Genomic DNA, 69,247 nt, shown 5'->3' on the forward strand with positions numbered 1-69,247 from the left:
ATCTCCTTCGCATAGAGTTGATCAGGTTGTTGATTGTGGCCTGTGGGATGTTGGTCCACTCCTCTTCAATGGCTGCGAAGTTGCTGGATATTGGCAGGAACTGGAACACGCTGTCGTATACGCCGATCCAGAGCATCCCAAACATGCTCAATGGGTGACATGTCCAGTGAGTATGCTGGCCATGCAAGAACTGGGATGTTTTCAGCTTCCAGGAATTGTGTACAGATCCTTGCAACACGGGGCCGTGCATTATCATGCTGCAACATGAGGTGATGGTCGTGGATGAATGGCACAACAATGGGCCTTCGGATCTCGTCACGGTATCTCAATAAAATGCACCTGTGTTCGTTATCATACGCCTGCCCATACCATAGCCCCACCGCCACCATGGGCCACTCGATTCACAACGCTGACATCAGCAAACCGCTCACCCACACAACGCCATACACGCTGTCTGCCATCTGCCCTGTACAGTGAAAACCGGGATTCATCCGTGAAGAGAACACCTTTCCAAAGTGCCAGACTCCATGGACTGTGAGCATTTGCCCACCCAAGACGGTTACCATGACGAACTGCAGTCAGGTCGAGACCCCGATGAGTATGACGAGCATGCAGATGAGCTTCCCTGAGACGGTTTCTGACAGTTTGTGCAGAAATTGTTTGGTTATGCAAACCGATTGTTGCAGCAGCTGTCTGGGTGGCTGGTCTCAGACGATCTTGGAGGTGAAGATGCTGGATGTGGAGGTCCTGGGCTGGTGTGGTTACACCTGGTCTGCGGTTGTGAGGCCGGTTGGATGTACTGCCAAATTCTCTGAAACGCCTTTGGAGACGGCTTATGGTAAAGAAATGAACATTCAATTCACGGGCAACAGCTCTGGTGGACATTCCTGCTGTCAGCATGACAATTGCACGTTCCCTCAAAACTTGCGACATCTGTGGCATCGTGCTGTGTGATAAAACTACACATTTTAGAGTGGCCTTTTATTGTGGCCAGCCTAAGGCACACCTGTGCAATAATCATGCTGCCTAATCAGCATCTTGATATGCCACACCTGTGAGGTGGATGGATTATCTCGGCAAAGGAGATACGCCAGAATGTCCTTGTTCCAACCCAGGCTCTAAAACTCAACTTGGTCCTTATGAAGATAGACTCACAAGGAAACTTACACACACTTCAGCAAACATGCTCAAACATTTGGTCTCCTTCCATCCTGCAGGCCTTTTTGCCTCGCTGTGAAATTATTTTTCTGCACAATCACACTGAATATTGTGCCTCCAGATCAATGGCACTGCAATCACGCACACACAAACACGCACACACACTCCCTCCTTCTCGTTCATATGTTGGGAGGAGCTGGCGTGTTGATGTGGAGAGGTAATTATTTGCTTGGCCAGTCTGAGCCGGCTCTGAGTCTCAAGGACGGACCGGCCTGCAGCTACAGCACCAACCAACACTCCGATTACACAACGGAAACAGGCAGTGAGTGCGCGCGCGTGGGTGCGTGCATGTTTGTGATGTTGGTGCCGTGACTTGAATGAAAGTGTGTCCTTGTGTTTCTATATTTATGCATACAGAATGTATAGTTGGTATATGACTCGTGTGTGTGTGTGTGTTTGTATGTGTGTGGGCATATGCGGGCATTTGATGTGTATACGCCGGTGAGCAAATACAGTATATAGAACAATGGCTCTTGCAGCATCGTCCCTGTAGGTCTCCACCTCAGGGAATCACAGCCACAGTCCCATCATCACACGCACACACACACAAACACTTTCCCTTGTGTGTCATGGTTTAATAGCAGGGATGGGGAGCAGGAAATTGAGGTTGGATAGGAGATTGGGGAGAATAGGGGAGGGAGGCAAGGAGGGAGGGGAGGTTTCAGTGAGAAAAAGAAGAAGACAGGAAAGAGGAAGAGAGAGAGAGGTTGGAAAAAGGCCATAGGACGTTGAACATCAGTCATGATAGATCATCTCTAACAGGCCAGACAGATAATGTTTCACTTTCTGGCCCTGTAAAATCTTTTACAACAGCTCTCCCCAGATGACTGCTACCTGTTTTATTTGGCTCTGTATTTGTTTTTGTGTGCATAAATGTGTGTCTTTGTGTAGTTATAAGTACAAAGTGTGCATAAACAGGATTGCATGCTGCCATGTGTGTGTGTACATCTGCCTTTGTGCATGCATGCCTGCATGTGTGAACGCACATAAACAGGCCGATTATCAAGTGTGAAGTGTGTGTGAAAGGGCTTTCATGGTGATGTTTTCTTGAGTGTGTGTCCGTGTTTGTGTGTGTGTGTTAGTGCAGAGTGCCGTAAAAGCTGTGCCAGAGACTTTTGAGTGATGGCCCTGAACTACCACAGCCTGGAGACCAATAACTGTAGGCGGCTCAAGGAGGCTCCTGCCAAGTGACCAATGATTAGATCCAACTAAAGGAGACCGGAGCTGAGTGGCCCGTCACTCAGAGCCCCGTTCCCAGAATCCCCCAGTAACAGGACGGTGTTTCAAGTGTTGCAGAAATGGTTTACTCACTGGGTTCTTTTTTAATTTTGGAGTGGTTCTGGAAGTCTTCTGGCAAATGCACGATCTGGTTAGGAATTTTTAAAACAAGCAGCCATAGGAAGCTTTCAAGATTACACTTAAATAAGAGGCCTTTTAGAATTAAAAAGAACAGATATCCCAAGACTTGACTGTTGGCCGATACTGAGTACCCCTCTGATACAATATACAGTGCCATGCCATTATTTACCTGAAACCAGTTAATTTTTAAGGGGGCTAATTGGTTATTGTATCGGTATTGACTGACATACTAACCAAAACCCGATGCTGTAAGGAGTATCCGAGGCCAGTACCAATACCAGTATCGGCTTTTACCGATACAAGGACCGATATCAGAACAACTCTAAGGGAAAGTGGCAATATCTGGCTCCTGATGTAGTGTTAATGCTTAGAAGTGGATCAAGTCACTCAATTTATATGCAGGAGAAGCACAAGAGTGAAAAATTGTGATGGAGATTCGATAAAAAACTAATTAAACCCACTAGAGTATACTCCGTCTAATAGGCAGGCAGCACATTAGCTCTGAAAATCGTGTTCATTCAACAAGTTGGCGTTTTAACCAAAACAACCCAAACAACTGGTTCACAGTGATATATTGCTCCTCTGCTCTGACCCTGTGTTAGTTCTTTGCCTTAATGATAATGCTGCTTGTTTTCATGCTTCCTTGCAGACTTGGCTTGGTGTGTGTTTGTGTGCATGTGTTTGTGTTGCCTTTGTAGTATTGATCTGACGGAGCAGAGAGGGTGGTCCTCCACTTAGTTGTCAGTACATCCTGAAACTGAAAGAAAAACAGCCCTGTGTTTCCCAGAGTCTGGCAAACAGAAGTGGTGAAGTGAAATTGGCCGTGTTCATGTGCTCCGTTCAAGCAGTTATTTATGGAAAATATGAGTCTCCGGGCCTGCTGTTGTACTCCAATTTATGAGTAACACATCTCCCCGTCTGTGTAATTCATAAACTGACCTATTGATTTTTGCTGGAGTGGATCTCCTAAAGCATCCCTCCTGTCCTGTTGGTGGGACTCCATCCAGAACCCACTGAGTTCCAGCTGCGTGGCTCCGGCACTTCCTGCGGTCGTCCCGGGGTGACTGAGGTTCTGGCTGGCTGGTCTGCTGCTGGTCTGCTGGGTGCCCCGGGCGCCTGGATGAGATGGCTCCCACAGGACCCGCTCCCACTGCTCATTATTGTCCATGAATAGCTGCTGCATTGCAGATGGAGGGACGAGAGGGAGGAGAAGGAGAGTAAGACAGGGAGGACGTGCTGTAATGGGTGGAGAAGAGCAATGGTTTGTGGAGAAGCAGGGACAGGGGAACATGAGATCTGTGTGTGTGGGGGGAAGTGAAATGTCATTTTCAAGGACACAATTTTCAAGGTAATTGGAAATAATGCTGTGCTATTTACTGTTTTCAATATCTGCTCACACAACAAATCGGCATGCCGGCTTATTGCAGCCAAAATCTGATAGTTAGGAGTCAATAAGCATAGACTCACAGAGAGACAGGTGCTGAGAGGAGTGAGTGAAGACAGCCAGACTGGGTACAAATGAGGATGATAGAGAGGATGGGTCCGCTGCCTCATTACGTTTGTCAGTCTTTGATTAGCGTGTAATGATTGCTGCAGCCTCACAAACCTCCAGCTTCACTCACTGTAACATATACTATACATTCACACAAGGACACATGTTTGAAGGAGAACAAACCATTGATGTAATTTTAAAGATGAATCCACCTGTAATCAAATATATGCCCGTATGCAACTAAACTGCAGCTACTTTGATTGTTTGTTTATCTGATTGTTATCAAATTTGGCAATCAATCTAGGACAAATAATCAAGAAATTGATTGGGCATGTAGCAGAAAAGGAATTTCATTATCTAAATATTCAACCAAAAATGTATGTTACTTTACAAGCTAGAGTGCATATTCTTCTTCAATGGGAAGAATTTGATGGTTTTATTTGATGTACAGTAAACTAAATACTTAGAATTTTGGACTGTTTGGAATTTGATGCAGATTTAATACCTAGATCAAATGTCAGAAAGTAGTGTAAATTGCCTTTAACGCTTTTCTAAAAATGTAATAGACTATAGACTCTCACATAAATACAAATCCCTTTTAATCCGTATTATCGATTGGTTGTCTGGCCTGTTGAGTAATGACGATGATGATAATAACATAATGATCATTCCTCTCTGCTCTAAAATGCCTGTGGTCTGCACTGCATTTTTTGGCAGAAGTGTGACATTAATTTGTCCTTGTGGAAAATGTTTGTGGTTTGGTTGGAAAGATTTTGGCACAGATGTTAAAACTCTGTGGACCTCTCTCTCTCTTCTTTCTCTCTCTCTCTCTCTCTCTCTCTATCTGTCTATATACTCCGCTCTATTCCGCTCACTCCCTCCAGTCGCGGTTAACGGGCGTGCGGTTGCCAGGAGAGACGCGCGTGCAGTACCGTGTACAGCTTTAACGGCAGAGCGGCACGGGCTCTCCCCCGCCATTTCTTCGTGTCGAGCCCTGGAATGTCGAGCAGCGGCTCGGGCTCTTCCTCGCGGAAGGAGTTCGATGTGAAGCAGATCCTCAGGATCCGATGGAGGTGGTTTGGTCACCCCGCGGTGCCTCCGCCTCACTCCCCGCCGCTGGGAGACTACTTCGCCGGGAGGAGAGCGGGCGGCAGTTCCGGAGACGGACCTTCAGTTAGCGGTAGTAGCAACTCGAATTCAGCAAGCGTTACCCCTAGCGCGGGGAGTCACAGTGGTTTGGTGGCCAGCGGCAGCGCCGGGTCTAACCTGTGTAACGGCAGCAGCAGAAAGTTTGCTGATCCGACGGGGAGTCGGGGCGGTCCGGGAGGAGCGGCAGCTGGAGCAACGGGCAGCTCCTGCCCCCGCTCCTTCAGTCAGCCGGAGTGCAGGAGCTCCTCCGCGGCGCTGTCGTGGGTCTCTCCGCCGCCTCATCGTCGTTCGCGGCCGTTGACGACCATGGAGCAACCAGGTGAGGGTCCGGTTCCTCAGCTGGTGCCCGAGCCCTCCGCTCAGGTTGGAGCTGAGGAGGAGGCGGGGGCTCCGGCAGCGTCGGGCACCGAGGAGAGCAACAACCACCCGGAAACTGACTCCAGCTCCTGCAGGTAAGGTTCCGGGAATTTGTAGCTAAAACTTTCTTTAAGAAATCCACAAAAAACTCCTGAAAAGTTACAGTAAAGAGCTTAATCTCTGTTAACTTTTAAAGTTACAGAAGAGTAAACTGTAGACTGCTTACTCATTTAAACACCATGTTCATGTTTACCGTCATTATCTTATTCGTCATTATATAGCTATTCATTGTACTCACATGGCAGGTCGGAACTGCGAAAGCTAAGCTCCTACTGAATGTACAGAGGAAGTAAATTGGGGATATTTCGGCTAGAAGCTGTTCAGGCAGTACATGCAGTAGTGTAGAAGGGCCACTCATTACATATAGACAGAAAGAGAGAGAAAATGATGGCAGAGTACCTTTGGGACAGCATGTGGTCCACTGATTTCTCCCCTCAACTTCCTAATGAGGCTTCACCAACCAGGCTCTGCAAGCAGACACACAAACCGCACACACACGCACACACACTCTAGTGAATATGGGATTTTCAGAGTCAAATTAACAATATGGCTCCAGGGCTGAGCTCCAGTATGTAGAAACATACTGCACTTGACATTTATATTGTTTTGTCTTGAGCGACTGATTCTTCCAGCTTTTACTCACAATCCTCAGTGCTCAGGATGTTTGCGTGCATGATGGAGTGTGTAGCACTGACATCTCCGTCCAGCTGTAGTGATGTGAAAGGCATTTAATTAGTAGTTTCCATGGAGACTGCAAAACAAAGCAATTAGGGCATCATATTTCCTCTTTAAAGAGCATCTGCAGACTCTCGGATTTATCATTTATTATGATGCAGCAGTAAATGTGATGAAGTAAAGGGAGAAATAGTGTGTGTGTGTGTGTGTGTGTTTTTACTATGATAATGCATCTGAAAGCCTCCTATCATACTCTGTGTTCCCAAGGCACACATCAGAAATATAAATGATTCATAGGACAGGCTCCCACATAAACACACACCCTTTTAAACAGCTCTCAGTGGGAGCAAATGCAGATATATCTTTAAAATCTGTTACTCATTCAACACATTTTTTTTTTCGACGTAAGTGTGTGTTTTGTACACAATAGACAGAAAAAGACATACAAGGATAAAAAATAAGGTTTTAAAAATATCTTTTGTTATGCAAGTCTTGATGCCTTATCTTTTGTGATGGCTGGGCAGCGCTTCCATGGAAAATTGCTTTAATAGTAATGCGTTTGCACACACACATCGGCCTCATCATTAGCATAGGCAAAGAATGATGTGAACCTGAACGGGTTTGAATACATATTGCACATGTGCATGGATATAGCCGTGTCCCCCACACGTTATGGTTGCCATACCAACTCAGAGATCACTTCCTGCAGCGTACACGTGCAGCTCCTTCATGTATGTTTTGTGATTTCTTTCTGTGTGTGTGTCTTTCTGTACGCGTCCTTCTGAGAGCTCCTGTACGGTGAGATACTCCAAGAACACGAGTGGCAGAATCCCAAATGGGATCATGGGAAGGGACGCGTACAGAATCCCAGAGTGGCTGACGGCTCGCCTCGACTCCACTGATCTCCTCCTCTCCCTTTTACTTTCTCACCCCAACCCCTCTCCCCCGCCCCACCACCCTTTAATCCTGGTGTGCCTCACTTGCTCACTCCCTCTCCCTCTGTCCCGTGTTCATCTCTGCCCAACCTTGTCCCTTTATTTACCCTCTCTCTCTCTCTCTCTCTCTCTTTCTCTCTCTCTCTTTTCCCTGCGTATGGGTTGGAAAACAAAAGCATTTGCATGTGTGTCACAGAGGGTGTAATATATTGCCAGGCATGCACTGTGACTGTATGATCACGTCGTATATCAGCCCAAAGAACAAAGTTTCATTTGCATTAGCTGTTAGCCTGCAGGCTAATCAGCCTGGATAGTTAATCACGAGGGGGTTGCAAATGTGTGTCAGGAAGAGAGACTCTGAATCAGAGCGGTGTGAGTGTCCTTGCCTGGTGCAGGGGCTTAAAAATGTGGCTGCATGGTGTTGATTCACCCTGTGTTTCTCCTCCCTCTCTCTCTGTTTCTCTCTCTGTCCATGTTGAGTGCCTGCCAGGCTCAATTAAGGGGACTGGAAGGCAGCGTTACCCCACTTCAAAGCCATCTCCTCTGGCAGTATTTAGCCCCACCATTCGTCCACATACACACTCACAGATGCATGCACACTCACACACAAGAGAGGACAGGAAAGCTCGCCAAAAAGCCGCCTTGGAGGGTGAGAAATGGGATAGGGAAGAGAGGGGACTGAGGCAAAGATGGATGATGGGATGAGGTGGGATGAAGTGAGTGATGGATGAGATTAGTGGAAGATATAAAAGTGAGGATGGGAGAAGGATATAGTCGGGTAGAGGACGGAGGCAGAGGGGAGATGACACATCACCATCAGGCAGCATACATAAAACAAATATGTGTGCATGGATACTGTGAGCGCAATTCATTCCAGCTTTTTCTTACTTTTCTAAACAGTGTCAAAACAAATCACAAATTTGCCTCCAGTGCTTTACACCTGCAGTAGCAGATTTATTAGGCTTCTCGGGAGCTGCAGAAAAAGGCTGTAAACAAAACACTGACATTTAATTACCCTTTTAAATTGATGGCAAATTTCTCAGAAAGCGGTTTACAGATCTTACGAAAGCGGAGCAACATTGGCATTAATTTGAACATTCACCAACTGCAAAGAGAAATATCAGGTTCCTTACTTAATGCCCCACTATGGTGACTAGCTTGTTGCTAACTTTGCTGCCGGCTGGTTGGTGCTTGGCAGGTCGTGCACTGTAGATTTATGAGCTCTAGTTTTCCATCCAGCTGCATACGAGAGCAGAGATGATGAGAGATGCGAGGGTGAACCGAAACAGTAAAGTTCCTGGTTGGAAAATTTAAACAACGGCCTGAAAGATGCTGAAATGTTTCAAAGGGATGCACCAAACTGACCTTTTCAGACCCAATATGATAACCGAGTTTCTGGTATTGGTTGATCCTGAGTTTCATTTATAAGCTGTGTTCTCACTGTGTGGAAAAGATTTGGACCATTCTTTTATCAACAATGTAATAGGCATGACTTAAACATTGCTTCCCTAAATGTGAAACAAAATGTAACTGCTTTTCAGGTAATGAAAGTAGTTGTTAGTAGCAAGTAGTTGTTGGCATAGATGGTGTGAAATACCTCAAAAGGGGGTATCATGCTGTTTCACATTTTAAGATGTGTATATATATAACGTTACAATGTTGGATGTTCAGACTAAACGTGGGTGAAGTCTCAAATCTGTAGGTAAAAGTATGTTGGAGTAATCCCCAGGCTTCTCAGCTCAGTCTGCAGGCTGCTGTGAATGCCAGGTTTCACACAGTTCTTTCTACACGCTGCACTTTGTGACGTCACAAAGTGATTCTAGTGTGGGCCAGGCATAACACAACATAATTGACAAAGTGACAATATTAGGTAACCGAGTAAAAACATGTAATGTGGATGAGAAATACTTTTATGTGCTGCTAAGCAATAACAGAAAACAGTCTCTGTACCAGAAAGGCTGAACAGAGGACCCACTACAGATACACAAAGAATTACTTCTGTTTTAGATGGTTTAGCTGTTCAATATCATGTTGTGTTCACAAGCAACATTTTCAGTGCCCTACCAGAGTTTCTGCCTTGCTCTTACTTTGTAAATTCCTGTGAGAAAAAGCTGGTGGAAAATTTCGATTAAGAACAGTTTGATTTGCAACAAACCCACACACGCTCACTCACTCACACACAAACACACAACTACCACATCCGCATAAGAGTGTGATTTCTTTTAAGCTGTAGAAGTGCAATGATTCGTCCTTGGAGGATCAGTTCATTTCTTATCTCTTTGTGCTTTAGGGCCAGTCCTGTTAAATTAAAAATGGAAGTACGGCTCCGGCTTTCATAAATTAAAAGCTGGTTTGGGAGCCGGGATGGCTGATGATTCACAGGGTGGCAGCTGTACTTTGGTGCTTGTCTTTGGATGAACACGCACACACAGACACGCACACACCTCATCAGCTCAGACTGCAAGAATAAGACATAACAGCCCAAGGCCTCTGCACTTCCACCAGTGAATAACGAATGTTGAAGCCATCCTGGCCCCAAACTCTGCTTCATTTCTCACTGTTGGTATAGATACGAGGAAACGGGTTGCCATTAGGGAGCACAGTAAATTACTATGTATCCTATGGGCTCGGCTCCCACAGCTATTTAATTGGCAGCCTCTCTTTTAAGTGGGCTAAATTTATCTGGTCATTTACTCCAAGTAATTGGAGCATTAAAGGGCTTTTGTCCGCTTCTGGCGACATACAGTAACCCTGTTGAAAAGTGAAGGAGAGAAAACGTGTGAAGAAACAGCAGCTGGTGTTGCTCTCGCCACACATCTGTGTCTTTGTCTCGAACAGAAGAGAATCGATATCAACACATGCACTCAAAGCCTCTGCCTCCTTCTCTTTGTGTTTTATGTGTGTGTCTGTCACAGGACGTCTAACAGCAGCGCCACACTGTCCTCGTGCGTCTCCATGGAGCCCTGTGCGTGTCCGGAGGAGTCTATGTTCACGGCTCTGTCCCACGCAGATGCCACCTTCAGCAAGATGGAGGGATACCTGAGGTCCCGGCAGCTGTGTGACGTTGTGCTGGTGGCTGGAGAGAGGCGGATACCTGCACATAGGTGGGAGCAAAGAGACACTCACATTTTGCAAAGATTGTGCTTTTGTATATTGTCGCTGTTCCTTAGAAGGGCTGCAACTTATTTTTATTCGCCTTATTCAATATTGCCTGGTTCACCACAGCATCAACAGGATGTAATTAACAATTTATTGATTAATGAGATTGATGATAATGATGCTTGACCTTGGACATTTCAAACTTCTTGCGGCTGACGTTTTACGGAAGCTTCACTTGGGATCCCCCGTTGCACAGAATGCGAGAGCAAAAGAGGAGGAGAGGGGTGGGTTTGAATTTATGGGAATGCTGGAAGAGGCGTGGTCCAGGTGTGGTCCTGCTCCTGAAATGTTCCTATATAGCATTAGTTATAGATAAGATGCATTGACTAAATGTTCCGGCCAAAAAGAGTGATGTCTTTAAAATGCATGTTTTTCCAACCAATAATCTTAATATTGACACCCAGATGTGCCAGACACATAAATCCACATGTCTTTGTCTATAGTTATATTAGTCGATTGACAGAAAAAATATTACTTAATTCACTTTTTAAGCATAAATGCCTTAAACACATCATTTTAGCGTCTTAAACATGAGGAATTTGCAAATATTTTTCATCCATTTTGCATCCATATCTCTTGTGTTAAGACTGTTAGTTGGGAAAAGTAACAACTTGAAGACAGCACCTTTTGATTTAAATTTTATAGACAACATTCAATCAATTACCGTAAAATTTGGTGTATAAGACACACTTTTAATACATTTTTTAAATCTAAAAAGTAGGCTGCGTCCTATATACCGGTGCGACCAATATACGAGTAGAGAGGTATTTTATTTTGTTACAGTATTTTACCCAGATGATGGCGCTAGCTAAAGCTTCATCACGATCATCATGATCGCCACTGCAGCCACCATCCTCACAACAATCAACGTTACCGTAGGCTGAGCTCAACTACAGCACCGAAAAATACCCCAAAAAAACAGACTGCGTCTAATATTTTGGTGCACCTCATATTCCAGATTTTACGGTAAACACAAAAATAATTATCAGCCAACACTTACAACAAACTTTGCAGAATGCACACAAATACAGAAACATTACAAATATCTTTTGCATGCAATGATGACACATCATGCGCACACACACACACACACACACACACACACACACACACACACACACACACACACTTACACAAACATGATGACACATACTGCACACACAGGATACTGTTTGGAAACATTCTCTCATGCACACAGCAGAACCACAGGCATGCTTATAAAGTCTCTTTTATTTTTGTATTCTCTCTGTACCACACATAGTCCACGGAGCCTCTGAATCATGCATCAAACACACACTCACTCACACACACACACGTGCCTGTCACCCACCTCATGGCCCCCGCTGCACTGCTCTGTTGCTGCTGCTCTCTGGGCATGTGGCCACTGGTTCAGCTGCAGGGTCCATCTGCAGCAGGATGAGACAGAAGAGCGGCCCTCCACCGGCAGAAAGACTCCTTTTCCCGCGCTGCCTTCCTCTTCTGCCTCACTTGATTTGGTCCTCCAGGCACAGATGGTGACAAACAAAAGACCCTGCTGTACGAGAATCCTAATGGCGTATGTGAAAGAGTGTGTCGGCATCTGAAGTTACATGTGTGCCAGCGAGGGGGTGGGAGCAAAACATCTTGGTTTGAAAGTGGTTGTTTTGTTTGCAATTGATTTATTGTATGTGTAGGATAAAGGCGCTTTTCTGGGAACAAAACATACACCCTCTCCCTCTCCCTCTCCCTCTCTCACTTGCACACACTGACAAAAGCAGCGTACATGCTGGGTAGGCCGCTTGTACTGTATATAGCTGCAGATTTTGTGTGGAGTTTGTTGCTAGCAGTGCATTTTGAGCAAAACTCAAGCTCTATATGTTTTTTAAAAAAGTAGAGCACTATTATACATTTTGTCTCCGGGGCTGTACCTGACACAAATACATTATCTTGCAAATCTCGCTACTTTTGTTGGCCATATGGATTCCTTTGTGAGATTGCAGCCTCAACATTTTTTACTAAGTATACTTTTAGTTCAGAACCCTTTGTCTGCTGTTACTGTGGATCAATAGGCATGTATCCGGGGCCCATTATGTGCACACCATGGTTCTTGTTTGATTTTAGTACAACAACACTAAGAGTATACAGTAATGATAGTGTCTGTGTCAGCCTGCACTTAAACACAGCAGTGATCTTAGCTTAATGCTAACATCAGCATACTAACACGCTTGCATGCTTTCCATCTAAATTATGCATGCTAATTAACATTTGCTAATTAGCACTTAACACAAGTAGAGCTGAAGTAGGTGAGAGTTTTGCAGGTTAATAGTTAAAGGTTCAATCTCAAAGATTTCCGTTTCGGTCTCTATGGCGGCACCTAACGGCAGTAAACGGTGATTACAGGAGGACACTTCCCAATTAATCCAGACGTCCACAGTTGGCTCCCTTTGTAACGGTTTTCCTGGCTGATTGTCGCTTTCCTTTTTAGACTGTTTGCCTTCATCTCAGCGTCGAATTTGTTTCTTTTTCTTTGGATTTTCACTTCTTGTTGAAGTTGTATCTGTAGTCATCGATCTTTTCTTTGTTTGTTCAGTCATAGTAGATTACTGTTTACTCGCAACACTTGCTGAGACCGGAAAAGCAGCCGCTTAGCTCCGCCTACCCTCTCTGGCAGACCAACCACTGCTGGGTGATGGAAAACGCGTCACAAACTGGGCGCCTCTTGGGATTTTTTCCGCAAATGTCGCCACAGACACCCAGTCTGTAGTAATACTATATACTACAAATGCAAAGGCTTTCATCAGTGGGCCACAGGCTCAGTCACCATTGTGTTACCTCATTCGGCGATAGACTTAGACTTAACAGACATTTATTTACATGAAAATCTCAGAGATTATACCTTTAAGGAACAACCGATCTATTAAAAATCATCCCCTATGAAGTTCAATGATGTACACAAGTCTGTAGAAATCTATCCTGTAGTTGGTGAGACATTTCACCCAAAACCACACATACGAATCTCACAGTGTTTCAGGGAAAGTTGGGCATCACCAGAGTCTTAAGGATTCAGCATGTGGGACCCATTAATGTCTGTGTACAGATTTGTGCCTGGCCATGGATATAGAAATATTTCACTGGATAAGTGGAAACTTTCTCTCGCTTGTGGCGTTAGAGGAAAAGTCAGTAGGAAACACACTGCAGGAAACATGAACTAAATTTTGTGGCTATGTATCAAAATAGTTGTCAAGACATTTCCTTCCAGACTAAAGTGTCGACCAACTGACTGACCAACATATCACCATCCCTGCAGCCGTACCATTAGTGAGGCTACAAATGTGCATCTCCCATACCTTTATTTTTGAGAGAAAAGTGATTACTGTTGAGTAAGTCTCTCCTTCCAGCCCTCCTGTTGTTTTTCCCCTCTCTGTTTTTCCACGACTGTATTTCAGCACCAAGCAGCAAATCCATACTGAACACAAACAGACACAGTGTTCAGTTTCCAGCTCTCGCCTTCCTTTCCTGAGTCCAACTCATCTGTTTCCTGCTCTCCTCTCTCTGGCATTTTGTCTTCTCTCTGCTCTTTCTATTACAGTTTGACACACTGCCTGTCAGGACTCTGTCTATGGCAAGGTGTGCAAATAACCTGCCGCTGTATATAGACCGTGTCGCTCACTGCTAGTCAGACCCACATAAAAAATTAAGGAGTGAAAATGCTATACGTGTGTGTGACAGAGAGAGGGAGAGATAAGAAAGAGATACCCGACTGGAATACTGGCTGAACAACTTCCTGCTGATGATAGTATATTCTGACATACACACACACACATGCACATGCACCGCTCTTCTCTGCTTCAGGCTATCTGGTCCCAGTGTCACACTCAGTAATGAGATTATAAACATGTGCATAACACACACACATTAGGTACACACACAAACACATTCAAGCCTATTCGATGAAGAAAACACACAAGAACACACACAACAATGGAGGAAGAGAATCGAGCAAAAATTGCAAGCACACGTATTTTCGAAACTGTTTATGTATCTGTCAAACGTATCTCTAATTTAAGCTTCGTTCTGATCAGTTGGTTTGTTATCATCTGTGTTTAGATCAGGACGTGAACAATACTGAACCCTGCATTGATCTGGAGGACTTTCCATTTAACAATCAACACCTCAGTTACAAAGTACAGAAGCCCTTAGAGGACATGCATCCATACATGTATTTACTCCGGTTTCCCGTGATAACTTGTAATTTCTGGTCGTTTTCTCGTGGCAGTGGCAGCATGGCACGTCCTGGTCTGTAATATCACAGTGACCGGCCTCTTTCTTAGATCTCCAGAAAAGGAAAACCAGCTTCGTTATCCCGAGATAAAAATAAGTCAAGATCTCGAGAAAACAACCGGAAATTAAGTCGTTGTCGCAGGAAAACTGAGTAAATGAAATGTATGAAAACAAGTCCGTAACAAAGACATCTCCAAGAGCAAAGAAAGAAACTACTGCTGATGAAACACTAAATAACAAGTTCTTGAAATGATAGGTTAATGGATTGTCGCGTCGTGACCTTAAGGTAAATCCTCTCTGTCCTTCGTCGAGCTTGTTTTCCATTACGCCGTATCTCTTCTTCTTCAGACTCCCTCCATACTTAATTTCACATTGACCTTACTGAAAGCGCGTTTCTTTCTTTCTTTCTTTCTCTCTCTCTCTCTCTTTCTGTCCCCTTTCTTTCTCTCTCGTCCGTGCGCTCAGCTGCAGTGATTGACACATGCAAATTAAATAATCTCCTCTCTGACTGCACCGATTGGCGTGTCTTTTATACTCCGAGCCAGGACTTCATCTAGCCAGTGTTGTTTCTTCTTTTGTACCGTTTTGTGGCAAGTCTTCTGTGTAAAAAAAAGATATTCATTTTCTGAAATAACAACCAATAGTTAACAAAGGAAGTGAAAATTGCAGAGAATAGGCAGATTTTTGTTCCCCACAGGGGATAGTACGGCAGAAACAAAGCAAATAGACGGTATGAGTAGAATTACAGTACTGGCTTTAGAGCAGCACAAGCTTTTTCTCTCATTATTTATGAATGTAAGAGTTTCAGAGGATATCATTATGTCGAGACAATCACTAACAGTGTATTAACACATCTTCTGGCTTTTTACAACGTCATTATCTGAAGCTAAAGTGTGCTAATGTGAGAAAAAGCTTCCGGGTCTTTACAGCAGCTGTGTGTACATTGTGCACAGTTTTAGTTTCACATAATTTAGAGACCTTCTAATCTGGCAGCGGTTTCACAGATAAACAACCCTAAACAAACACATGATTTTACAAGTTATGAAAATGTTTATTATATATTAAAAACCTGCTTCTTACTGCCAGTGAGGGAAAACATGCTCCACTGCAATTTGGCTACGAAGGTTTAAACACTCTGAGGACATTGCGCTGTTTATCCTCAATGTGCTCACTGTGCACAAACATCTGGAGACGCCTCGGGCCCAGGCTCGCCTTTCGTTTGCACAGTTTTCTTCTACCTCTAATAACATCTCTTCAGAGAGGGGAGATATACACGATGAGAGCCCCGTTTGGAGAGGAGTTATTTCTTTAGGGGAAACTAGGTGATTTAATATTCAATATTGCATGCACGAAAAGGTCATTTTAATCCATTCTGGAGCACATACCTGCACGCTTTCCCCTTCTGCTGCAGCTATATTAACAATCCAATTACTGACTTTTTCAGCATGATTAACTTGTTGGAAATGTGTTTTATTTCTTGACCATACACACTTTATTTCAGACATAAGCATTTCAGACTTATGCCTTGTTGAAATGTTAAAATGGGGAATTTCGGACCAAGTTGTTGTAAAAACTCCCCTTAGAACTGCAAACCCTCAAAGGGCTTTTCACCCGTTTGCTTTTGCACAATCAATAGAATCTGAAGTGTTGCAAGCTTGTTAGCTGCTGCCTTATCAAAGCCACATACAGCAACACGATGCCTGACTCTGTGGTCACCGCTTTTATTAATCTTGCAATGTAAAACTTGAAGATGTGAGGATGTGTTTCCTTGTAAGATCGTGTGAAAGTCTCTGTTGCACTAAGAACCACAGATGTACTTGATATCCCGTTATGCTGGTCTCTGTCTGACACTTGTCTGCTGTGGCGACTTGTTGTCTGCTGAACTTCCCATCTCACAACACTCCTGATTCGGTGGAAAGGTTTGCACTTGTTTGTTAATTTAAAAGCTGACATAAACACTTTTGTTAAGTGTAAAAAAGCTTGATAGAGAAGGTCAAACCCCTCTTACCCTCCCGCCCCTGCATATATGTGTGCGGTGGGCATTAATGTTGGAGCTTCTGTGAGAATTTCTCGCTCTGACTTTGGGCAGGAGTTTTGGAAGGGCTTTTTGGACATTAAACCTGACTAATGCCTTTCCAGTGGCTCTGATGTGTATCTCCTCTGTGAGGTATTTACAGGATGATAATGTGTCTGCTTGTGTCATCATTTCCAGGCTGCTCTTTCCCCCTCTGTTCTGCATCTTTTCCCTGTCAGCTCAGACTCCCGTCCTGTCAGCAAGGTCAAAGTGTTCTGCTCCTCCATTACAGCCGGCGTCCATCCATTCTCCCTGACTGATGCCTGACTCTCTCTCTCTCTCTCCTTCACAGACTGGTCCTCTCATCCGTGTCCGACTACTTTGCGGCCATGTTTACCAGTGATGTTAGGGAGGCCAAACAGGACGAGGTGAAGATGGAAGGAGTGGACCCTGATGCATTGTGGGTCCTGGTGCAGTTCGCATATACAGGTACACAAACATCCTTAATAGAAAAAGAATAAGGCTTCTCTCTTTCTGTTGAACAAATCACACACACTGGTCAGTGAAACATTCTGTGATCCTCAGTCACAGCCAACCATCCTAATCCTCAACAAAAACAAAATCAGGGTTGGTATGATGTTTAGGAAATGCTTTATGTTATGTTATGTTTATAAGTTAAGAGATATGTTTGAAAAACCTTTCAAAATAAAAGTCATATTTGCTTGTTGTCTCCTGGCGGCTCACACCAGATGCAGAACAGTTACAAAGAGAACAGGTGGATTTTATTGCTGCATCAGCAACATGCCGGGCTGTGTTTTATTGACAACTGGCTGGCTTACAAAACATATAAAAAATGGCTTCCAATAGGAGCAACAGGAAGGAAGGCATGCAGCTGGTACATAAACTAAGTGACATTATATTTTGATTACTGCGAGTTTAAAGCTAAACGGTAAACCTTATTTTTTATGTATTGCTTTTACTTACAATTTAGATGTGATGATAAAGTTGTCAAGAGTGTAATTTTCCTCTTCAAAGGTGAACGAACCCTGAAAAAAACACATTCTTATATGTTGTGTGTGAAGCCAAAGATGATGTAGCTTATTAATTCGCTTCAACATCCAAATTATTATCAAGAATCTGTTAAATACACATCAATGATCCCCTTTGTGATACATGATAGCATGTTTTTTTCATAATTATGGACATAGGCACTTAAGCAGCTGTAGTCGCTCCTACACACATATCGTCTTTCTGCGTTCTTTGTATTAATCTGCAGCTGAAAATAGTCCCCAGAAAATGATTAACTCCTATTTTCCTAAGGTTTTCCAAAATAAAAATGCCCTGCTGTTTTTAGGAAATTCCTTATTTTCTTAAATAAAACTTTATGTTTAAGGTCCATTAAACAAATGGGCTTTGGGCTGAGTGCCACAGACGGGGAAGCAAAACAGATCCAGCTGTTGTTTTGCATGTGTAGTTGTTTGTGTTGCGGTGAATGTAAACCAGTTAGGAAGCCTGGGAAGCAGTAATTAACTTCTTGTGTGTTTTGGTTTGGCTTTAAACACACAAAAAAATCTTCCCTCTAATCAAACTCAGCAGCAATAACGTTCTTGTTCTCACTTAATGGATTCATTTCGGTCTCATTTCTGTAAATAATGAAGGACTCTCATGATCAGTTGCTTGAGTTGGTGATTTTAAACCTTTGAAATAAGCAGCTTCTTTGTCTGTTTTTAATGCCTCCTGACCGTCTTCCTTCAGGCCGTCTGGAGTTGAGGGAGGACACCATCGAGTCTCTGCTGTCGGCCTCCTGCCTGCTCCAGCTGACGTCTGTGGTTCAGGCCTGCTGCTCGTTCCTCATGAAGCAGCTCCACCCCTCGAACTGTCTGGGTATCCGCTCCTACGCCGACGCTCAGGGCTGCCACGAGCTGCAGAGGGCCGCTCACGCCTACACCATGGTGGGTACACGTCCAGCGATTGTAGAGAAACTGAATGAAACTTCTTTCAGCTCTCCTGCTTTACCTGTACTCTTTCCTCTGCTTGATGATATTCTGGGAACAAATTGGTCCCTCATTCTCAATGCACCACACACCATTATCCCCACAATGGCTGTTTTCAGCCGAGGGTTGCTATGGTGACCGTGAAAATGCTTTCTTGTTCTTTGCCGTCTTCTGTATGAGCCATTTTCATTTCACCTTGCCTCCCTGGGTGTGAGTCTGTCTCTGTCAGTGTCAGCGTTCCTCCTTTTCCTCCTTCCTTTCTCTGTTTCTCTCTAAGTGGATTATTGTTCAACTTTAATCTGAGGTAATTAGGTCGTTGAGGCTGCTTTATCTGTGTGTGACTGTCTGCCTGTGTCTGTAATTCTCTCTCTCGCACACGCACACACAATTATTCACACACTAACACAGCTCAACACTTTATTACAGCCAATATGCAGGAGCTACACAATAGACTGGGTAGAGAAAGATAGTCTTTTCTTTTGTCTTGTATTTTAAATGTTATTTTGTATGTGGGAATCAGGTCACGTTTACATGTTTCATGTATTTCTTCCTGTTTTCTAATTTCCACAAGTAATACTTTCCTCAGAATAATGAAGTAGAATATTTAATGTAGTGTAACGGTACAGGAAACATTTCAACATTTATGATAACACCATTGTCATCTACTTCCTTATTGTCACAGTTAACAACTACACACAATCACTGAGCATCATCTCTCTTCTACATAGAAATGTATAATCTGTAGGCAGGGACGTGGATTATTAGTACGGGAAGTGTTGTGGTTTCCGTTTATGGTAAGCTTGTAGTCTGAGGAATGTTGACCAATCACGTATCAGCAGGCTGCGGTGTATGCAGGAAAAACAGTCCGTGTGGAGAGCAAAAGCAGACGGATTATACTCCGCTGTAATGACATCCAGACTCCCCTCAGCATCATCTGACAACGATGTAGCTTCTTATTAATCTCTTTAAACATGTAAGTTCAGCTAACAATCTGTTCTAGATCCAAAATTCAACTTGAGATGAATTCCCTTGACGCGGTGTTACGAAAGCCACTCAGCGTCTAGATTTCCCAACTTCCTCGAATGCATCAGAAATGATCGATCTGACCTCAGTTCAACAAAAGAGCATTTCTAAAGTTGTTTTCTTCTCCTCTTAAGGACAGACCTGACAAAGCTTCATTTTTACTTTTTATTAATCTGGAATGTGCGCAAAATTCACCGTCCCAGGGGTTATATCAGTGTCGAGTTTGCTGAGCATAATGTGGTCTGACACTGAGAACATGTAGCACATGCTTTGTTTACATTCGCCTATTTTTAGGTATCTGTTTTCTGATTCTATCCCCCATCTGAATTCTCTCGCTATTAGGTCTAAGATGATTAGTCGTTAATTGTCAGAAAATGAACATGGCTCCCAAATTCTCTGGCTCCAACATCTTAATTCAAAGATTTTCTTTTGCGATCAAAACTTTAGCTCTTAAGGTTTTGGACTGTAAGTAAGACAACAAAAAGCGATTTCAAGATGTAACCTTGTTCTTTAAGTTGTTGTTAAGGACAATTTTTTGTGGCATTTTATAGACCAAGCAATTGTTTTTATTAAATGAGAAGAAAAATCTGCTAATATATCTGTATTTGCAGCCCCACTTATTTCAAGCCGCCTCTCCATCTTCTACCACTGAATTATTTCATTTTCTCACCCACACCCTTTTTTGTCTCCGGCTTTTCATCCATCTTCCCCTGACCTTTCTCAAGCCTTCATTTCCTTCCTGCTATTCTCTCTCCTCCCAACCCCTGATCCCTTTCCTCCCCTCACCACTCATATCTTCCAATTGGTTTTTCCTCCTCTCATTCCTCCCTTCTTACGCAGTTCATTACTCATTCACCCACTAATCTTTGGAGTCTAATCTGCCTCCTTCCTTCTCTATTCTTATTGCCCTTTCACTTCTCCGTCCACCAGGAGCACTTTCTGGATGTGGTGGGCGGCCAGGAGTTCCTGCTGCTCCCATTGGAGGAGATGGAGAGGCTGCTCACGTCTGATGACGTCAACGTGCCGGACGAAGAAACCGTGGTTACTTCTTTGCTAACATGGGTCGGACACGATGCTGCCACACGACAACGTCACCTGCCTGCGCTGATGGCTCATGTCCGACTGCCACTGCTGCAGCCACAGGTGAGAGCAGTAAGGAACTCTGACTCATATCGTACTGTTGTTAATTCTGCCTTTAATTAAAAAACGACATATTATAGGCTGAAAACAATGTAAAAGGCTTTTCCAAAACTAACGAGACTTATCTTTATGGCAAGCTTGTTTAGCCTTCCAGCTTGCAAATTACATGCTCAGGTTTAGAGTTACTCCAATACTGGTATCAGTATCAGCTTCAATGCTGGCTAAAATGCAGTATTGGCATAAAATGACCAACGATTCTCAATGTTGAAGAGTTTAAACTGTGGCTTTATCTAAGAAACAGTCAGCAGGTCAGTAGCAGATACATCAAAAAGTGATATTCTCCTTAAAAACAGTTTCCTATCCCAAGCACGCCTGGAATGAAGATGTGTTAACCTTGCTCCTATCACTCCTGCCATAATCATTAGAAAGTCTGGGCATGACGCCTGTTATGAAGGCACTTCAGGCACCATCAACTCTCTGAGGACTCTAGTAGTTTCTCTCTAACTGCATGTGGCTGTGTTGCTTGTGAATTGTACTTTTTGTGCAAGCTGTTTTGCGTAGAAAGGGAAATTTTGTGTGAAATGTTTTCATTTGCCAAATGTAGATATGTGTAAATAGCACCACAGTACCGGGACACGTTTTGCTTGGCAGTGCAGGTGCTTTGAGAATTACACGTTTTCCTTTTGTCTTATTTGTGCAGGTTTAGTGGCTGCAAAAGCTGCAAAATCCTTTTGTGTCTGTGTTTTAAAATAGAATGGACAAAGAAACCTTTATATGGATCGGTCAACTCATGGCCGATACCCGATTCACTCGTGAGGTTAGCATAGCTTTCTGTCTTTCTTTGTCTCTCCATTTTCCTCCGTCTCTTTCCGTTCTTTCTTCTCTCTCCCGCTTTTAAATCAGTCAGTGGGCATTAATGCATCTGTACAATGCTGGGAAGCTGACTGTGAAAAGATTAATTACATACAGTAAGTAGAGCACATTAGTTACCCACTGTGTTCATGAGGCTGTTGTCCATTAGGTGTAGCTTCATCGAGGTTGCTCTCAGTCTTCCTCCTGATGATCTGCTGGTTCCTTTTCAACTATCTATCCTCTTTAGGCAATTAGAAGGACTAAAGCCATTACACTAACAGTAGCTCACAACTATTACTTTATCAGGCTTGTGCCTGTGTGTGTATAAGATGTGTGTGTGTGTGTGTATCTCCATGCTGTTTCTCCTCCTCTCTCTTCTAGATCCTAGCGTGTGTAGCACAGTATCTGGTATGTGATGCTGAGAAGTTTATATGCCAGGCCGAACCTCAGCTACTGCCTAAGGCGCTGGATACACACACACACGCATACACACACAGACACACACACTTTTTTAAGCTTAAGTGTGAAATCTCTCTTAACTGCGGCTAAATTATCTGTTCTCTTCATCTCCCTCATCAGTCTCTCCCCCAACCATATATAAAGGAACTGTAGAGATAAAGCTCCCCTTCCTTCCCTTCCTCTCTCCATCCTCTCTGCCTGCGTCCATACGTCTCCCCGGTTTTGCACATGTGCGGTATACAGATATCTGACTTTGCCCTGGTCAGCTGAAATCACAAGTAGCTGTAACATGTAATCAGGGCAGAAGATGGATGGCAGAGAGGTGAAGCAGTGCACCTACAGCAGAGAGCAACAGCAGGACAGTCACAGAGCTGAGGTTGTAACTGAACACCACCACCATGTGACAAATGAATTAACACCCAACGACCTCATGAGCTGTAAAATGCCAATAAAACCACTTATAAACCTCACACAGACAACCAATCAATATTCATCAACCAATTAGTCAGCTCTCTATCTAGGCCACCGTGTGATTCCTCATCAAGAGGGATGTCAATGCACCAAATTAATACCTTTAATCCCCTCTCCCTATAATACTGTCAGACACACACACACACACACACACACACACTTGGTCTAATCTTCTCAGTGGAGCATCTGTTGGTTGTTAATCAGGCAGTAAATGTGTGTGGGTATCTACATCTGCAATGATTGTTGATTAATCTTAGTTTTTTATTTAGTCTGAAAAAAATGTGTTAAAACTTCTTTTGTTAAAAATGACACTCCAAAATCTAACAGTGGCAAATGTAGCATTTGTTAAGGTGGAACATGTCATATTTTTGTATTTCCCTCGAAAGAAACTTTGGATTCGTTCAGACGTTTGTTTCGAAAATCAGACCACAAAACAGACTTTCTGTCATTCTGTCATTTGCAAGTGGGTGGATTGGATTTGTGCGTCCCGCGATCAACGACCTGTCTGGGTATGGGTTTCGTCGGTAACTATGTACGCTGATGACACAGCTTTCTATCACAGAGGAAATTGAAATGGAGAACCATCATCGTTACCTCCAATTGTGTCAAATCATGGTGCAGAACTTCTCCACACACCACAAAAACATCACAAACGGAGGAGGCTGCTACATTTTTCCTGATTTGTTTTGCTCACTGGCTCCAAATTTGATGTTGTTACTGTCTGTCATGTAGCGAGTGAGAAAAAAACAGGTTTTAGCCTCCAGAGCGTCCAGACTGACACCACTTTTTTTTAATTTAATTAGAATTGTATTTCACACCAACTCCATATATGGCTTGGATCCTTTAACTTTGAAATTCTAAAATCAATCTAAATTCAAATTAAATGTGACAAAAATGTATTTGGGCTGGAAATCTGAAAAGGGCGAGACCTAACAGTCTATAGCCATGCTCACATGCTCCCAACAACAATACTAGCATGCTGATATATGAGCACATCCAATGCTTACCATGACATCACATTAGCAGTGAAAACCCCCGACTTTTCTCTAAACCAATTTTTTTTTTTTTTTGCTTTTGCATGTATTAGATAGGACAGCTGAAGACAGACAGGAAATGTGGGAAGTACAGAGTGGTGGATGACATGCACCAAATGATCAGCAGACAGGCAGTCGAGCCTGTGATCAGTGCGTCGAGGACTGTGGCCTCTATTCATGGGGTGCCTGCTCTATCAACTGAGCTAAACCAGCACCCCCTGGACCCATTAGTTTATGGGCTTCATTCTTTGTGTGCTGATATTTGTTCATATTTCATGTCCATTAAATGCGATGCCCATACTTAAACCTCATTGTGGCGCAAGAGGAAAAGTAAGGGGACCAAAAGTCAGTGTGCTTTATCCTCTGTGATAATCTGTCTTAAAGAAAATTATATTTGATTTTGAAAACCAAATATTTGATTAACAAATCGATTTTCTGTCGATCTATTCCACTAATGGACCGATAAGTTTGTTGTGTGCATGCACAGAGAAGGTGGTGCTTATAAAAGTCTATATGGAGATGGGTAGGTTTCAGTAAGAGCGTTTCTTGCGAGGGAAATGAGAGGGGAGTAAAGCATAAATCCACAAAGCTCGGGGATGTGCGTTTCTGTCTGTACGGGAGTGTGTGCGTCCTTGTCACAAGTGCTATTTTTCGGTCCTTGTGTGAGCTGAAACAGAGAGGGGAGCACTCCTTCCTCCCTGCCCGCTGTGAGGTAAAGAGAGGACAGAGAGGAGAAGGTGGGACGCCTGCAGGATTCAGTCTTATCTCGCCCTCCACAGTCAGTCCTGCACAGCGGGATGGAGAAATAGCACAGGAGAGGACAAACACGGTGTTCTACCTCTGTCCTTCTTTATCACACGCACACATTAATATGTTCCCAAATAGAGTTCACTCTAATTTGTCCCTCAGTGCTTGTGTGCAAAGGAAGCGTGGGTTCACCCTGGCGTGTAAGCTGCTTATCCATTTAGCACGCTTGCTTTACGCTCACCACGTCTGGCTGGGAAAATTGATTTTATATTCAGTGACCAAATGGAATTATTTCGACTGAATCTTTCTTCTGTGGTGGAATTATGGAGGAAAAAGAAGGCGTAAAATAATTTAGTTTTTTTTCTCTTCCTGAATGCTCTCTTTCTACTCTTTTATCAAATGTCTTTTATACCTCGTCTCTGTGATTGAATCTTAGCCGCCATTTCTGAACGTCCCTTCTGATTCACAGAGCTTCACACACACACACACACACACACACACACGTGCAACTATACACTGAGTCTGGAAACTTTAAATTACTTTTATAAAAAACTGTTTCCCTCTGCAACCATTTATTAACACACACACACACAAACACACACACACACCTATCTAAATGTAAATCATGTCGTTCGTGCCTTCAGGGAGAACTTGCTTCTCACCAGCCTGCCGCTCCCACAGGCAGTGATTTCCTGTGAATGTATTTTAAGGAACAGACTGCTGGATTGAAGTGCTTCATACTGCAGCCCCCGGCTGTTTCTCTGTGTGTGTGCGTGTGTGAGATTGTGTATGTGTGTGTGTGTGTGTGATGATGGATGAGGTTAGAGGATACAGGCTAAGTTGATGAGATGCTGTGGACAGATTAGACCTCTGGTGTGTCAGATGATCGGTGTGTGCGTGCTCTTGTGTACGAGTGTGTGTAATACAAATGACTGCTGGTCGGATCTGATCTAATCTCTCAATCAATGAGAGAACAGCTCTGTTCCGACCCTCAGACCTCCTCGATCAGTGATAACATCGTAACACACACTGGACTACGTACATACAAACACCCTGCATTTGTTTCTACTGCCTGTTGATGTGATTGTGTGTGTGTGTGTTTTTCTCTGTGTGTGTAGTTCTTGGCAGACCTGGAGTCAAACCCTCTTCTGCGGGACAGTATAGATTGCCAGCGGCTGCTGATGGAGGGGATGAAGTATCACCTCTTGCCGCAGCGTCGGCCCCTTCTTCAGAGCCCTCGCACTCGGCCCCGCAAGGCCACCGTTGGGGCCATGTTTGCTGTCGGGGGCATGGACGCTACAAAAGGTAGAACAGTCAATCATGGCACATAACCACACACAATCAGACATTACATATTTATAATGGATATACTGTATTTTATTGAAGATAGTGTTGTACATTTTGGGGTATTTTTGGGTCATTTCATTGAATAGTTAACATTGGGGGTGAGAGAGGCAGGGGTGACATATTGAACATATTTAATAACTTGATTAGCATTTAAGTTTGAGCTGCGATTAATCAGTTTATAAATCAGTTACTTGATCAGCAACCAAAAAAACACAATTTTAATAATCCATAAATTTTTCAAGCAAACTGTCAATAATCTGGTATAACATTAAACGAAACATCATTGCATTTTGGACTACTATAATAATTAGACTCATCTTCTGGTCAGTGCAACTGTGATTGCTCAATGACATTTGAAGACAATCAATGGACTGAGAAAATAATGGCCAGAGTAATCTATAATGAGAATAATCATAAGTAGCATCTGTAATGTTAGAGCCTGAGGCAGCGGGATGATGCAGCTCATTGTGCTATTAAAGAAAACAACATGCTCAGTCATTTTTTCTTAATTATCTTCTAATGGAATAACTGCCTCGTATTTTATCGCCCTATTACTTGTAATCATGAGAGTCAGTAGGTCATCATTAACAGCTTTATTATCCATGTGTGCTTGCAATGTCTCCACACACAAATACAGAGCACACAGATTATACTGTTGTGTAGCAAATGAGGCGTTCCCGCTGACGTCTTGAGAGTAGGTAACGGAAAAAGTTTTTATTTCACGTGTTCTTGTGTTGTGTTCTCCAGGTGCAACCAGTATCGAGCAGTACTGTCTGCGTCAGGACTCGTGGAGGCAGGTGGCCACCATGAGCGGACGGAGACTACAGTTCGGTGTAGGTGTCCTCGACGGCCGACTGTATGTGGTGGGGGGCCGAGATGGACTCAAGACCTTGAACACTGTGGAGTGTTACAACCCGCACAGCAAGGCCTGGAGCGTCATGCCTCCCATGTCCACTCACAGGCACGGCTTAGGTGAGCAAGTAAAATACCAGCTGGAAAATGCTTTGAAAGGTCGATTAGGGTCAATAAAGATTGCAACTTACTGCTGCAATTTTGTAAGATGCATCATATATTTATTTTATCTTTTTGATTAATTTAATTATTTTGGTATCTGGACACAGCGGGTCAAAGGTCAAAGGCTTTTTAACATACAGCCCCTCTGCAGTAAGCAATTAGCATCATGATAAATAGCACTTAAACAGGGTGGACTGAACATGTGTGTCTTGTTTGAAGGACAGTATTCCCAATGACAAAACAGACAAAGGTGTGCTGTTCTGGTGTGTTATTGTTTTATAAAATTAGCACATGTGTGTGAAGGGAGCTGGATATTCAAACACACATCTGGCACCACAGATGGAAGATAAAACCTCTCACTGTGGAGGTGTCAACATGCTGTTAACTCTGCTCGCTGAAGGCCAGGATGGGGTTGAACACACACACAATAAAGACTCACACTCTTGTCCTGAAGGTGTGTGGCTGCTTGTCCGAGCTGATTGTGTTTTGGTAGATTGCCACGGTTAATCATGCGTGTGTGTTTGTGTATCACAGGTGTAGCTGTCCTAGAGGGGCCCATGTACGCAGTAGGAGGACACGATGGATGGAGTTACCTCAGCACAGTGGAAAGGTAAGAGGAGACTTCACACAGCTGATTTATTTTGCCCCTTTGCTCTTGTTGTATGTAGCCATGCAGATAGTTTAAGTTGACTCGCTGATATCGCTGTCGAAAATACAAACTTTTACCGCACCAGTACTGAGAAGTTGTTTACCTTGTCTTTACTAGGTGGGACCCGCAAGCTCGCCAGTGGAGCTTTGTTGCAAGTATGGCTACACCCAGAAGCACAGTGGGAGTCGCTGTGCTCAATGGCAAGTAAGTAAGCTAACAAATCCACGCATGGATTACTGCAGACATCTACTCTATTTGAAATCATTCATGTAACTTAAAGGACTTAACTTAAATTCACCCCTGCAAAAAAGGGGTAATCGACAGAAGCAATAATAATTGAAAACGGCACCATAGCTGTGGGGAAAGTTTTGCTAACAGCTTGTGGTTTCACAAATTCTACATTCCTACAACACCCAGCATGCATTGCGCCCCTCCTTTTGGAAGGAACGGCCCAGCGAGAGACACTTGAATGAAATACTACCATTTTCCAGTCAAGGACATTGATCGCTGCAGGCAATGGCTCAGAGCGGTACAGAATCCGAAATACAACGAGAGTATACCGGTGGATCGTCTAGAAAATCTTCAGGTCTGCAGTCTACATTTCAAACCTGACGATTTTGAACGAGACATGACATCGGAGGCGGGCGTCCCAGATTGAGGAAGTGTAGTTCAGATAGCTCCCTGGCAGGTTTTTCATTTTTTCCCCTACCATAATGGCATTAGCTCCCTATAATTTCATGATAGGACTGAGGTTGAAAATCAGCGAACTGGCCCTTGGAATGACATTTTTACTAAAAATTACACACACACAGGGAAGGTTATGTGACTGTAATTTCTCTGCAAAATGCCTCCTTCTGCACAGACACTGCAATATCTAACAGTAATATTAAAGGCAACAGTACTCACAGTCAGACAGCTCACACACCTCCACACAGTCACTCATGCACATATTAGTAGTGGCATTTCACAAGCTCTGGATTTGCGTCTCCTGAACTGATTGGAAATGTAATATCTCACTGTTGTTTGTATTATTCAGTGCTGCAGACAGATGCTACAGCTTTATACATGCTAATTAATACAGAAACAACAGATTTGGCTAAGCATGCCCAGCAGTAGTTTGTGTGTGAGGCTGCGTTGTGTTGCATGTATGTGTTGTGTATTCTCTGGCCTCTCTGCCTGATGGAGCTCATTACTTGCATGACTGGCTCGGATGCACTTCTTTCTTTGCCCTCCAAACTCCACATACATAGATACGTGCACACACACACACGCACACACACACACACACACACACACACACACACACACACACACACACACACACACACATACTGGGTGACCGCTCGGGGTTGTGATGCCCTGAGAGTGATTCTGCTCACCTCATATTGTCCCCAAATCCTGCACAGCACACACACATAAATAAACCTGAGACCATCTGCTTCATTGTCACTAAATTGGAAACGGACTTCCAGAGTCCAGAAATGTGTGTGGGTTATTTTGTGTGGCAGGTGTTTTGTGTGCGTGTGTCCACAGGGATAACAGCCTCTTCTGTCTTCCTAAGGTTGTATGCAGTAGGAGGCCGTGATGGCTCGTCCTGCCTGCGATCAGTGGAGTGTTTCGACCCACACACCAACAGGTCAGAGACGAGGGACTTCATTTGCCCTGAATTAATTGCTGCCTCCTGCTATTTTTCCTGTCTGTTGTTCTTTGTAGTGAAGAGCCTCTGTGTTATTGAGGTTATTTACCCACAGATCAAAGGAGACAGCTTACCCTCCCAGGACGTTAGAAATAGATCACCTTCAGACAGCTTCTGTTTATCAAGCACCTTCATTATGGACTTTACTGGATGGGCTGTTGTTGGAGATGGAGCTGTTATAGGTCCCCAGCAAAAACAAAATCCAGAGCGTCTTTGGAAGAGTCTGCATAATTATCAGGTTTTCCTTCTCTTCTCTGATGGTTACATCTCCTCCCACAGGTGGAATGGTTGTGCTCCCATGGCTAAAAGGCGTGGAGGAGTGGGTGTGGCCACATGGCATGGCTTCCTGTACGCCATCGGGGGTCATGATGCTCCTGCCTCAAGCCTCGCATCTCGACTTAGTGACTGTGTGGAGAGGTGAGTGTACTATGTACTTTGTGTGTGTGTGTGTGTGTGTGTGTGTGTGTGTGTGTGTGTGTGTGTGTGTGTGTGTGTGTGTGTGTGTGGTGCTATTTGACTAAGGAGATGCAACTGATGTAACATACGGATTGCTGATTGAAGTGTCAGATTCACAGCTCCCAATGCTTTCTTTTTTGTCTTGCCAAAAGTCAGGAAGTAAAGTATGTGTAGTACGGACTTGGTTAGCTTAGCTTAGCTTAGCTTAGCTTAGCATACAAACCTGAACCAAAAAAAGGACAGCTAGTTTGGTTCTGTCTAAAATGACACGTTCCTTGCATTTGCTGTGAGCTAATCTTTATGCAAAGCTAAGCTAACCACCTCCTAGCTCCAGCGCAATGAAAACATATTTTAATATAACTCATCTCTTTGAACGTGTGTGTGTGTGTGTGTGTGTGTGGTGTCTTACAGGTACGACCCTCAGACAGATGTGTGGACGGCAGTCGCCCCCATGAGTATCAGCAGGGATGCTGTTGGAGTTTGTCTCCTTGGCGACCGTCTCTATGCTGTTGGTGGTTACGACGGGCAGGTGTATCTTAACACTGTGGAAGCTTACGACCCTCAGACAAACGAGTGGACACAGGTACACACACATAAGGAACGAGTCTACACAGTTTAATAAGCTCTATTCTCTTGTGGTACACACATACACTGCAGGTTTATTCTGAATGGATGCAGCTCCTCATATGCAGCCTATAGTTAAGTAAAAACAAGTAATAAATCATGATATATGCCAATAAAATTGTTATATACACACACAGTCTCAGTTTGACCTTCCTCCAGCTCCTCTCCCATGTGTCCCAGCATGTTTTCATTGTTATGTAAATGTGTATTTTCCTCATGCTAATATTGTCCTTGCCGCTGCAGTAGAAGGGAAAAAGGGGACGATTTCAAAGTTGAACGATCTCATTCAACAGAAAGTCTCAGGCTCTTCAGTTTATACCTCATCTCCTGCAAAGCGACTTTCCAACTAAAGTCACCTGAAATCCGCATTTTGGAGACATGCACCATGCTGAGAACATGAGTGCTGTAGGTGGGCAGATACAGCATACTAAGAGCGATCAGACTGACACAGAGAGATGAGGACAAACTGAGATGAGAGGGGACATGTGGAGACCGTTAAATTCATTGTCACAAACTGAAACAGACACACCGGTGGATGTGTTGTCGGCTCTCTTCCCGTTACATCTATTCTTTTGCTCACTTAAGCAATACGCTGTCAAATTGTAACTTCTGAGACAGATAACAGGCTTGGTAAGTTTAGCAGACTGACAGACAGCTTTGAATGTCTGTGTGGAAGTGTGGCAACAAAAACTAGCAGGACTAGACAACTACAAAATACACAAAGCTTCCCTTGGAGTCAGAAGATTATCACCATTTAACGCTCCCTAATGTGCTGGAGTCAGTGTTTGTTTGGAGAGGGCGACAATGTCAGAGCCACAGGCTACATATCAATGTGGTACAAATTCCACTTTCACAATATAATCATCTATTCTCTTCAGCTGGCATACTTGGTTTCAGCATTTATTCTTGACCTTGGAATAACAGCTGGCAAAACAGCTCATCTCACGGTCCATTTAGTATCACTGCAGGAGCTCTCAGCAGATCAAGTCAGGTCAGGGTCACCGAAAGTGGTCATCTTATCCAGCAGATGCTTAAAGAGGGGCTACTATGCTGTTTCACATTTTAAGATAAATATACAATGTTACAATGTTGGCTGTCCAAACTAAACGTGGGTGAAGTTTCAAATCTGTAAGTAAAAGTATGTTTGAGTAATCCCCTGCTAAAAACGTCTCAGTCTGCAGGCTGCTGTAAACGCTCCCTTTCAGACAGACTTCTCCAGATGCTGCACTTTGTGATGTCACAAAGTGAAGGAACTGTATATTTGGGCACCTGCCCGAGACACAGCAGAACTTCCTGCCCCTGGCACAGTACAAGGACACACCCACACAGCAGCCCAGTCTGCCTCAGAATTTTTTTTCACTGTACCACTCTGCTTAAAGGCTCTGCTCGTCAAGTTGGTTAAGAATGTTTCTTTGGCTGTGAAAGACATCAGTGTTTAGGTGAGACAAGAGCACCAGACATTCTTTTCTAATTGAAAAAGTTTACTCTTTGCCAACAACTCTGTAACACAGCCACAGGGTTGGAGGCGTGCCTCAAACACTGAGTTCTGCCCCTCGGCAGGCTTTGGAGAGCTGGCCAAACAGAAGAAAGTGGGCTTGTAGGGGCGGGGTTTCTAAAGAGACCGAGCTGAGTCGTTGCAGGCAGAGGCTGTATGAGGGCCTGCACACAGCACCAGTGTGAGAAATAAAATTTGCTAAGCTACTCCACAGGTATCACAGAGTGAAATATGAAGCTTCAAATTAGCATAATACCCTCCCTTTTGTTTCCTGAAGGAAATGTTTGGATCTGCTAATTGTTCCTGTTTTTTTCACTAGTTCAGTACTTATAGTGTGTGTCTGTCTGTCTGGTGCTGAGCAGGAAGTGGAGCGCAGTCCCTGGAAACAGCTGCTCACTGTGAGAGTTAAAAAAAAATCTGTAGATTTTGTGAGTTGGAAAACTAAAAGCTGCAACTTGCTTTACCCTCGGGAGCCAGAGATTTGCGTTTCTGTTGATTTAAAAAAAAAAATAAAAAGTTAGAAATGCTTAAAAATTAATTTCAAGGTTGACGACTTTGTTCTATTCACTGTATCCAATGGGTTTAAAAAGCATCCAAAAATGTAATGGACTTTTCAAACAGGAGTATATGAAATAATAACTGAAAATGACATTTTTGACACACTTGCACCCGATCGTATCCAGCTGTTACAGTGATTTTTCTTTATTTTCCAGGTAGCGCCTCTGTGTGTGGGCAGGGCTGGAGCATGTGTGGTGGCCGTCAGACTGTGAAAACACCAACATTCAATAACAGACTGTGCACGATGTGGCTCAGAGACCCTCCTCTTCCTCACCCTTGACGAGGAAACCCATCTGTGACCAAACCAGGAAGTGAGAGACTGATTACTAAGGACACTGCAGGTGTTAACGACTCTTCTCCTTTATTTAGGGTTGGGTTAGGGTCTCGTCGTGCGTCAGGTTTCTGATAAAGTTTTCACATTTGAACTTCTCGGTAAGTTCTCCCGTGGAAGTGAACCGCCACCGCCACCTATGATGAAGAGGAATCTGCAGTGTTTGTGTGAGCATGACAGAACAGCTGTCTCGCAGCTTTTTTTCCTTGCCTGTTATTTTGTTCCTGTAGACGACACACACACACACACACACACACACACACACACACACACACACACACACACACAAACCTACAAGGCGGCTTTCAGCTTCTATTTTTGCTGACAGGGAGGTGAGAGACGCAGAGAGAGATTGTCAGTAGCGATGCCTCATCATGTTGTGCTTTCACCTTTCATAACAGTAACTGATCGTGTGTATTGATGCTATTTTAATATTTTCCCCATTATTTTATGCTGCGGTTGGCGAGCGCTCGACTCCTCTCCCTTCTTTCCCTCTGACAGTTGAAAGAGAGACTTTTGACATAATCAGCACAACCTTATGAACAGCAGTACTGTAAGAAACTGTGACGCTCTTTATTCTTTTCAAGCTAAAACACATCATGGCGCTTTATCTAATATTTTTTATGTCTTCCACGTTGCATCAGCTCACATCTGAGGCATACAGTATGCTGTGATGTGTACGTTATTTTAGACTTTTAACAAGCTACATTTGCAACTCTTCCCATTCATCTTTTGTTTTTAACTCCATATTCTGCCCTTTTTCCACATAACTGAGCAGCTATTACGTTTACAGAGTAGTAAAAACAGTAAGTGTGGCCCTCTGTAGGTAAATTCTACTTTGAATCTCCCACAGAGCAAAGGGTCAGCTCTTTACAGGCCCAATTTTATAGAGGGTCAGTTGAGCTTTTCCGTCCAGCCTTCTTTTTCTCCACTGTAAATGTTTCCTGTAAGTGTGTGTGTGTGTGCGTGTGTGTGTGTGTGTGTGTGTGTGTGTGTGTGCGTGTGTGTGTGTGCGTGTGTGTGTGTGTGTGTGTGTGTGTGTGTGTGTGTGTGTGTGTGTGCGTGTGCGTGTGTGTACATGTGTTCAGAGAGGTTGCGAGGAGTATATTTTTATCTCAAATGAGAATCATCCCACTTCCCCTTTCCTCATCTTCAATTCCCTGCTGCTTTCTCTTCATCCCCATTTTCCCATTTCATCAGCACACACGCACTCACATGCACGCTCACACAAGTACACGCTCCACTGTGTCTAAGGGACAGAATCGGGTACAAGGACAAAATGAACAACAGTCCCTATAATGAGAGTGTGAGTTTAATAACGTTGATTCAGCCGGTGCGTCTCTTGTTTGATGTCGAGTTCAGAGCGTTATGAGATTTGATGCAGCAGACGGAGAATCAGACGTCAGGGGGAAAATGAATCAGACCTCATGTGTTCATATTTGAGTGAACTTATTGAACATGTCAGGAAGCCTGAGAATACAAATATGCTGAGTGCAGGTTCACGACTGACACAGTCATTCAGTGATGTGTGCTACATTGTGTGTTTCCCCTGTGTGTGTGTGTGTGGCTCAATCTGCTCCTCTGGCGTATGTGTGTGTTTGTGTGCTTAGTGTACAGAAAGCCAAGTCCTGACAGTGAGAGGCAAAGCAGGCATCCTGTCTGAACTGACAGATCTGGAGCTAATGTAGCCCCCAGGATGCACTTCAGAAACACACATGGACACACACACACATACACACACTTAACCACACAGCTGAAAGCCAAGCGCCCCAGGAGCCAGTGAAGATTGAAAAGCCTCCCATATTTGCCGGCATGACATCTAAAAAAGGAGAGATGGGCGTGCGTGCGATCCCCCTCAGCTGAGCTGATGTTTATTCAGGCCTAATGCACCGCTGCATTATTCTATTTTCTCCCCTTCAAACCTTCAAACCTGCCCGCTGTTTATTTAGAGAGTCATTCTCCTCAGATCAGAGCGGGAGAAGTGTGTCACCTCCACTGTGGAGATGCAGAGAGTCAGGGGTTCACTATTAAGACAGACATTCCAAATCAACCCGTGTATTTATTGTATATTATGTACATAAATAAATATAAAACCTGTATGTAGTCTTGCATTACACTGTATATTCTAATGTGTGTTATTGTGCTTCTTTTTGTACCATGAATTCAAATGAAGAAGAGGTGCGATTAAAGGTACAGCTGCTCATCTCCTCTCTTTGTACCAGAATATTTCACCTCCTCCTTTACGATATATAATAGGTATGTACAATATATATGCTGCTGTAACATGCTGTTATTGGTCTTTTTTATACATTAAAGTCAACATGTGATTTAACACTACTTTCTGTTTTTATGACGTGTAAAATACTAAACAGTTTAACAATAAGAGGTGAATCATTTTTATGTTACAGATGTTTTAGCTGGCAGTCTGCATTCATCACAAAGCCACCATAAATGCCATCATGGTGTAAATGTGTGTGTTCATACGCGGCTCTTATCTCTAACAGCATCCCCATTAGAGCAGCCCCAGTGATGGCCTGTGCAGTGTAATATTTCTGTGCTTTTAAGGCAGTTTTTCTGCTTGTGTGTGGCTCTGAATTAATTTCTCAGTGCCTGGAGGTTAATGTGAAACCTCATTACTCTTAAGTGTGGATGCTCTGGCTTAAAGGCAGCAGGTTGAAGCATCCGCCAAGGGAAACAAGTGTGTGAGGGAGAGGAATGGTCTGAATTTACAGATACTTTAACACCGGGGACAACGGATTCACTCTGTTATTTATCGCAGGAGAAGCTTTAAATCATAACCAGCTCGGACAAACGGCTCCTGGTGGCTCTGAGAAATGGAACCAGTGACCTTGTCTTGGCGCCTCAACAGCAGCGGAGTCCATTAGGCTTGACAGAAGCAAGAAGGAGACAGAAAGTGCTGGACTGTCTGACTCCACATGTTCCACATCCAAATATAGAAATAACCTGAAAACAGTTCAGACTTGCAGCAGCATGTTTTGACAGCAGTGTCTGTCAGAGCTGTACACATGCACACATCTGTAACTACCAGGCAGCATCTTAATTAAACCCCTGAGTCAGTCATTACAAACCGAATGCTGTTCAGCCAAACCTTTGTGATTACATTTCTAATTCTAGTGGAGATCCATGTGATATCTTAGAAATGCCAGGAGGTTTCAAATTTGGTCCAAACGTCCCCTTTGCCTCGAGATGAACCTGTTTGACTTGACGTTCAAAGTTAAGCAACAGGACAATTCAGAGTGCTTTACACAGAACAACAAAAGCAAAGACACATCATAAAACAAGACATTAAAAAGCAAAGTGAAGATAAAATAAAAACAGAAGCCAAAAAAATGAGAGTAAAAGCTACAGTGCAGATATAAATAATTAGAATAGTTATTAAAATAAATGTATGAAAATAGTTTAATAAAAGGCAGCTGTGAACAGGTGAGCCTTCAGGCTACACAGAGCACAAAAACTGAATGCTGCTTCGCCATGTTTGGTTCTGACACTGGGGACAGAAAGCAGACCTGTCCCTGACGACCTGAGTGGTCTGGATGGTTCGTACTGTGTCAGTAGATCACAAATATATTTTGGCCCTTGACCGTTCAGCGCTTTGTAAACCAGCAGTAGTGTTTTGAAGTCTATTCTCTGACAGACAGGGAGCCATTGTAAAGCAGTTTGATTTTTTAGGGAGACCTGTAAAGACACTGTTACAGTAATCGAGTCGACTGAAGATAAATGCATGGACCAGCTTTTCTAGCTCCTGCTGAGACATAAGTCCTTTATTTCATGATATATTCTTGAGGTGGTAGTAGGCCAACTTTGTAATTGTTTTAATGTGGCTTTGAAAGTTCAGGTCTGAGTCCAAGACTACACCCAGATTTCTGGCTTGATCAGTGGTTTTCAACACTAATGACCGAAGCTGTGCGCTGACTTTTAATCGCTCCTCCTTAGCTCCAAAAATAACTACCTCACTTTTGTCTTTGTTTAACTCAAGATCTGTAGATCTGTGTGTCATCTGCATAGTTATGGTCACTAATTTTGTTTTGAGGCAGTGATTTTTGTTCCCGTTTCATAGCTGCTAAAGGTTAAATAAAATTAGTTCTTTTCTAATTCCCCTTTCGCACCTAAATTTAGCATGTTGAAGCAGGTTTTTCAGAACCGGGAAGACCTGCTTATAGATGCTGATTGTCTCTGTTCCCATTGACAATTGTCAGTAAACTCCTTTCGGTCTCGTTTCTCCTGCGTCACCGTCTGATGTCACAAATGCCTGAAACAGGGTTAGTAATCAGTGAAGATGTTACGGTGGTTAGGTCTTTATTGTATCTATTATTCTTTCAGTCTGTGAATCAAACTCGGCGCCAACAAATTTGGAACGATGTTCAAGCGCTGCTTGGACGGAGACAAGTGGAGTCTTGTAGCTGAGATGACAAGGAGTCGCAGAAGTTACCGACGGAGCATAGCATTGCACCAAAAAGGGGGTGGAGATTAGCATGTTGACACGGGTTTGGTGTTCCCATCAATGCCAATCGGAGCCGAGGCGATAATTACCCGGGTCTACTGCAGAGTCATTTGACCCGGGTCTGAATGCCGATTGTCGCCTTAAGAGGCTACTTACCAATGATTGTGTTATCAAAGTGTACACACTCCTCAACATTTCTTCATCCTCTAACACAGTCGTCACTTTGTGTACCCTTTTTTTGGTATAAAGTCTTGTTTGATATTTCGTATACTTTTTTAGAATACTTTTTTTTTTACACTATTTATATATGATTAAAAGAAAATGTTGGAACCTTGGAAGTTGAAAGAACAATCTCACATGGTCAGTGTCAGTGTTTGTAAGAGTTTTTAATCATAGTTCATGAACCTCTTCAGTTAAAATCTGAAAATGGCAGCTGGACAAACTCTTGTCTGATGAAATCTAAAGCTCCAAAGCAGCTCCTAAATCACTTTTTTTTTTCAACTACTTTTAAAACTGCTACGATAATCATCACAAATGCATTGATTTAGGTTTCAGCATGCATTGTGTTTCAAGTCTTATGACAGTTTGGACTGCTGATCATTGTTGTACAGTCTTAAACACATGTAATTGTAGTAACATCAATAAATGCATGCAATATATCTTTCTAATTTATGAAGCAATCATTAAGGTTTATGAAATATGAATATGGAACACAAACTTCATGTTTAATAAGTAAATCATGAATGCTGAGATTTGGCTCATTCACTGACCTCCTGCAAAATCAGATTTTCCTGCAGGACTCAGCCAGGCTGTTGTAATGTGTATGAGCAACCAACTGAGTTGTGCAAGTTATACTGTATAATATGTTATACTCCCAGGATGCCTGCATAAATTCTACAGGACGCATTCACTGCAGCAGCATATTATTATGGATCTTTTTCGAAGGATCATTAGGCAGTTTAATTAACTGCAACCAACACAATCAGAAGTTTTCTGCTTCATTGCAGCATGAAACTTGCAAAATGTACCACAGATTGCGAAATCATTGATCTTCTCCGCTCGCTCTCATATTTATTGTCTCTCTGGCAAAATAACATTTTACAACATCCATTTCTCATCATTCTTTTTTCATCTCTCTGCTCTAATTTTACCATTCTGCTTTGAAATCATGCAGCTGCTCCCTTCAGTGCATCTTAATGAGATCTGAGTCAGCAGGGTGTGCTCTGCAGCGAGGAGTATTTGTGTCACACAGCTTGTGTTTCACTCCAGCTCCCAGGTTTGTTCAGCAGAAATAAGCTGTCATCCTCCCGTCAATATATGGGAAAGGACAGAAGGTGCTGTGTCACCTCGAGTGTTTTCCTCTGCCTCCCCACAATAATGCAATAACACAAGAGGCAGCAGTGACCTTCGATTCAATTCAATTTATTGTCCGTACCAATCCAGTATATTGAAGTCGTGTTGTCCAGTCTCTCTGATGTAACCTATAAACACGTTGCAGACACAAACCAAGACACACTTTCAAGACAATTTTAGACATAAGAATACAAAAATACAATATATTTAGTCAAGGCAAATGTATTTGTATAGCACACTTAGGTAAGGATATAAGGCTAGGACAGTGAGCCTCTTAAATGTTGAGTAAGAGAAGCTAAAGATGCTGTTTCCTGTCTATAAAAGATCAGTATTTAGTGATTACAGGACAACAGAAAAAAGAAATATATTGGGCGGATGTTAGTCGACCGCTTAAGTCCTTAACTATGTGTAAAGCTGCCCTCTGCTGGATATGAGGTGTAATCGCACTTTATCAGCATGCACTTAACAATAAAACTGCTGATGCTTCTTCATAATGTTTTAATTTCTTGTGCAGCTGGTAAGTTCAGCGTAACAGCTGCCATTGAAACCAGTGTTTGTACTTTCATTCTTTCAAAAAAGTAGGTAAAGTAAGATTTCAGTTATTAATAAGATGATTAGACAAGCAAAACATCCATCTATACCGCTCATCCTGTCCGGGGGGGCGGAGCTAATTCCAGCTGTCATTGGGTGAGAGGAGGGGTACACCCTGGACTGATCGCCAGTCAATCACAGGGCTGACACACTGAGACAGACAACCTTTCATGCTCACGCTCACACCTACTGGCAATCACCAATGTCACCAATGTCACCAGTCACCAATGAACCTAACGAGCGTGTCTTTGGACCGTGGGAGGAAGCCGCAGCCCCAAAATTTGCAAACTAGGAAAACAGACTTTGTCTATATGTTTTGTTTGCTGTTTTTGTATCATGTTTTTAATGGAGATCTATTTCCAGTTGTCATTATTGTATTGTAAATATAAGGCCAAAGTAGCTGCTTGTGGAGCCAGTGTTGTTTCCAAAGTTAGGTTAATGAGCTTCTAGTGAAGGAGAAAATGATTAACTGTAATTGTTTAATGTTTGAAGATTTGAGACTTTGGCCACAGCTGTACTTTGTGTTTAGTGGTTACCAGCAAACAAGATGATGGTGAACACAATAAACATTACCCTGCTTAGCTCTGCCCTGCCTGAGTGCAGCCTCTTGTCCTGTAACCTCAACATAAAAGGCCAAATTTTCAACATACCGGTAATTATCACTTCAAGTACATATTAACCTCTTATAAATGTAAGACGGTAATCAGTATGTTTCACTACAACACACATTTATTGTGCTGAATCTCAAAACAACACAGTAATAAAGTAAAGAAGAACATTGAAAAAGGGATTTGAGGATGCTGTTTCTGCAGCAAATCCTCCAGTGTAACAGCCGTACTGCCGGGAAACATGTCTGACTTTGCTCGCCTTGAAGGAAGCCCATTGGGCATACTGCTCCTCTGCCTTCATCTTTCGCTTCTCATCTTTTCTCTCTCTATGGTCCGGGTATGGGTCCATCCAGTACCCAACCTTCAGTTTGTCTGGCAGCCACCGCAGGCACTAGCTGGGTTTGGGCATTTGGGCGGCTGTGGCTCAGTGGTAGAATCGGTCGCCTTTCAATCGGAAGGTCGGATGTTCGCCCCAGCTCCCTCAGGCTACATGTCTGAGCCCCATGTCTGAGCAAGACACTGAACCCCAAATTGCTCCTGGTGGCATAGCCAACAGTGTATGAATGTGATGACTGATTGACAGTTGGCCCCTTAAGGTAGCAGCCTCTGCCATCAGTGTATGAATGTGTGTGTGAATGGGTGAATGTGATATGTAGTGTAAAAGCAGCTTTGAGTGGTCATAAAGACTAGAAAAGTGCTATATAAGTACAGGCCATTTACCATTTCTGGTTTTTCATAAGACAGGAGGAGAAAAAATGTTATTGTTATAAAATGAGAGTGATTTAATACCTTTATCATAAGTTAATGGAACGAGGGTTAATCTATGGTAAAACATGAACCACTTGAGGGTTCATTAGTTTCATTATTTAAAGGAGGATAAAGGAATATGATACAAACCTTCAGTCTTTGGGACTTCTCTTGCAGTAAAGAGGAGGTAGGTGGAGCTGTTTTTCGGTTTGATAGTTTTGATTCTTTCATACCTTTGTGGATTGAACTCTATGCACACATCTAGATGTTTCCACTGCTGCAGCAGGCTCGATCTGGGCCACATTAACTTACATGGTTACCCTGGGGTACATTTGCCCAACAGGTTTGGTCTCAGAGTCTCATAAACCAAGCTGGTTTTCTTATATTGTAAAACTGTTGAACCCATGGTTTGCAGCTTGTAAGTTACGGCTGAATGGTTTGAAAAAAATGTGGAAAGAGTATGCACTATATAAGAATAATATCAACTGCAATATTAATGGCACTAAAGAAGAGAAGTATGCATTTTTGTTTTCTTGCCGAGGGTTAAAGAAGAGAGGATTGATCCTAATTTCATATCTGACTATTAAATGTGGCTCATACTGCACCACTGACTTTCTGGTTTCTCTAATACCAAAATTTAAAACAGACATATAACGAAACAAACAACACAGAGCTTAGCAACTTTCAGTTTGTTTAGTCTGTAAAGTTTTTGCATATTTTGTACATTTAAAATTGTATGTTTTGTGTACTTAAATATGATGCTTTTCAAGTTGGATAATTACTGTACATACATATGTTGTATATGTCAATTTATTATGATAACGCTAATTTAAATGCTGGTATGGTATGATGTATAATTTAAGACTTATTCTATGACCATCGTCTTTGCTCCGATTTAGAGGCTCCTCATTGGCTGATCGCTGTTGCTATGACATCGCAGTAGACAGACGCTCCAGAGTGATGCATTGTGGGATACACACAACAGTTATGTCGAAGATGCTTTGAACAGAAAAGATCTATTTAAAATCCATATGATTAAACGCAAACAGAATGAAGGTTGGTATCAGCGAATTATTTCAAAACGCCGGCAGTACTTCCGGTTTTATGATTACAATGTTTGCTTCAGTCAACTAGCTAACCTAGCAACAAGCTAACGGCGGCGTCAATAAGGCCACTTGTGGAAACGAAGCTAACGTAGTGTTACTTTTTACAGTGGTTAGAGTGAGTTACTTATACCAGTTGTCTTGTGTGATATAGCGTTTACTAGAGACTACTCACGACTTTCGTTTTAGGTATATTATTGTACATTTTTTTCAACTAAGGTGGCAGGATAAACTATTCACCAATACCATTTATTTTGTAAAGACAGCAGGAAAACATACTTTTTAGCCAGCTGAAGGTTGAAACAATCGTAACACAATGAATCAGAGTGTTTGTGGGCTCTATTCTGCCTGCAAATAAGATATAAAAACACGTTTTGTCACACTTAGGGAAAGAGGTAGCAAAAATATTCTTAGATGATTGTTACTCAATAACTGTACAGCCCCAATGATTTTAAATTAAAATCTAAGATAGTGGGAAAATGTTGAGGGACAGAAGGGTTCCCAGATGCACATTATGTTAAAGGGACAATTTTTATTTATTTATTTAGGGTTACATTTCATAAAGTTGAGACCAAGTAAAAAAGAACAGCTGACTCCCTAGTTTGGCTCAAACTCCAAAAAACAGAATACATTTCCCTTAATGCAAGAGTTTTTGTTCAAATGTAAAGCCCAAACCAAGATTATTCAGTGATTTTCTCAGACAAGCTCATTAAGATGTTACACCTGTAGTACTTAACTACATTATTCCATTTTACAAATAAGATTGGTGACCCTCAAATACACACAAATTTCTCATATCTGTAATTTCTGTTTGTCTTTTTTCTAGAACTCACTTCAAAGATATTCTTTGTGTCCACAGAGCATTTTCATCCTCGACGACAAAGCCTGGGAAGGTTCTAGCCTGCTGTATAAGTGGCAAAGAACCCTTGGTAATTACATCGCTGTTGCTGGGTGAGTAATCATATTACTAGAACATGTAGTCTAAAGAAAACTGTGTAATAACCTGCTTTTCTTGTAAATGATTTCTATAAGCACATTACCTAAAATGAATGAATTTTATCTCTAATCATTCAGACAGGACAACTCAGTGAAAATTTTTGATCGACATGGACACAAGTGGACTGAACTCAACCTTCCAGGGTTGGTTTAAGAAATTTTTTTGGCTCCAGTATTCACTGATCAAAAGCCTGTTTCGTTACACTTTCTCTTCTTCTTCTGATCCTCCCAGACGCTGTGTGGGAATGGACTGGGATAAAGATGGGGACATTTTAGCGGTGATAGCCGCAAAATCCAGCTCCATCTACCTCTGGGATGCAAGCGTCAATAAAACATCGCAGATAGAGAGCGGCATGAGGTATGACAAGCGTGCAACACATTTAAAGATTGGCAACTTTTTACACAAGAGTAGATGAAATTACTACTGATCACTTTTTAAACCCTGGATTGTTTGTTTCGACAGAGATCAGATGTCCTTCATCCTGTGGTCAAAGTTGACTCCGCTGCTGGCAGTCGGGACAGTCAAAGGAAACCTGCTGATCTACAATCAGCAGACATCGCGCAAGATCCCTGTACTGGGTAATACACATACAACAACAGCACTGATAGTTTTCATGCTTTTGTCAGCCTTCTGTTAGTATTGATAACATTTCTCCACGGATGTTAGGTAAACATACAAAGAAGATCACCTGTGGATGCTGGAGCACTCAGAATCTACTGGCTCTGGGTAGTGATGACAACACTCTGAGCGTCAGCAACCACGAGGGGGACACCGTCAGACAGGTACACAGACATACGCACAAGTTCATTAACTTTGAGGCATCAAAAACTTTAGTGTCACATTGAAATGTAACTGTATATTTAAATCATCATATTTTCCTGGAAGATTAAATAAGTACAACAGTTACATGTGCTTAAATGTCTATGAAACATTAAGAGCAACCAAAAGTGCTGCAAGTTGACTGAAGCTGGTCACATTGTGTTTCAGAAAAAAATGAACAAGTACGAGCTGAAATGGGTGTCATGACAGCGCAGTATCAGTATGTAGAGAAGAAAAATAAAATGTCATCTCTTATTTTGCAGACAACGCTTCGCGGTGAGCCTGCTGAGATTTGTTTTTCTGTGATGAAGACTGATGAAAGGTCCGGTCTAGGAGAGAGCACTGTAAGTTTTATTGTTGGTTTCTGCATTGTTTCACCTACTTTGATTTATCCTTGGTCTTCTTTTATGCATGCCATATAATTTTACTTGACACATTTTCTAAAACATGTTCAAATTCAAGTGTTTAAAGTTGAGTGTCACCAAATATTTACAATGATTTATGTTCTTTTATTGTAGAAAATGTCATGTTTGACCTTGACTTAAAGTATTTGGTGGCACCATAAGGCGATAAAAGGCAATTGTGGACGCATACGTCCCAGATAACCGGAAGTCTACGGTTGGCTCCCTTTGTTAAGGTCGTAACTCTCGATTTTCCTCACTGATGGTCGCTTCTTCTCCTTCAGGTGAGTGTGTCTGTGGACAAGAAGATACTGATGCTTTTCAGTGTCAATGACCCTGAAAACCGGATAGAGTTGACCTTCCAGCGCCACTATGGAAGCATCGTGTCCTACCGCTGGTACTGATCACACACTGCACACCCTGAAACACAGTCATTGAACCATAGCAGTGAGATATTTGTGTTAAAGTTAGTTCTTCTCCTCTGTGTGTCTCTTTCAGGTACGGTGATGGGTACATACTGATCGGCTTCTCCCACGGGTACTTTGTGGTTATTTCCACTCACATCAGGGAGATCGGGCAGGAGCTCTATCAGGCTCACAACCACAGAGACAGTCTGAACAGCGTGGCCATCTCACCTGTTTTAAACAAGGCTGCCTCCTGTGGGGACAACAGGTATGCCCAATGCTTTAAACAGCACAGACTTTCTTTTTTTTTTTGTGGAAAAAAAACTGAAGCCTTGTGTTTCTTGTTGCAGCATAAAGATCCACGAGCTGTCTGAGCTCAAAGATATCAGCAACGTAGTGCGGCTGGATGATGAGACCAAAGGTGAGACAGTCCTCTTTTCAAGCCGAACTCTCAGGATTTTCCTGAATGCACCACCCACTTCTCATTCATCTGCCTCTCCCTGTCCTGCTCCTCCAGGTCTGGATCAGCTGAACTGGACTGATGACGGACAGCTGTTGGCCATTTCCACTCAGAAAGGCACGCTCCACGTCTTCCTGACCAAGCTGCCCATCCTAGGTGGCAGCTTTGGTACCCGGCTGGCCTACCTCACCTCCCTGCTGGAGGTCACAGTTTCCAACCAGGTGGAAGGGGTAATACACACGCACACACACACTTACAGTAATACATTATAAACCTACTTAGAGTGGGACGTTTTCTTGGAGAGAGAATGAGGAATGTGTTTGTAAGAAATTAGTTTAATTAAAATAGGGGTGTACAGTACATGTAAAGTACTGCACTGGGCCTGCATTGTGACAGATGTGGGTTTAGTTTGCTGGTTAACACCTTTGCTTTGGGTTGTGATTTTCAGGAGAGTCCTGTGACCATAGACGTGGAAGTAGAGCCGACTTTCATTGCGATGGGGCCGTACCATGTGGCTGTGGGAATGAACAACAGAGCCTGGTTTTACGCCTTGGTAGACCACAAACCTGGTGTGTGCGTGTGTGACAAAGTAAACCATGTTAGGTGGTATGCTGGTATTTGTTAAATCTTGTGTGAGGGGATGAATAACCTGAGAGTTTTTGTGTCACTCAGGTTTTAAAAAGATGAAGGACATTGAGTATTTGGGGACGATAGCCAGCATGTGCCTTAACTCGGACTACGCAGCAGCTCTGTTTGAGGGGAAAGTGCAGCTTCACATGGTGAGGGCTAACTCAGCAGGCTTCAACATTTACTGTTTTTATACCTTTACTTTAAGCGTGTGCATCTGTTTGTATGGGTTTAGATTGAAGGCAAAGACCAGGAAGAGAAGAAGCAGATGAAGCTGTTTCCAGATGACGACGTAAAAGGTCGGATCATTTGCCATGCTCTCACCGCTGACTTCCTCTACTACGGCACTGATGTAAGGCTCACCACATCCTCTTGTCAGGCAGTTTTAGCAGGAAGTAATAGGTCAACCCCTCTGCTTTAAGCTCAGGTGTTTCCCCAAGGTTTTTCTGCAGCCTTGTAGATGTAAGACATTGTCTGCTAAAGCTAAGCTATTTCACAATAAAAGCTGCTTCACAAACAATGAATAGGAACCAGACTCTGATGACTGATATAATAGTGTTCCTCCATGTATTAGCACTCTACTGTACTGTCTCTCTCTGTTTCTCAGTCAGGTAACGTGGTGTGTGTGTTGGTGGAGGACTGGAAGACTGTGAGCACCTACAGCCACCTGGTTGGTGTGAGGAAAGTCTTCCCCGACTTGAACGGCACCCGGCTGGTTTTCATTGACGACAAGAGTGGAGGCTTCCTGCTCTCCCCTGCAAATGTCAGTATTAATGATGATCTAATGAGGACTGTTTGTGTCATTGCTTCAAGGAAACAGACTTCATCCTTAATTTCAGGGTGTCAAGGGCTGCGCTTAACTATTACCACCTGATCTGGAGTGATGTCATCTATATACTACGGGTTGATATGTATCTAAGTATATGTCTTTGTGTGTGTGTGCGTGTGTGTGTTTCCAACCCAGGCTACAGACTCCTGCTTTGAGCTCCCAAACTTCTCTCCCACCATCACTGGAGTGCTGTGGGACAACTGGCACGCTGACAGAGGAGTGTTTGTTGCTTATGACGATGACAAGGTCTACACCTACGCGCTGCATAAAACCACCATATATGGTGAGGGCAGCCACACCATAACACACTCAAACACAAACTTTTACCGAAGCAGGATTTCATTATTAAACTTTATTCCTTCCTCTCTCTCCCTCTGTCTGCCCAGGCCCTCGGGTGGTGTTGGTGGGGAGTACCCCTCTCCTCTTTTCCCAGAAGCCTTTGCTGTTGCACAACGGAGAGCTGACGTGTCAGACGGCCAGCGGAAAGACCAGTGAAGTGTCTCTGAGCACACACTCCTTCCTCAAAAACTCAGCCGGCAAAGATTCACCACCGGATATCAGCGAGCAGCTCGCCAAGGCACTGATGCTCAAGAGGTCAGCCATGGTTAACTTAAAGATGCTCACTACTTACTGCCTTCTAAGCTAACAGTTTTTGCAAAATTTCATTAAAGTTCAAAAGACTGCAGAAGTAAAACATGGCTCTCTTCTTCTTTGCTGTTGTCTGTCCAGGTTCCATGAAGCCTTGGATCTGTGTAAGTCTGCAGGCAGTAACACAGACTGGGCAGAGCTAGGAAAAGCCTGTCTGGTGCACATGGAGGTCGAGCTGGCCATCCAGGTGTACCGCATGAGTGGCAACGTGGGCATGGTCCTGTCTCTGCAGAGCATCCAGGTACAACTCAACACACACACCATGGTTCATATTCCTCTTCATGACACACACTGACAATTCTGAAACACCTGCCCTTCTCCTCTCTCCGTCTGTGTCTGTTCAGGGTATAGAGGACATGAATCTACTGGCAGGCCATTTGGCCATGTTTCTTGGCGACTACGACCTGGCCCAGGACCTCTACATGTCCTCAAGCTGCCCAATCGCTGCTCTTGAGGTAACGCATGCACGCACACAGTGGTAAAATGTTACGGCAAAAACTTAAGGTTGTTCATCTCTGAGCGTGCATGTGTTTGTTTGTGACTCAGATGAGGAGAGACCTGTTGAATTGGGACAGCGCTCTCATGTTAGCCAAGAGTTTGGCAGAAGAACAAATTCCCTTTATATCCAAAGAATACGCCGTCCATCTGGAGTTTATGCAAGTACACACAAACACACCCACAGTCAGCAGTTATCATCAGAGTTTGCAAAAATACACACTCTCTTTAACTCTGCTTAAGTACAGTAACAGTATTTGTCCTCCCCATCTCTGGTCATCTTGTATCTACACTGTATCTAAACCCCTCTCTCTCTCTCTTTCTCTGGCTTTAGTGGAGACTATGTGAATGCTCTTGCACACTATGAAAAAGGCATGACATACACTGTAAAAGTAAGTGCAACATATTGGATCTCTCTCTGATGTATTTGAAACTGCCTGCATGATAATTACACATTTTGATATAACTGTAATTGTGACTTTGAAGTCCCTCCTCATCATCCTCTGTCTCCCCCTCACTGTGCCGTTCAAGGAGCATAACGAGGCGTGTAAAGCTGGAGTAGCCAGGATGTCCATCAGGATGGGTGACATCAGGAAAGGAGCCGCTCTGGCGACTCAGCACCCAAGTCGAGTCCTCAAGAAGGAATGTGGAGCCATACTGGAGAGCATGAAGGTACAGAGTCAGCCTTTCTGTTTGTGTTTCAAAGGGAACCTTTTGATGTGTTTAATGCGTCTAAGTCTTTTTTGTTCGTGTCTTCTTCTGTGGTTTTCATTTATCTTGCAGCAATTCTCTGAAGCCGCTCAGCTCTATGAGAAAGGCCAGTATTACGACAAGGCTGCATCTGTCTACATCCGTTGTAAGAACTGGTAAGACGAAGAACACACACCAACACTCAGACCTGCAAGTTTCTTTCCTCCTTTATACTTGACTTTATTTTATTCCACTCAGGGCGAAGGTGGGGGAGTTGCTCCCTCATGTATCCTCTCCTAAGATCCACCTGCAGTACGCCAAAGCCAAGGAGGCGGACGGCAAGTAGGTTCTTAGTTTGAATGTCTGTCACATTGAAGATAAAGAAGCCATTAGAGGAGGAATGTAATGTGTACATTGTGCACCAGGTATAAGGAGGCAGCTCAGGCCTATGAGAGCGCAAAAGACTGGGACAACGTGATACGTGTGCTGCTGGACCACCTGAACAACCCAGAGGACGCTGTTCGCATCGTCAGGGAGACGCAGAGCATCGACGGAGCAAAGATGGTAGCCAGGTAGGACACGCTGCGATATCAGGGGGCTCTCTCTTCTAAGCGATTCTGAGGATGCACCTTTACCTACATTCAGGATCATTACTTTGACATTTTTATTTATGAATGACTTTGACTCAGAAAAGAAAAAAAAAAATTCCTTCTGCTTCTTTTTTCCATTTGTGTAAGAAACCGTTAACTCATTGCAATATGTGTGTCTCAGGTTCTTCCTGCGGTTAAACGACTACGGCTCAGCCATCCACTTCCTGGTTCTGTCTCAGTGCAACGATGAGGCTTTCCAACTCGCTCAGCAGCACGGACAGATGGAGGTCTACGCTGACATCATCGGTTAGTCTGTGTGTGGCAAAGTGTATATAGACCATATAGATAGCTTTACAGTGTGAAACATGTATTCTGAATGTGTCACTTCATCAGGTCCCGAAGCGACGCAGGAGGACTACCAGAGCATCGCTCTCTACTTCGAGGGGGAGAAGAAACACCTACAGGCCGGCAAGTTCTTCCAGAAGTGCGGCCAGTACAGCCGAGTAAGAACTCTCCCTTATTAATTCTTATTGTACGCTATTATACATGTTCAGTTATTTACTCGCTGTGAAACATCGGTGGTTTCAGCCAGTTTTCTTCTTTCTTCGTGTCCACGTCTCTCAGGCCCTGAAGCACTTCCTGAAATGTCCCAACACTGAGGACAACCTGGCTGTGGAGATGGCTATAGAGACGGTGAGAGCTGTGTGTCACTGTTAAGCTAAATATATCAATGTCTGTACGAAATGAAGTGGAAATTAAATTTTGGATGTATTTCAGGTGGGTCAGGCCAAGGATATCTCTCTGACCAATCAGCTGATAGATTACCTGATGGGAGAGAGTGACGGCATGCCAAAGGTAATCTATCCACTAAAACATGAAAGACACAGTCTGTGTCCACCTCACACTCTCTGATGCAGAGTTCTGCCACATTCATTGAAGCTCCACATCCTAACATAAAGCTGCAGCACTGTTCCTCCGTGTGAATTCATTGAAATATGAATTCACAAGTGAGAGTGCAGTTGTCGTTGAGTTGTTTACATCTTTTTCCTCTTCCCAGGATGCCAAGTACCTGTTCCGCCTGTACATGGCGCTGCAGCAGTACAGGGAGGCTGCTCGCACCGCCATCATCATCGCCAGAGAGGAGCAGAATGCAGGTACATACACAAACCACATATCTTTAAAACAAAAGCATTTGTATTTTCTGTGCTAATTTCTTCCTTCACTTTGCTCCCACAGGGAATTACCGTAACGCCCATGACGTGCTGTTCAGCATGTACACGGAGCTGCAGGCCCAGAAGATTAAAATCCCCTCTGAGATGGCCACAAACCTGATGATCCTGCACTCCTACCTGCTGGTCAAGGTCAGTACGGCTGACTAATGCTAATGACTGCAGACAGAGTTTCTGGAATATAGTGTCCTCCAGGATAGTTTACCTTCTATATGAAACGTAGGGTACCAACAAATCCCTGTCATCTTTAAACCTCCTCAAACATTTTAGACAATGACAGGAGCTTATTGAAAAATATCTTCCGTCTAAAAGACAAAAAAGCCTGATGGGCATGACATCTTCATGATAAAGGTACTCAAACTGAATGTTACATAGGAGTAACAATGCTCTTGACTCTGTATGTGTCATTATGTAGGTCCACGTAAAAAGGGGAGACCACCTGAAAGGGGCGCGCATGCTCATTCGTGTCAGCAACAATATCAGCAAGTTTCCTGCACGTGAGTCATGCAGAATTTACCTTACCACAACTTTAACCTATTGCCTCCTTCTGATGTCATCATAGTGAAGAGGAACACTCACCCGCGTTTGTGTATGTGTGTAGATGTTGTTCCCATTCTGACGTCAGCAGTCATCGAATGTCACCGTGCCGGACTGAAGAACTCGGCCTTCAGCTTTGCTGCGATGCTGATGAGACCGGAGTACCGAAATGAGATCGACCCCAAGTACAGGAAGAAGATCGAGGCTATGGTTCGGTGAGAGACGAGATCATCCACACTTTGCCTCCTGCGAACAGTTTTCAAACTCCAACACCCATCTGACCATCTTCCTTATGAAAATATACTTTACCTAATCAGTCCCACTCTTCTTCCACTTTTCCATCTCCTGCTTTCTCTAAATGTTGCCTTTTACTTTTCTACATCTCTGTTGCACCACAGACGTCCAGATACATCGGAACTGGAGGAGGAAACTACTCCATGTCCCTTCTGTGGCTTCCAGCTGCCACAGAACGAGCTGCTGTGCATCTCCTGCAAGAACAACCTGCCCTACTGCATTGCCACGGTACAAACACACATAATAACTTACCTATTAATACACACAAATACTGGGAGTCTTTTACACAAAATAGTTAACCCAGTATGTTTATTATTTGTACCTCTCTCAGGGTCGTCATATGCTGAAAGAAGACTGGTGCATGTGTCCGCACTGTGAATTTCCCGCTCTCTACTCACAGTTCATTCTGTAAGTATACACGTGAAGTCAAATTCTATAACGTGCTAACTTTAGACAGATTCAGGCTAACTGTATCCCTGTTTCAAATGATTCCAGCGCAGATAATTTCACTGAGCCGTTTGTGTGTGCAGGTTGCTGGAAACGGAGGCGGTGTGTCCCATGTGCTCTGAGACTCTGAGTGTCAAACAGCTGAAGAAGATCTCAGATTGTTCCAGTTACCTGCAGACTGAAGAGCCGGATCAATGAAGAACAAAACTATCATGTATATAAAGTCCAATTAAATAATTCAAAAGATATATTGGATGAAATGAATGCAGCTTTTAATTTTGTATTATGTAATGAGAGGAGCGATTTTGAAGATGTTTGATATGTTAACAGACAATAAATAAAAAGTTTTGTATATTCAGGTGAAATGTTCACTGCTCATAAGTTTGTTGAAACATACATATATATGATATATATGTTTTATATATAAGATATATATTATATATAACATATTGTTACATTTAATTTGGACTGAAATGAATGCCATTTGTGTAAAAGTATATTTAAATATTGTCCTTTTCCAGAGTAGAGCCATTTCATCTCCCTGCAGTTTACTGACCTGTAAAACCTTTATTAGTTTTATCGCACACTTTAACTGACACCTCTTTTTAGTTTAGCAGTTTAAGCCTCATTTCTGGCTGGCTTCATCATGATGATGACCTGAGTTGAATGGACTAAATTAGTTAAAAGCAAATTTAGCACTAAATGCAACTGTAGAATAAATGCTGAAGCTGGATATTTTCTCTATTTTGGGTTCATAAGTTAAATGAGCGATGAAATGTTTTTTTAGATTATTTTTTGGCCTTTTATGCCAATTGAGAGCGAGGACATTGGGTAGTGTTGGAAGCAGGGGAGGAGAGGATGGGGGATGACACACGGCAGGGGGTGAGAGTGGGAGTCCAGCCCGGGGGCCACTGCATTGAGGACTGTAGCCTCTGTACATGGGACGCCGATATGACCACTGAGCTAAACCGACACCACATTGCCCGTCACTTTTTAAGCAAAAATTGTGAAATGTTTCAGCTTTTGAAGTGGCAGGACATCTGCTCCCCCTGTTCAGATATTATAACTAACTGAACATGTTTGGCCCTGGTAAGTTGTTCTGTTCTTATGTTTTTTTTCCTATTTCTTTCATAGACCAAATGTTAAATCAAAAACAATATATGGAGGAATTATAATAATGACAATATTTGTATCTAAATTGAATCTACTAATCTCAATCTGAAGTTCTACTTTACGGGACATCCTCACCTGAACGAGAGTTCGTCTTTTGAGTTGCTACTTTCTAAAAATGCCTGTTAGATTTTCAGCTTCCTGGACGGGGCTATCCTTTCTCCTTTCAGAAAAGAACGCATTAAATAAATCTCAGACACTCATAAGCGACACATTTCTCTATTAATTTTTACAAAATTGCAATGTACAGGAACACAAGTGCTAACCGTAGATCTAAAGCATTGCTGTGTTGTAGAAGTGGCAAAAGGGAACAGTCAGGTACATCAGAGTCACATTATTTAGAGCCCCGACACCTGCATCACGAACTGATGATGGAATGCACTATAAACCTGATGAAACACATTAGAGGTGTATAAACATGATAAAGGGTGGAACCAGCTGAATATACGCATCATGAGCTCAGTATGGAGACACTCTGATGGAAACACGACAGGAAGTTAAAAAAGATATTTCTCAGCAGGGCGTGGTCGGAGTCAAGTGCTTGGATGTGGTCTGATGAGTTACCTGCAGAGTTTAAGAACTTTACTTTCTGACGATCTTTAAAGGATCTTTAGGAAAATGTTACAGTCTGTGAGGGCAGAGGAAGGCGGACCTCTGTCATCTGTCATTTCTTGCCCTTGCCTTTCCCCTTCCCTTTGCCCTTCCCAGAATCCTCCTTCTTCTCTTTCTTTGTCTCCTTGGTGGCTCTGGCCTTCTTCTGCTGCAGGAGGAACAAACACAGACGAGATGTAAACAGAGGAAAGTAGAAGAAGACGGCCTTTGGCGTGATAGTTATCCCAATCTGAATGCTCTTACTTTGATCATAGCGTCTGCTTTGAGCCCCTCCCCTTCTTCCTCAGATTCGTGCACCTCGTTGTCCGCGTCCTCTCCTCCCAACTCTGCCTCCCCCCCGCCACCACCACGGCGGCCTTTCTTCACCACTTGCAGGGAGTACGGCGTCAGGTGGACTTCTTTGTTGTAGGCACGTGTGAATGCTGCTTTCACCTGAGAGGGGAGGGACAGAGAGCCACAATTTAAAAATACGTCAGGGATAAAGTGTGTGTGGGAAAAGCAGCTGTGCTACAGTTCCTCAAACATAACTGTCAATCACTGTATCTAATCAGCCAACTACACCCGCTCCGCCTCCTGCAGACCTTAGAGTCCAGTTTGGAGTAGGGGTCTGGCTGTCCGCCCCACACGCTGATCTCCATGATGCTGTCCACGTCCTCCCTAATGAGCTGGTAGTCGTCCAGCAGCTGCACGGCTTCGCTGGCTCCTTCCGCTCCTCTCCTCTGAAGCGGGCTCAGCAGCGCCTGTCGCAGGTAGTGCAGGTAGTCCAGGTTCACCGACTGCCTGCTGCTCAGCGTCCTGCAGGAGACGAACAAATAAAACACTCAGGTAAGATTAAGTTTGATATTGAAGTATTTTAAGAAAGTGATGAAAGCGTGCTCACTTTAGACCCATGTGTGAGGACAGCTCCTGCACGATGCGGGAATGTTTGCTGGTGGACGAGTATTTGCCGAGCCAGCTGGGAAAGGTGGGGAACTGACTCATGTAGCCTCTCATCAGCTCGCCTGGTAGCACGCTGGCATAGATGGCCTACGAGACAACACACAGAGAGTAAGTTAAGGATTTAGTTTAATAAGTCTGTTTATATTTTACAAAAGATGAACAAAAAGTCTTTCAAACAAGTAAATGCATCACAGATTAGATATATATTCAAGAACTGTCACAGAGGGATTACAGGAAGACATTATGATAAATGTTGTTTACCAGAAAATATTTAGTTTGCAGCCTAAAGACTGATTTATTGTTCAGCTTGAAGCATTAACACAAACTTCAGGCCCTAAGCACAAAGCAATAACTTAGATGCAACACAGAGCTGTAAACTACAGTGCAATTGAGATACCTAATGGAGACCACGTCAGCTATTTATCTGTCTGAAATGTATTTAATAATTCAATGAACACATAATTACTTTGAGATACACAGTTGAGTCGAGACCAGGCAAACGTTCCCATGATTTCTCTGTATCATGAATGTGAAAGAATCTCATGTGTACTTTGAGGTACATAAATAAGCATCCTTGGGGAGTATACAAGTAACGGCGTTATGTAATTAGGATTAGGAACATCGCAGTACAGTGCAAGTTATGTCTTCCAGCTGTCATTATCCAAGAACTCGACATCTTATCTAAAGAAACATTTACAGGTAAGACCAACGGCTAACGTTAGCTGCACAGAATTCCAGAAGAAGATTTTGTATTGAAGTAATCCAAAAGTAACTGAAACTAATCAGTTATGTTACTTAAAATTGTGATACTTGGATTAGGTTACTGATTACATGTTTTAACAGGTGATTAGTACCTGTATCTGAACACATTTTAAAGTAACTCTCCCAACACTGTTAATAAGGCAGGTAGCAGTCTAATGTGGCACATCCATCAAGTGTTACTGTTGTCCTGTGTAGAAAAAGGCCACTTGGCACATTATCATACAAGCATGATTCCACCTTTACTTCTGCAGTGTGTGTGTGTTTATATGTGTGTGTGTGTGTGTGTGTGTGTGTGTGTGTGTGTGAGTGTTACCTGGGTGGGCAGCAGTGACCAGTTCTGCCCTGAGCGGATCCGTCTGTCCACCAGGTCTCCGTCAGAGATCGAGTCAGCAGTCTTGCTGAGCAACACCAGGTGGGACTTTAGATCACCTCTGTGAGAACAGAGAGACAAGAAATAAAGAGAAACATTTCAGGGATAGTTTTACCTTTTGGAAGATATCTTCATTTGTTTTGTTTTCTCATCGAGAATTGAGAAAATCAACACAACTGTCAACGGAGCCAAAGCCAGAAGGCGTTTAGCTTAGCAGACCGGAAACAGTTTGCCTCTCTCACCCCGCAGCTTTAGGCCGAACATGCAGGTAGTTCTCTTGGACAAAGAGCGGTGCCAGCGAGTAGTCGTGGAAGAAGAGGTCAGACTTGTCGAGGAGGCTCATGTGAGCAGTCTCGTCCCCTGCGGCAAACACCTTCCGACAAACGTCAAACGGCCCAATCTTCATGTCCTTGCGGGCTTTAGCTGCATCAGACTTGCACTGGTCATACGTCATCACCTTGTCTCTGGCCGACCACATGCTCAGGTTGTGGATCACCTGGAGAGAAATCAGCGCGTTAGTGAGAGGGGAAGAATAACCATGGTAAGAAATTACTTTAATGTCTGTGTGTTTTTACCTGACGGACATCCTGATTGGAGGCCAGGATGATTTCATTCAGAGCTGGGGGCGGGATCTTGATTCCCTCCTTGAAAGCGATTGACATCATTGCTCCCTGTAAAATGTCAAAACAAAAACAGTGAGTATGTAACAGACAGATGGTGCATGTCATATTATAAATCAGTATATAAATCTCAGCTGTCATCGCCCACGAGTGATCTTCATAATCCATTTAAACCATGATATTTAAAGCTGCTTGTGTGTGTGTACCTTGATCTGTTCCAGTCGCGGCCTCTGGAAGCGCAGGTCGAAGCAGTAGTTGGCCAGCGACCTGATCTTCTGGTGGTTACGATCGTTACACATGCAGATGATGGGAATCTTTGAACTTCTGATCAGGCCGATCATTTCCTACAGAAAGCAAAAGGTCAGGATCGAAGGTGATACATCATTTTCAGTTTATGTAGAAGCTGCAGTATCGGTTAACTTGAATGAAGTTGAAGTTAAGCGTTTATATTTCCATAAGTGTAATAATAGCAGCCAAAACAGGTCACTCTCATGAATGCTTGTTCTAAATGTACTGTTGTCTTGATGTCTTGGCTCTGTTTTTTTCTTTAAACGCCCCAATTACTATTGTAAAAGTGAAGATTTAACACCTCTCCAAATATACAACTACATTAGTGTAGAAATATGTTACCTGGATTCCTCCACGGTCCTCGTTTCCAGCCATACCATCGATCTCATCCATGATCAGGACGTGTTTGCTGCTCACTGTCTGAGACGTGCCTGCAAAAACACAAAACAGTTACACACACTTCATAGTATACCCTGCACTTGTAGACGCATAGTTTTTAATCGCACATTTAGAGTGAAAAATGTTTTTACAAGCCTACAAACTTGCTGTTTGCAGTTTGACAGTATTGATCTGTTAAACAACAATAAAAAATGAGGATTCAAATTTACAAGATTGTTTGTTAAAGCTCAAAAAAAAACATAAGCATGAGTGAAGCATTGTCCAAGAGCCGCCAAACATGTGCTTCCAATCGTATATATAAAAAAGGTTCCTGTGTTTATCAATAAAGTCAGATCTGTAAATGTTAAACAGACGGTAACACAGAGTTTAAATTAAAATGTAAGATCACCTTTGTAGAAGGTCTCGATGCTGGTGTTGTTGAGTGACTCTGCAACGACCACCTTCAGGCTGTTTTTGCTGCGAGTGCAGCTGGCGTTCATCTCCACGTAGCTGAAGCCCAACTCCTGCAGATCGACACACAAACAAAACAAGTGAAAAATAAACTCCGATTAAAGTAAAAATGTTACGTAATTCATCCAAACTGGGAGTTATAACAGTGTCTGGTGAGAATGCATGGTTAATACAGAAACTGTTTTCAGACTGACCTCGCAGACGAGGGCAGCTGTGGTGGTCTTCCCCACGCCCGGAGGTCCAGACAGCAGGGCAGCTTTGAATCCTGATCCATCGTCTTTCCCTCCAAACTTACCGAACCTCGCTGCTGCACAGACACAAACCACACGAAGCACATGCTCTTTAAACACAGATATTTCTCTGACTGACCAGAACAAACTCTTGTATCTAGTTTTAAATGATTAAAACTGTAAGGTAAGCTACCTGCTGGTTTTGAAGGGCCCCCGCTGTGGTGTTTGTGCCACTTCTGCAGCCAGCGTAGCAGCTTATTGGCACAGCTCTGGTCTCCCTGCTGGCCAAGCACAGTCTTCAGAGAGCGCGGGCGGTACTTGTCCACCCACAGCAGGCTGGTGCCCTCCCCAGTCGGCGAAGGTTGTGGGGCTGATGATGACGAGGAGGACAGGCCCAGCTCCCTCCGCGCTGTGCTACCTGATCCTCTCCCAGGTGGAGTGCCGTTATCTCTCGCCCTGGAACTGTGACCCTGAGACAGGCCAGTCTTTGACGGACTTGGGGTGTGAGGGGACCGGGAATTACCCTTTGAGGGAGAGATCTTCTGGGCTTTGGGGGTGCTCTTGGTCTTGTTGTTGGGGGGAGTCCTGGTCTTTGAGGCTTTGCTCTTAAAATAAGAAAACATTACAGGATGAAAATGCCCATCAAAATAAAAATCATTGTTATGCACATGATATAATGTCAGTTAAAGACCAACTGATACTGAATCATATTATTTCTGATAGATTAAATCAGTATTCATAAGAGCGATATTTCACTTTACATTTCACCCTGTGTCTCTGCAACTGTCAGACTGTTGTGTCTTTTTGTTGCTTGTAGCAAATTAAATCTGTTTTTGGCAAATCCAGAAGGTATTGAATCGAATTTGGAGTCTGGAAAATCTAAACTACATGAAATGTCTTTTTGCAAAGCCGAGCGTCACTAACTTCCATCTTCTCCACAGCAACCCATGCAGACAGGTTGGTAATGTCTGAACATACAGATCTGATTTGATCACTTAAACATAACAGATCAGTCTGTCTGATCTGATTTGAGAATCGATTCTCGGTTGGAATGCAGCTGAAGGAAGCCTAAAAGCCAGACAGCAGTCCATTATCTGTAACCCTTATCCTGTTCAGGGTATCTAAATTGGGCGGAAAGGTGGGGTACATCCTGGACTGGTCGGCAGTCAATCACAGAGCTGACATATAGAGACAGACAACCTTTCACACCCACACCTATAGGCAATTTTAGAGTCACAAATTAACCTTACAAGTAGGTACAAGACTGTGGGAGGAAGCCGGAGACCGCGGAGAGAACCCACGCATGCACGGGGAGAACATGCAAACTCTGCACAACTTTGCTCAAATTGGGGTTTGGTCTAGCTGTGAGGCAACAGCGCTAACCACTGCACCACCTTGCAGCCGCCAGACAGCAGTTTACATCACAACACATTGAACCTCAGTATCAACTGACTCTCTGGCAATTGATGCCTTTTTAATCGTCTTGTGTTTCACCCTGGCTTGCAAAATGAGGATTATTTTCCTTTTTTTCTCTTCGTTACAAAAAAAAAGAAATAATAAAAATAGCAAAAATATAACTGAGTTTAAAAATGGATAATGTTTGGTATATAAACTTGACTTTAGAAGATTGGTTTTGACATCTTCTGGGTTTAATTGTTCCCCTGCTAATGGAACCATTGAGTGAAGAACATGAGAGCTGACCTCAGCCTCCGCAGCGATCTCGTACTTGGACTTCTTTCCTGGTTTGGTTCTGATCAGCTCCAACAGACCGTCCTCATCCAGGATCTTTGTACCCAAACTCTCCGCCTGCGCATGAAGCAAATTGTACAAAATACTGTATTATTAGATGGATGAAAAAAGAAAAAAGGGAAAAGGGTAAATATAGGAAGAATAAACTCTCATATTAGTGGGATTATAAAGGCTTCCAAATATATGATAATAATCATTCTCTCATTCTGAGTTTGTTAATGTGGATCACGTTGGCTCACCTTCTCAAACTTGGACACCCCGCTGTCTCTGCCCTGCACCAGGTAGGTGGTCTTCTTGCTGACGTTACCCGTCACTTTGCCTCCGTAGCGTTCGACGAGGGCTTTGGCGTCGTCCCTCTCCATGGACTCCAGGACCCCCGTCAGCACAAACACACAGCCCTCCAAACAGTTCTCCGCCCCCTGGAAAACACAGGCAGACACACAACAAACAGTCATTGCTCGAGAACACGACGCGATGGTTTAATGATAGGAACAGTCTGAACGCTGACGGGTGTTACCTGTGGGATTTCCTTGGAGCCCAGCGCTCGTGGTCCGTCTCTGTTGAGGAAGTTCCTGTAAGCTGAAGCGTTGGCTTTCTTCTTCTCTGGGTCGTCGGGACTTGTAGTTGTGCGCTGATCAGATCCAAAACAGAGACGAGGAAATTAAACGTGTTTATCTTTTTTTCAGTTTTAAATAAATTGGTTTACGCTGCCCATTACGACATTGTTACACTGCATTTTGACACACAAGTCAAAGATCTACCTCACCTCTGGTTTCTTGGGAGAAGTCTTAACTGCGATGGGCGTGGTTCCTGCTTTGGGTGTGAACTTCATGTCTGAGCTTGACGAGGCGATTGGCTCCTTTTTGGGAGAGATCTTTATTTTTTTGGGCGAAATTGGTGTTTTGCCCTTCGGTCCTTCGTCCCTCTCTTCAGCCTTTTTCTTCATAATGGCCAGTTTGGAGCTGGCTTTAAGAGGGGAGGGGTTCCTCTTTGGAGACGGACTGATCACATCCTCCGACATGCTGCTGCTTTGTTTGGCCTTTGACGTGCTGGGAGTAGGGGCTTGTTTTTCATCGGAGCCTTTACGAGCCTGGATAAGACACACATACAGAATAAGATTAAGCAACTGGTTTACATAAAAGTGAAATGTATTTGTATTGCTGTTGCTTTAATCACCTTCTTTGCTTGAGGCTCCTCGTCCAGCATGGCCAGTGTTCTGGCAAACTCCTCGTCCTCATGGATCTGCTTTTCCAGCTGAGCGAGGTCGGCGTGAGGGAGAAAAAGCATGAGATTGGACAAGTATCAACAATGCGAAGCCACTTAATTTTCTGCCATTTGACAACTTTTCACGTTTCAGACGTTTCATCACGGGAGAAAAGTAAAAACAGCTACAGCATTATGTGGAACAGCTTACCTCCATGTCCTCGTCCATCTGCAGCTCTATGGCGATTTGCTCATCAGTCAACTGATCATCTGTGTCCTGCGTCGGCTGAGGAGAAGATGAGTTTTTACAAAGTCAATTTGTTGCAAGAGCATCCTTATTTTATACTGTAATAAAAGACTGAATTTAAAGGTTTGTAAAGGGTTGAGAGTGTGATGTTCAGCAACTCATGATGTTGACGGTTTGGTTGAAATAACAGTGGATGAGAAGAATAGAACACGGGATAATTCATTTACACTCACAGCCTTTCGTTTGGTGCTGGCTACAAGCTTCTTATCTGATCGCTGAACAGTCCCACCACCGAAGTAGTCGAATACTGAGGTGGGGGTGTGTTTGGGTTGAGGAGGCGGAGCTGACTTAGGAGTGACAGGCACAGGAGACTTCACTGCAGTTTTCCCCTGTGTAGAGGAGGGCCTGACAGGAGACTTCATACCCGCTTTGACTCCTGGACTCGAACTATCGGACTTTGTTGGTTTGGACGTGCCGTTCTGCTTGGGTTTAGAGACCTCCTTCAATGACTGAAAGTTGTCACTGTCTGAGTCTACAGCCAGAAAGAAAAATCCTGAGCAAAGACGTATTCAACCTAATTTTACATCGTCATTGTGACAATTAACCACAACAGCATTTTCAGTTGTATGTATGTCTGCTTAAAGGTAAGAAAAACCTTCGTCCCATTACCTGTTTCAGAGACATACTGCACAGGATCCTTTTTGGGAGGGGGCTCCGGCTTGCTTGTTGTTTTTTTCTCTTTGGAGGATTTGTTTGCCTTCCTCACTGGTTTCTCATCCTCTGAGTCTGAGGACAGACAAACAAGATGCGCAATGAAAAAAAGGCAGGGAGGATGAATTATGAGTCAAGCTTTGGGTCATAGCTCATCACAAAGTCCCCAGTCTGTGCCTCTCACAAAGGGAAGCATATATCTTTCGTAATTTAAAACAATGTTAGCAAAGTTTTTACTTTTCACTACATGTTGCAATATTTGTTTTGTTTTGTATACTATCTATACTTGATAATTGCATGTCTACTTAAGTGTACATCTTTATTGTGTCAAGAAGCTAACAGATATAGTATGCCCTTTCCTTTTGATTTGGGTTAAAAAGAAGAGTCTCACAGCAGTAGAGTAGTTTTTGGAACAAAGAGGATTCTGGAAACCACCGAATCATCTCGGTTTTCTTCAACATTTCAGGCAGAGAATGAATTAAATGCAACAACACAGAAAAACAGAACAGTAACTATGACTTTATTGTATTGAGGACAAAAGAGGCACAAACTGGGGCAAATCACAAAGTAACAGTCATGGTACAGGGGAGTTATGTAGTAGCTCAAAACCATACACACCTGATTCTATGATGGCATGCTTCTTTCTTTTCTTTTCACTGTCCTTTTGTTTCTCCTCTTGTTTGGAGCTTTTCACCTGAAGTGTGTAAAACACAATTAAGCCTAAGCCTGAGGAATGAGATGATGAAAGAGAAGAATCATTATAGATAAGGGACAGAAGATGAATATAGCGCCCTTGCCTTTGAGGTTGCTTTCTTTTTATTTTTCACTTCCTCGTCTGAAGAGAGAGGATTCTTCTTCTTCTTCTTCTCCTCTGTTTTGATGTTTCCATTGGGGGCTGGTTTCTGCACGACAGGCTTGGCTGCAGTCGGTGCAAAGAACCGCCTAATGTCCTGTGAGCACACAAACATTTATAGTTTGCAAACTAATTACAACACCACGGAGGGATGCTGCATACAGTCAGAGTACACAGATTACAGCGCTGCACAGTTATCCACGGTGCTTGAAAGTTTATGCTCCGCAAGGATTTCACTTTTAGACCTTTTTTTTTTTTTTAAGGAATAAGCTTCATTTAAACTTTATCAGCAGCAAAACTGTAAGCAAATAGCGTACTGTTTCCCTTGTTGAACTTTCACTCACTAACTTAAATTCGTATGTTTACCATTTTTTAATATGTATCTTTAGCTAACACTGCGCACTTCACGAGCAGTGAGCAGGTTTTACTTGATAACAGGATTATCTCCGGGTCATTTAACTCCGGTGTTTAATCAGACAGCTTGCAGTAAGAGCAAAAAAATAGTTGAAATCTGGAACATACCATTATGAACACGTTTCCTCGCAGTTTACGGTCAGGTTAGATGTTAGAAAAGTAATGAAACCCTTCAACGGGTTGGCGCGAAGCTGGAGTCTGTTGTCGCCCGGAGATGACGCACGGCCGGTAGTTGGTTTGTTTTGCGTCGTGTGCGTCACTCGGCGTGCGTTTTGTTTTTAATGCGAAAAAACAATTTACGCTGAACAAAAACACAAAACAACAAGATTTCAGTCAAAATATGAGCATTATACATTGGCAAATAAAAAAAAATAGAGAAGAAAGGGATTACGGAGAAAGTAAATAGGTTAATAAAGAGTAAATTAAAGATTTATATTAAGCCTTTGAAATATTAAATGCATGCAGGCCTTTACGAGAGACAAAAATATTTATAAAATTATTATGACAAATCAATAGTGATCTTGTGTGTCTTTTCTTCAGTATAAAATTTAGAGTGACAAAACTTAACACAATGATCAGATTTTGATTAAAGGAGGGATGTCTATTTGACCACTTGCAATGTAAATAGACCTATGTTGTTTTTTTAACCAGGGGCCTATACTACGAAGCGAGTTCAACAGTAGATCTCCGTACCTGAGGTAAGTTAACAATTTATAAAAGTATTAACAGCAAATTTCACTTATTCAATGATTAAGAGAATATTATTCTTACTAAGATGTGTGTTTAACTAACTCTGACGCAGTACCATATTTTTTTGTAGTGATGTGTAGGTGGATGTACGACACAGAATTACTAACATTAGAAGAAAACTTCAGTAAGTCTTATTTCCTTCTTAAAAATATGAAATGAATAATTAAAAAGTCCGTATTTATTTCTCTCACTCTCTTGTACCTTCATGTTTTTGTTGCACTTCCACAATAAGTGACCCTGAGGAGAAATGAGACTCTACATCGAGAGAAGACCAGATGAGAAAGATGGATGACCACAGGACCAGCTGGAGAGCGGTGGTCGCCTTTTCTTACAGTCAGCCCAATAAGTGATCCCCTCACTGAGATTACCAACAAGTTTAAAAGTTATGTTATGAAGGACAGGAACCAACCTGACGACCCTCCAACGGCTCAACCTCCACCGACAGCCCCACCCTCTCAGCGATGAGGAGCGCCCCGGCCCGACCACCACAGAGGACGTTGTTTCGATCATCTTCTTCTGTGCGGGTGGGTTTGGGACGTTCCTCACACACCAACAGGACGTCACTGACAACTCTTTGCATCTTCAAGGAAAATACGGACAGACCAGGATGAAAGAAATAAATCTAACAGTTAAAAGTATTTTGTTTGTTACTGTATTTACATATTCTTCATCACCTGAAGAGTACAAAGCAACAAATACCAAACAAAGTTTATCAATATATCTTTATACTGTCAAAGATGATCCTTATCTTTAATGTATTATTCGAAAATCCATTGTAGTCTTTAATAAAATAGTTAATAAAATAGTTAAAGTGTAAGTTATGATTTGTACATTTGGTTTTCATTAGACTCAAAGAGTTTATTGTTACAAGTGTTAGATGTCAGATAAGTTGGTAAATGTACAGTAGGTATTGAAACCGAATGAAACCGAATATATTGTTTCAGGAAGCATTCTAGTTTCTCAACAGCTGCAAGTTGGGGTTGAGCATTTTTGCCATCATAACTATTTAACAAGAGGTCAGTTAACAGTTTTACTTCAGTGAAACTTCACAACTATAATTTAGTGTGACAGTATGCATTTCATTACTGGTAACAAACAAAGTGGGGCTACTCAGACACTGCTGCTAGCAGCACAAACAAACCAAAAACAACTAAAGAACTTGTTCTGGACTGGAAAAAAGAGGACACAGTCCAAAAAGAGTACAATAGTTAATCGCAGCAGGTTTTACATAATGTATTAAAGTTTACTACTCATCCTGAGCATCAGAAACATCTGCACCGTTAACTGGCTGTTTCATGCATCTTAATGCATTTTATTGAGGTTTTATTGGTTTGTTACTTTAAGACGCAAACGTGTATTCAGTAATGTGCACCATATAAACTAAAAAAACATAAGGTCATGAAACTGTATAATTGAGGGTCCCTGAAGAGAAAAAGGTCACATTATTTTGCATTATGCTAATAGCCCCTCTATATATATCATTTTTATCAACCGTGTCCACCCAGGCAGTGTCAGCCTCAGCGCTGAGACTCTTTAGCAGGGACCATAAGTAATTAAAGATCTTCTCTTTTCAATATCAATGATCTGTTTTACATTTAGTTAAGACAGAAAATGGAAACAGATATGGTTGTATTTGAATAAAGAGATATTTTCCATGTGCATTCCACAGGCATCAAAGCTGTAGGATGTCAATATTATCCATATACAGTTTATAAAGTACTGTTTACAAGACACGCACACAGCTTGCTAAATAGACGAGCTTCCTATTCTCTAGACATGTGTAGATGTGTGGTGCAGCAGAACAGAGCCTCGCCTGAGCTGCAAGTGAAAGAAACAAAAGATGTATAAATTGGAAAAGTTGGTAATTTTATTGGTCAAAACAGGACAAGGTGGATATTTATTCGACATCTTGCTCGACCACAGTGGTCTTCTCGCTGACGTAGATGCCGTCCAGGAACTTCCTGATGTCCTTCTTTCTGACCGTAGTGGCCTGTTGGATCAAAGCCGCTGAAAGAAACACAACAAAGTGTTACCACATGCAACTGGAAGTTACTACCTCAACTTGCCCGACAGCCTGCAAGACAAGAAAAGTTTTAGAGGCAGCAAAACCTAAATTAGGAAAATTTACAACTTAAGAATCATCCTGTGGTTTAATGACTACAGCAGCTAATGATAGACTCAGTGGAACCATATAGTGGTGATATGATCACATTTATTCTTATACTCTAAAGAAATTGTAAATAGACCGCTCATTACACTTTATGATCTCTGACTGCACCTGCCATGTTATGATACTTTATCAGATAAAGAGAAATTCCACATCTTGGCTCTTTCGATATTAAGATTAGCATTTCTGTACCATCTTCTAACATCTTATAGAATAACAGTTAATCCCAGAAACAATCACATAACTTGAAATGAAAGACAGTTTAAGCACTTTTTCTAACAGTGCAAACAATGAAAGAATAGAAAAGACAAGCTCGTCTTCACATGCACCAAGACATCACAGCAAGGAAAATGCAGAGTAAAAGAAAAAACAGATGAGCAACAAGGGAGGCTTTCGACGGCATCATCTAACCTCTACGAGTGCAGGTGTTATTTTTACTCATCCGCTTCCATTACTGTTCCCTTCTCAGACACGTAAATACCGTCCAAGAACTTTCTGATATCCTTATTTTTGACTGTGGTGGCCTGTTGGATCAGAGCAGCTGGAACAGAGAGAGGTTGGGATGATGAGCATCACATCACAGGGTCACAATAATCACAGAAGAGATGGATAGAAACTATAATCAGGGATGCAGGGATAGTGACAGTTTTGTTTTCAATCTCTACTTCACATTTGTAAAGAAACAAGACTAGTTCACAACCTGGCATGTGGCTGACCGCATCAGGTCAATGTGCGCTTTTGTGGGCAATGTGTTACAAGGACTGTCCTTATGAGACCGATGATAACATGTTTGAAAGCAGGTGCGTGCTGCGGACGTAGGTGAGGACAGCGGACGAGCAGCCCCGCTTACTCCCCGAACAAAGTATCCAGAGCCATATAGACAGATTCACGTAAGTGGAGGTCCAATATGCTCCATGATGCATCACGATGTTGAAATTTAGGCAAAGGTAAGACCCATTAATAACAATGCATCACAAGAAAACGTTCTTTCTGTAACAATGCAGCACGTGGAAAAGGAAGTCTTGACAGGATCCCAGAGGCTATATCATCTCAGACTATAGCCAATGGGATCAGAGACTGGCCACATACAGAACCGTGTGTAGGGCTGACTCCGGCAGTCAGCCAAAAATAAATGAGGCTAAAATTTAAGGCCTTATTTAAATTTTTCTCTACACATTTCTATAGATAAGCCCAATAATTTCAGGAGACTATTGGGCAATTACATACAATTTATCATTTAATATTTGCTCATCTGTAGCTCGTACTTTTCTTCATAAAGTGAAATACAGGCTGAGCTGGATTGAGGTAAACTGACCCCCGACTTAAAAACTCATGAAACTTGCACTGTTTGGTTTTAATTTCCTTGTTATGAACCGCTGTGCCGAAGTCTAACCAGTTACTTAAAAGTAAACTGCACAAAACCAAAAACAACGTCACTTCCCTCCTTACAAACCCCGCTGTGTGACAGAGGACAAAGAGGGACGGGGGGAGTCTATCATCAGAGAATAAAAGGTGCTTGGGTAGGAAACTTACAACGACATGACACTGACCAGGTAGGAATAATAACTGAACATTGGTGCACTGATGATGTCTAAATTGAATATACATGTGCTGGATGTTAAAGATAACTGAAGTCAGCAGTTCTGTCCTGGGAAGTGTGAAAGGAACTCTGAAGGGCTCAAACTCAGCTCAGCACGTAACCTTACAAAGGAGGTCCAATGTTTTTAATCTTAACACTACAAGACAAAACGTTTCATCAGCTATCTTTGCATTCAACCACTGTATTGGAAGTAATTGAACACTACCGTGTACATTTAAACCCACAGTCAGAATTGACCGCAATTTGGTACATCTCAACAATGTTAGTTATCCATGCACCACATCCACTAATGATGGAGTGTATTACTTTATATGATAGGAAACATAATCTCCTACCATATAACAGCACAATAATGTCAACAAACTCATGTTGACAGTTTAGGGGGAATGAAGAAGAGTGCTACATATAAAACAGGATACGACAGGATTAACTACAACACCATATAAGGGATGTAAAACAGAAATGTGTACTTTTGGGGAGGGGTAACAGCCGATCTGCTGATCACATGTCACCAACAGATATCGTGATCTGTGTTTTTGCTTTCCCTCAGATACAGGAGTTCCCCTTGTGTTTGAAAGCATCATTACACAAAGTGCCACTGCAGCAACACTGAACTGAAACAACAACCTGCAACATCCCAGCTTAAAAAGAGCAGAGTGTAGAAAAGCTGAGGATGGAAAATGCTGATAGTGTACCTGAGTTTGACACCAGCTCAATGTCGTTACCCTCCAGCACCAGCTCGTCTTTCTGAGCGGCTGAGACTGCACAATTCACACCTGGAACACGAAAGAGGAAAAATGATTCTCAATATTATTGGGAAAATAAACGGCACTTCTATATCTCACTTTAGAGCCAGAGGACAAGAATAAATTACACAATTTCAAGCAAAGATTTTAAACATTTGCTGGTTGTAGCATCTTAAATGTGAAATTTTTCCATAAATTGAAGGGTTTTGCACACTTGTGGGACATCTAAAAAAGGTATTTTATGACCTTTGAGAGAAAAAGATTAATTGAAAAATGAATTGCTATAAATATTTCCTACATCACAATAAAAAAATGTAACATATCTAGCAAATCGCAGTCTAATACAGAAATATAACAATCACAGCAGACTCACCAGCCCTCATGCGGACACGGCGGATGTATTTCTCTCCCAGGAAGTTCCTGATCTCCACCAAAGTTCCATTCTCCTGAATGACGACGTTAATGGGGAAATGGGCGTACACAGAACGCATTTTGTAGCGGAAACCCTGCATTCAGACAGAAGCAAGAGAGGCAATGAGTCGAACTGTAAACAACTGAAATAAGTTGGATCCATCAAAAACCGCAGCTTAACATCCACACAACAGAATTCATGACTACAACAAATTCCTGTCCGCCCATGACGGCTGGGCACAGAGCTTTTTCAGAGTTGAGCTGTTATCTCACCAAAGTGACTCCCTTGATCATGTTCTGGACATGGCTGCAGATGGTGCGGACTGTGGCGAGCTCCTTCCTGTTTCCCCACCATTTATCCACACGAAGCTGAGGAACCAAACACAGCAGCTCACATTAGTGTCACACAACCTAAAAATGTAAACTATTTATCAACTAATCACTCAGCATAAATTTATTGTTAAAGTTATTGTCCAGCAGAAAACAAAAGCTAGTTTAGCTAACATCTTTAACCTCTGGAAAATTGCCATTTTAAAGCATTACTTTGGTATTTTGACAATTTCTACTGAAAATTGAAAAAGCAGTTAGTCTACTGCCCATAAGTGAAAGTCAGAATGTTAAAAAATAGAAGAGACAATCAAACCAGTCATTCAATCCAGTAAAGTCTGAACACCACTGTCTACGGTCAGCCCTCTTTCAGTAAACAAATTTAATTTGGCTTTGAAGGACTCCTATATTATAAACTCCTCAGACTGAACCTGTCAGTACTACAGCACTGTGATGAAGCAGGGTGCTTGCTTATTGAGTTATTCAGCATTTGTGAACAACAGGATAAAGTATAATTCATTTCAGACCGTCCATTTAAGTATTTAAGCTTAAACAGCATGTTTAAGTTTAGGTGCAACGAGTGGAGATGAACCGTTGTTATGAAATAAAAAAGGGTTCTGAGCTTTTACACATATGCATTGCAGTACAACTGTTCCTTACTGCCTTGGGCATCAGACTGACTGTTAATACTTTTTTTTTTTTAATTATTGTGGTTACAATTCCACTACAACTGCAAGTCACTGTTAAACCTGCTAAAACATCAGCCCATCAAGATGCATTGCATGTATGTGATTTAAAGGGAACAAGCCTTGCTCATCCTTACCTTCTTCTGTTTCTTGCCCAGCAGGCTGAGCTCCAGGTTAATGTGGTTGAATGGCCTGATGAGTTTGCCACGGGGTCCCTTGACAATCACTGTCCGGCCCTTCAACCTCACCTCGACTGTGCCGCCACACAACAAGCAGGGGGAAAAGGGATAAGAAGCCACACTCAACCCAAATTACAGGTTAAATTGTTACTATAATATTATACTGAAAGTTTGGAAAGATAACCAGTTTCTTACCATTGTCGGGGATGTCGACAGTCTGACTGCTGAGAATGGTCTTCATTCTACATCAGAGATAGACATAAAGTGTGTTAAATGCTTTAGTTTGTTTGCATCTCTAATGATGTAGTACAGCTTTACTGAACACATCCACAACTCTAGTGAAAGTTCGCAGCGATTACGCCCTGCCCTGACATGCTTTTAACTTAAAAGGGCCACAGTATACAATTCATCTTATGCTTAATTCAAGTTTTTAACTAAAACGTGGCCACTACAAAATAGTATCCA

At 42.8% G+C, this 69,247-nt stretch overlaps 4 protein-coding genes across 4 annotated transcripts; 2 read left to right on the forward strand and 2 right to left on the reverse strand.

The window, feature by feature from the left end:
* The first annotated feature begins 4,980 nt into the window (after positions 1-4,980).
* On the forward strand, positions 4,981-34,894 carry klhl5 (kelch-like family member 5). The gene is made up of 13 exons (XM_069665792.1): positions 4,981-5,670; positions 10,161-10,349; positions 17,031-17,167; positions 18,434-18,630; positions 20,626-20,838; positions 25,517-25,703; positions 26,493-26,717; positions 27,294-27,369; positions 27,526-27,612; positions 28,970-29,044; positions 29,384-29,521; positions 29,972-30,143; positions 32,393-34,894. Exons 1-13 carry the CDS (start codon positions 5,069-5,071, stop codon positions 32,447-32,449), a joined length of 2,355 nt encoding a protein of 784 aa, XP_069521893.1. The 5' UTR covers positions 4,981-5,068; the 3' UTR covers positions 32,450-34,894.
* A 6,405-nt stretch (positions 34,895-41,299) lies between these two features.
* wdr19 (WD repeat domain 19) lies at positions 41,300-51,253 on the forward strand. Its single transcript, XM_069665616.1, has 36 exons — positions 41,300-41,385; positions 42,292-42,383; positions 42,507-42,572; positions 42,661-42,786; positions 42,892-43,007; positions 43,096-43,211; positions 43,512-43,592; positions 43,934-44,046; positions 44,148-44,321; positions 44,404-44,474; positions 44,571-44,743; positions 44,962-45,082; positions 45,186-45,292; positions 45,376-45,492; positions 45,748-45,903; positions 46,105-46,252; positions 46,356-46,563; positions 46,699-46,858; positions 46,962-47,072; positions 47,164-47,273; positions 47,447-47,504; positions 47,644-47,784; positions 47,896-47,978; positions 48,061-48,144; positions 48,228-48,374; positions 48,574-48,698; positions 48,786-48,895; positions 49,017-49,085; positions 49,170-49,247; positions 49,450-49,546; positions 49,629-49,753; positions 50,037-50,118; positions 50,223-50,373; positions 50,557-50,680; positions 50,784-50,860; positions 50,983-51,253. Exons 1-36 carry the CDS (start codon positions 41,380-41,382, stop codon positions 51,095-51,097), a joined length of 4,038 nt encoding a protein of 1,345 aa, XP_069521717.1. The 5' UTR covers positions 41,300-41,379; the 3' UTR covers positions 51,098-51,253.
* Positions 51,254-52,281: 1,028 nt separating this feature from the next.
* Positions 52,282-62,108, reverse strand: rfc1 (replication factor C (activator 1) 1). The gene is made up of 23 exons (XM_069665744.1): positions 62,025-62,108; positions 61,447-61,599; positions 61,268-61,343; positions 60,608-60,724; positions 60,172-60,470; positions 59,903-59,977; positions 59,665-59,742; positions 59,255-59,578; positions 59,006-59,119; positions 58,728-58,907; positions 58,441-58,545; positions 56,933-57,344; positions 56,704-56,816; positions 56,448-56,562; positions 56,003-56,091; positions 55,579-55,716; positions 55,328-55,423; positions 54,995-55,248; positions 54,696-54,813; positions 53,562-53,707; positions 53,263-53,476; positions 52,925-53,113; positions 52,282-52,829 (listed from the first exon to the last, which is right to left on the reverse strand). The coding sequence occupies exons 1-23, from the start codon at positions 62,025-62,027 to the stop codon at positions 52,734-52,736; spliced, it is 3,504 nt and encodes a 1,167-aa protein (XP_069521845.1). The 5' UTR covers positions 62,028-62,108; the 3' UTR covers positions 52,282-52,733.
* Positions 62,109-64,511: 2,403 nt separating this feature from the next.
* Positions 64,512-69,079, reverse strand: rpl9 (ribosomal protein L9). The gene is made up of 7 exons (XM_069666478.1): positions 68,978-69,079; positions 68,741-68,856; positions 67,864-67,959; positions 67,553-67,685; positions 67,129-67,209; positions 65,245-65,374; positions 64,512-64,673 (listed from the first exon to the last, which is right to left on the reverse strand). Exons 1-6 carry the CDS (start codon positions 69,021-69,023, stop codon positions 65,268-65,270), a joined length of 579 nt encoding a protein of 192 aa, XP_069522579.1. The 5' UTR covers positions 69,024-69,079; the 3' UTR covers positions 64,512-64,673; positions 65,245-65,267.
* Between the last annotated feature and the right edge of the window lie 168 nt (positions 69,080-69,247).

This window comes from Semicossyphus pulcher, unplaced genomic scaffold (assembly GCF_022749685.1).
Source record: "Semicossyphus pulcher isolate SPU_LCO1_2020_fin unplaced genomic scaffold, fSemPul1.0.p SCAF_17, whole genome shotgun sequence".
NCBI lineage: Eukaryota > Metazoa > Chordata > Actinopteri > Labriformes > Labridae > Semicossyphus > Semicossyphus pulcher.

What these genes read in the sequence shown, in the direction of transcription:
- klhl5 (XM_069665792.1), top strand. Translation starts at nt 5,069, where the DNA reads ATGTCGAGCAGCGGCTCGGGCTCTTCCTCGCGGAAGGAGTTCGATGTG. An exon ending in GGGCATGGACGCTACAAAAG is followed by an intron (nt 25,704 to 26,492) that starts GTAGAACAGTCA and finishes TGTGTTCTCCAG; the next exon opens with GTGCAACCAGTATCGAGCAG. An exon ending in CACTCACAGGCACGGCTTAG is followed by an intron (nt 26,718 to 27,293) that starts GTGAGCAAGTAA and finishes TGTGTATCACAG; the next exon opens with GTGTAGCTGTCCTAGAGGGG.
- wdr19 (XM_069665616.1), top strand. An exon ending in ACTGAACTCAACCTTCCAGG is followed by an intron (nt 42,573 to 42,660) that starts GTTGGTTTAAGA and finishes TGATCCTCCCAG; the next exon opens with ACGCTGTGTGGGAATGGACT. An exon ending in CTTGGTAGACCACAAACCTG is followed by an intron (nt 45,083 to 45,185) that starts GTGTGTGCGTGT and finishes TGTGTCACTCAG; the next exon opens with GTTTTAAAAAGATGAAGGAC.
- rfc1 (XM_069665744.1), bottom strand. An exon ending in CATCGAGACCTTCTACAAAG is followed by an intron (nt 56,092 to 56,447) that starts GTGATCTTACAT and finishes GTGTTTTTGCAG; the next exon opens with GCACGTCTCAGACAGTGAGC. An exon ending in CCAATCAGGATGTCCGTCAG is followed by an intron (nt 55,249 to 55,327) that starts GTAAAAACACAC and finishes ATTTCTCTCCAG; the next exon opens with GTGATCCACAACCTGAGCAT.
- rpl9 (XM_069666478.1), bottom strand. Translation starts at nt 69,023, where the DNA reads ATGAAGACCATTCTCAGCAGTCAGACTGTCGACATCCCCGACAATG. An exon ending in TGATCAAGGGAGTCACTTTG is followed by an intron (nt 67,686 to 67,863) that starts GTGAGATAACAG and finishes GTCTGAATGCAG; the next exon opens with GGTTTCCGCTACAAAATGCG. An exon ending in CCGTGTCCGCATGAGGGCTG is followed by an intron (nt 67,210 to 67,552) that starts GTGAGTCTGCTG and finishes TTCGTGTTCCAG; the next exon opens with GTGTGAATTGTGCAGTCTCA.